Source organism: Oncorhynchus nerka, linkage group LG7 (genome assembly GCF_034236695.1).
Source record: "Oncorhynchus nerka isolate Pitt River linkage group LG7, Oner_Uvic_2.0, whole genome shotgun sequence".
Taxonomy (NCBI): domain Eukaryota; kingdom Metazoa; phylum Chordata; class Actinopteri; order Salmoniformes; family Salmonidae; genus Oncorhynchus; species Oncorhynchus nerka.
The window spans coordinates 57,494,847-57,548,585 of record NC_088402.1 but is presented as its reverse complement, the minus strand read 5'-3'; the positions used below and the strand labels follow the sequence as shown (position 1 = coordinate 57,548,585).

Genomic DNA, 53,739 nt, shown 5'->3' with positions numbered 1-53,739 from the left:
AACTACAGAATATAGCAGTAGACTACAGAATATAGCCTATGCCTTTTTGATTGAGTCGAGAACTCTTTCATAAACTCCGTCGGTAATACATTGAAGCGCAATTTGGTTTGATTATTAACAAAGTGAGTAGGCTACAAAATTATTAGAATTTAAGATTGACTAGGCCTAATATCCATACATACAGTTGTTTGTCGCTAGTGATACTTTCTCGCTCTCTCTATCTCTCTAGTTTGGTCATTAAGCGCAGGCCTATTGATGGACCAACTGCGTAATGACGCACACTGTTTTTTTTACAGAAAGAAAGTTATAATTTCAGGTTTAAAAATAAACTAGATTCATATTCATTGAATAGTCTCATGCAGGCTTAACTAATAGCGCAAGTAACGTTTAGTGTCTCTTTTTGTGAGCAGATAAATAAGAAACGAAGAACGTTTTGACAACCAGGCCTGATATCAAGGATTCTTATTATTTGACTTGTGGATCATATCCTTCTTTTCTCAGTCAGTTTCCAATAAAACATTTTTTAGCAGTTAGCTCTTTTTCGATGCCATAGGGGAGCCATATGTTTAGGCCTAGCTCAAAAATTTCGATTTCTAATCCGCTCATACGCTTGGCAACTCTGTTGTTTTACGCACGGGCAAAGATAGTGCAGACTACTAAGAAGCACAGACACTTTATTCGTATTCAAATCGGTTGAAGTGGTTGCAAAGTAAATGGCAGATGTTTAGCAATTCAAGGCGCATCAATACCCATGAGCCATAGTGTTTAACAATGACGTCTCTCTTTTGTTAGGCGCTTGTGTCTTTCAGTGGAGCGCTTGACAAAGGGTTCATCCTCTGCGAGTTATAAAGTTACTTTCCACTAGTTCATTTCGGCCCTTGAGAAAACCCTAAGCGATGTTAATGTGGACCTCTGTTCTATTCAGACGGTAACCCCGGTGCAAATAGCCAAACACAACCTATTGTGCGCCTTAACCAAAGTAAAGACCCTTAAATAACCTGGAGACCAGTCTATAGAAATTCATGATATTTGATGTTTGATCAGAGCTTCGCCAACAGGCCCGTCGCGTGGCTTTTATTTATCCCTCTTCCGCAATTTCGAAGGATGTAGATGATTCGATATAAACAGTTCACCAGCGTCAGCACCTGTGTGATTTCGTTTCGAACTCCCCAAGTGTAGGCCCATAATAAAGGTTTTGCATCCTCCAGTTTGCGTCAGATCCCTGAATAGTTAAGAGGCGGTTCCTCGATTTGCTTCGCTCTCAGAGACCCGTTGCAGTTTCTATGTGTGAAATTGCCTTCACATCTTTAAATAAGTCTATCGTTTTTTTCTTGCCCAAAAGCTTTATATTTGGCAACTTAATTTTGGCAATTTATTGTAGGCTACACTCAGAAAAAAGGGTTCTAAAATTGTTATATAGCTTGCTTCATATATGGCAGCCCTAAATATTCTAAATAGAACCCATATGTTCATTTTATTTTAAATGGGGAGTTAATTAGGGTTCTATATTGAACTTTTAGGGGTGCCAATATGAAGCAAGCGATATAACCCTTTTTGGTTCTATATATAACTTTTATTTTAAGAGTGTAGGTTATTAGATGCATTGTGAAGCATTTTAAAAGCCAACATGTATATGATCCGATGGCTGAGCCTAATACAATGCTGGAATATGCATGTGGCAATTCACGCTATACATGTCTACTTTGCCAAAAGTCATCTCCATTCGATTTACCTGAACTTTGCTGTGTAATGTATAGCCATTCTCTTGCAAATGGGGCGAGTTTTCCTCTGGAGAAAAACAGTTTATTGCAGGTAATTGTATAATTGCTTCACTAATTGTTGTTAACAAGTTCTCGAATACTCCAATTATTACAGCACTCTTTGTCAGGTCCCCCTGGCAGGCATACATGACAATAGACTGTCGTGGTTAATGAGTTACTCGAGGGAGAAAAGTGAAAGTGGAGGGAAAAAGTCTGAGGTCCTTTTATAAACATACACTTAACTTGTTATTTAATGGTACGTCATTATCATGCCCATTTTGGACACAAGTCGCTCGTTGAGCTATTATCATGGAGAGGTAACCAATTCTTTTGAGAGCTGCAAGAAAGGGAGTGACGGTATAACCCAGTTAAAGACATTTTTAAAGCCCATGCAGGAAAACAAATCTCGAACTTTTGTGAATTGTAACTCATTCAATTCGTTTAACATTATATTAATTATATAAATATCTGTATTCAACATTCTGAGTAGCCTCCATATTCTGAACTATAACCAGTGATAACTGATATAACACACCGCGTAATTAACGTGAAATCATTCCAGTGTGCGCTTGCAACAACAACAAAAAAAGAACAAAGTTTGCCATGTTGCCAAGTTGCCATGCTGAAATCAGGTTTTACACGGTGCATGTTAACTCAGAGCGTGAAAGCGACGACATAATGCAGAGACCAGAACAAAGGAAGAGAACCAGCCTTCATACACCAAAGCAGAGCGGTCAGATTTCATACTGATTAAACGTTGCATTATCACTTGAAAACATAGCATCGAAATTGCAGCACCAATTTTTCGGCACATTTTACGCAATTTGAACAGCATACAGTACATCCGAAAAGTATTCAGACCCCTTGACTTTTTCCAGATTTTGTTACGTTACAGCCTCATTCTGAAATTGATTAAACAGTTGTTTTCTTCTCACCAATCTACACACAGTACCCTATTATGACAAAGCAAAAACAGGTTTTTAGACATTTTTGCAAATGTATAAAAAATAGAAATATTGAAATACCACATTTACATAAGTATTCAGACCCGTTATTCAGTACTTTGTTGAAACACCTTTAGCAGTGATTAGAGCCTCATATGACGCTACAAGTTTGGCACACCTGTATTTGTGGAGTTTCTCCCATTCTTCTCTGCAGATTCTCTCAAGATCTATCGCTGCACAGCTATTTTCAGGTCTCTCCAAAGATGTTCAATCGGGTTCAAATCCGGGCTCTGGCTGGGCCACTCAAGGACATTCAGAGACTTGTCTAGAATCCACTCCTGCGTTGTCTTGGCTGTGTGCTTAGGGTCGTTGTCCTGTTGGAAGGTAAACATTTGCCCCAGTCTGAGGTCCTGAGAGCTCTGGAGCAGGATCTCTCTGTACTTTTCTCTGTTCATCTTTCCCTTGATCCTGACTAGTATCCCAGTCCCTTCTACTGAAAAACATCCCCACAACATGATGCTGCCACCACCTTGCTTCACCGTAGGGATGGTGCCAGGTTTCCTCCAGATGTGACGCTTGGCATTCATGCCAAAGAGTTCAATCTTGGGTTCATCAGACCAGGGAATCTTTGTTTTCCATGGTCTTAGAGTCATTTCAGTGCCTTTTGGCAAACTTCAAGTGGGCTGTCATGAGCCTTTTACTGAGGAGTGGCTTCTGTTTGGCAACTCTACCATAAAGGCCTGATTAGTGGACTGCTGCAGAGATGGTTGTCCTTCTCGAAGGTTCTCCCATCTCCACAGAGAAACTCTGGAGCACTGTCCACCGGGTTCTTGGTCACCTCGCTTACCAAGGCCCTTCTCCCCAATTCCTCAGTTTGGTCAGGTGGCCAGCTCTAGGAAGAGTCGTGGTGATTCCAAACTTCTTCCATTTGAGAATGATGGAGTCCACTGTGTTCTTGAGGACCTTCAATGCTGCAGAAATGTTTGGGCATCCTTGCCAGATCTGTGCCTCGACACAGTCCTGTCTCTGAGCTCTACGGACAATTCCTTCGACCTCATGGCTTGGTTTTTGCTCTGACACGTACTGTCAACTGTGGGACCTTATATAGATAGACATGTGTGTGTCTTTCCAAATCATGTCCAATCAATTGAATTTACCACAGGTGGACTCCATTCAAGTTGTAGGAACATCTCAAGGATGATCAGTGTAAACAGGATGCACCTGAGCTCAATTTCGAGTCTCATAGCAAAGGTTCTCAATACTTTTTTAAAATTTGTTTTATTTGTTTAAATTTTTTTTATACATTTGTTACAATTTCTTAAAACCTGTTTTCACTTTGTCATTATGGGGCATTGTGTGTAGATTGAGGGAAACAAAAATGTAATCAATTTTGGAATAAGGCTGTAACGTAACAAAATGAGGGAAAAGTCAAGGGGTCTGAATACTTTCCGAATGCACTGTATATGGCCTTTAAGGTACAATTTGTAGACATAGGCATAGCTTTATAAATATAGGCTATATTTGTTTTATTTTGACCATGATATGTAATCACCTTGATTCAAAACAGTAAATATCGAGGATTAATCATTTGAGTTCAATGATTAATACAACATAGGCTTATAGGTTATTGTTTTCCATCCGTTATTTTCGGCTTATTGCATGTCCGATTGGAGTAATTAAACATACAAATTAGTCTGCGAGGCTCATTAATATTTGTGCATTGTCCATGTGTAGCCTATTCATTATGCAAGCTATTATACAGGCCAACTGCGGGCTACATTGCATGTATTTTAAACACTACAATTAAGATTACTTAACTTTTTTAGAGTAAATTCATGAAAATTATACCACTGTGGAAAGTATATAGGCCTATGCGTAGGCCTTATTAGGCTATTAGGCTACTGTTCTAATAAAACATACTTTTCCTGAAAAAACTCTTCAGGAAATATTCCCTGACACAAGCCTAGCAAGGCCTATCTTTAATCCACTGCCTTTCTCAACTCTCTTTAACAACTCCCTTTCAAAGACTTACGGGACAATGTGGTTTTGTGTTTGAAAGTGAGAGGAATCTTTGATACGGCCCACTTTTTGTGGACACAAAACGGACAGAAGAAAAGATCCATGGCCTCTCAGTAGGCATATATACTGCCTTCTTTTCAGGGGCGCCTTGTCCCTGAACTGAATACACTGAGATGTTAATGCCCAAACCCTCTCTCTTTCCCCGCCATTTGTTCCCGCGCGCTTATTGTCATCTGAACACATCCATTGTGTCTGGAATCAAACTTGAGAGGACTTAAGCAACTTTGAAAGTAGTCTATAGAATCTCCATTGAGCATGTCGCGTGTCCAACAAATGGCATGGTCCCGTTTCACATTCGATTTTTCACTTCGGCTGTTATCAATCATTTACACCACAATTATAGGCTACATAATATATGGCCTACTTGCACGATACTTCCGCTGCCACTTTATTTAACGTCACAAGAATTTAAAACTTTTAGATTTTTAGAAGAACAAAAAAGCTGAAGATAGAAAGTGTCTAATGTTGTGGCTATAATGTATATTTCTTCAGGGTTGGCTGTACTTCAAGGAAAAGTCCCCGATTCTCCAGAAGGTCTCCGTATATTGTCAATGTCTGTGATGCGCAAAGCAGTGCAGGTGGGCTAGTTCAGGCGGTTCAGCTGGCATGACTTTCCCAAGGGTTGTGCCTTTTGAGGGCGCTGTGTGAAGAATCTGGAGGCAAGGGCCTCAAGACAGGGGGCGGCCCACCGATTCTCCTCGGTGCCTGCGAAGACAAAAGTGGCAATGCATTATTTCTGAATAAAACAAAAACATAGGGAACACATATTCACATATTCACTTCTGTATAATGTAATGGTGGATATCGCTGAGATAGGCCTAGATATGCTTTATGGTCGCAAGACGATTTAGTGTGTGACCATAGGTTTTTGCAACAGGTGTCTCAGATTCTTGTATCACCAGAAAATCGAAATGTTGTGGAGACATGGAGAGAATTTCCACGGTACTGCCTTTAACCTCATTGGCGTGAAACTCCGATATAAAAGAATCAATAGCAAGACCTGGTATGAGTCCCCAAACCGAGCAAAACACAATTAACATCAACACATTATGGGGTGATTTTCTATGCTTTTCTGTAAAATCTCACCTCACACGTTGAATGTTGAAGCATACTGATATGTCTATAGGCGTGTCGGTATAGGTTTACATTTAGCCTTTGGAAATTGCATCAGATTTCAATGAACATGTAGTCATTTTTTATAATTTAGTTGACAGAACATTGACATTAGCTCACCACACACTAATTGAAGGCTATGAAAATAGCTAAAATAATAAGGCAAGCATTGAAACCTACTTTCCCTAAAATGTTTTTATTTATTTTATTAATCTATGTTCCAGATATGGTAGGCTATAATAAACTTTTATTTCATCAATTCATTAAACGTGTTGATATAGTTAAACGCCTATAGATAGTTGCTAGTTGTTTTTTGGAGACAATGTAATTTTCGCAATGACTGTGCTTCTTTCCATAAATAGCATAACGTTATAATAATATATTAAGATTTAGATATTAGATATTTACGCTGTTAGAGGTCCAAGATATGCTGCCTTTGGAGATGATACGCGTTCAATAGATTATTCGTTGAGAGCTCTTGGCTGATTGGTTGTTTGGGGCTGTCAAAGCAGCGCTCATCTCGGCGCGCGCGACCCGCAGGGCATTTGTTGCATTGAGATGTTAAGTGGGGGACGTTATAAATCGGCTCCGGAGGCAGAATTCCTTCACTCGTTCGCCAGGAACAGTTCAGGCAGTAGGTCAACAACATCTGTTAGCAAACCAGAAACTACCTTCAGAATGGTGTCGACATCCGATTGTGTAATCAAGACCAAAATCATAAACGGGAAAAAGGTGTGTAACCTATGTTACCTACATGCATGCTTTATTGGCAAGTAATAATAGCTTTCAAACAAATTAATGTCAAAAACGAATATTTTAAAGTAACTGATGGATTGTTTGTTAATGCATTAATTCTCTTTTTTTTTGTAAGGTATCCAAACCATTGATGGAGAAGAAAAGACGAGCGCGCATAAATAAATGTTTGGACCAGTTAAAATCTCTGCTGGAGAATTATTACACCAGCAATGTAAGTAATACTTCGAATCTATTAGGTCAATTGATACAAACCAATCGTGCTTTAGAGCTTAGTGGCTAAATGTATGCTCCTTTTCAGATTCGAAAACGCAAACTCGAGAAAGCGGACATCTTGGAACTAACTGTAAAGCATCTGAGAAATCTTCAGAAGATCCAGAGTGGTGCGTTATCCATCACAACTATTTGTTATCTCGTTCTAGGCCTTGCCTCGATAGGCTGGCCTATCACTATTAGCTTCTACCAGCAATTATTCGATCTACTGTCAAGTGACATTTTCGTCAGGCTGGGTTTTACGCATGGTGCCATATTTACTCAAAATGTTCCTCTCATTTTCTACAGGATTTTCCATGAACTCCGAGTATGCTGAATACCAAGCTGGCTTCAGGAGCTGCCTAGCAGGCGTGAACCAGTACTTGCAAGACAACTCGAGTGGGAGCAGCAGTCGTTTGACCATGCTGACGCACCTTTCAAGCAGCCTGCACTGCGCCGGAGGACAGGCTCAGAACTCCAGCACCGCGGACAGCGACACGGTAGCAAAACATGTGCTGCCCGAAACTGTTGTGTGCTGCCCGATGCAAAGACGTCTTCCTTCGATAGTTGGGCACGAAGTGAGCAAGGCACCGACCACAGTGCCCCTCGTCCGGTGCATCAGGGCGCTCGAACCTTACAGCGCTACGGTGCGCGTGTCCGAATCCAAACCTACTAAACTCTCCGCAGGGACCAGTCAAGTCATCGTGTCCACAAATAAGATTAAACTAAATAACAGTCTCAGCTCATGCTACAGAAACAAGTGTCTCTCAAATGGTCAACACAGCCATGCAGTTACCATGCACAATGTTTGGCGTCCTTGGTAGCATGTTGAATAGAGATTTATTTGAACTGATAAATACTTTGTGTAGTATTTGCACGGTGTAGATTTGTATTTTCTAAATACTGTTTTTACTATTGTACATATTTTTTAAAATTGTATCAATAAAATCAAAGAACTGAAAGAACTGAAAGAACTAAATAAGCCTTTTGTTGTCTTATTTGGTAGTGGACTGGGACAGTGAATGGACGGGAAACTCACACACACATTTCTTTATGAAAGTAATAAGTCATTCTGTAACCAATTTGTACAATACAGAATAAAATGCAATAGTAACAATGCATTTAGTCACCTAAACTCATCTTGCAAGCCAAATAGGCCATTCCTCATCATCTAAATATTTAGCTACAGTCTCTGAAGCAGCCATGACCTTAGCTGGCTTCATAGGGCTACTGAATAGACTCGAATAGATAACACCAATGCAAATGTTAATACAAAAGCTTTGCAAAATTCCCAAAATTGATTTTTACTTCGTAAAAATGCTTTGCCCTAACCCCTCCCCCTTTTTGAACTTGGAGTCATTCTTCTAACCTCTCCATGGTTGCTCACATGGAGTGATTTACTCATCCTTGTCACTAACATGGTTAAAAGTGTGTTTTATACAGATGTAGGATCTTAATTTGATCACCATGTTGCAAGAGAACGTTGCTGCAATGCAGGACATTTTAAACGTGTAGTGTATTTGAGATTTTAAAAGGCTTCTGAAGTTAGTCATTTCCACTTTGACATTTCAGACTTGATTTTCCACATTTGCTGCAGGATTATTTTCCCGCTGTAGCAAACAAAACTGTCTCACATTAACATCTTACATATGTAATGAAAATGGTTTCGAATCTGCAGTACGCCTAGTTAGTAAGCTGGAATATAAATTAGCCACTTGGCTGGTGGGGGAAGTTATAGGTCACACATTGTTTTTATTAATTTAGCCTATTATTAAACAGGGGTGTGTCATCCTGTACCAAAGTCCAAAAGCATATCAATAAATTCGTGTATGAAGTTGCACAGGGAGCTGTGCCACCAGGTGCTTGATACAGGTTTAGAACATGCATTCAAATGGTGGCGGACCTCACCAGCTTCTTCGTTCGAAAAAGCAACATTGGGACTGGCCAGGGGATTACGTTTATTTTAATATCTATAACTTGACCATTTTATATTCTATTGTTGTTTTTTCTTCTTTATTTCGACTACAGGTAAAGATACAAACATGGCTGTCACCTGTTGCTGAAACGATTGGCATCGGGTAACCTTGGCATTTGGTTCCCAGGGGTACCCCATGTTCCCAGTAGTGCCACATCCATGATAAAGCTCAAGCTGCTATGTATTAACATTGTCAATGAAGCTATAGCCTATATCAGTCCCTTTCCTACATTGGCAATGTTACGACATTGGCCTAAGTGAGGAAACAAATCTGGGGGGTTGTCAACCGCCTAGGGCGCATCCCATGACGCGCCATTCATCTCATTGTTCTCCAGTTTTACGCATAACTACCGAAACAGCAGCGCGCAAATTAGGTTCTTGTTGAACAGCACAGCAATTTTCTGCTACTAATTATTTACATGCACGTTATCTGCTTTCTCGTCTCATAGGCCCCATGTTATCTTAAACGCTATGGAGGTTTGGGATTCATTGTGGACCAGACGTTGGTTTTGGAAGCTCATACATATAAGAATAGTCGCTTAATTTCACTTTCATTTACTCAGTTTGGGTAGGTCTATATATCCTATAGATAGCAGGCTACTCATAAAGATGTATCGATATAGCCGGCCCAAAGTGACCCAAAAATAAAAGTTGGTTTCTTTTGGATGGAAAACAGCGTTTCCGCTGCTATAGTTGGTTGGAGGTCTAGCATCAGTATCATAAAATGGCTCTCTTTTCATGTCGACTAAGGTTGGAGAGGATGGCACCTTGCAGCGAGGAGAATCACTGAAACGCCCATCGCTCTTTCAGATGGTATTGCCGGCCTGCTGCGTGCTGGGGACGTTGACGAGGCATGGGTTCCAGAAGAAAAGGACGCCTTCCAGCAATGTGAGAGAAAAAGAAGACAAAAAAGACTGGTTCAAGTTGCTTGTGTGCAAACTCTGGCCCACACGCTATTTGTAGACTGCGCGGCTCACATTAATGGCCTATATCTCTATGCCTTTTCTTAGCAGGCCTACACCATGCATCCACGTGTTGTCCGTCATAGCCTACATTTTGTACTAAATGTTCGTTTATATCTAACTTAAGAGTTGGGTTTTAGACGATTGTGACCAGGGTAGCCTATTTAGAGCAAGCCGTTTTCAATATAGGCAGACCCACTGCAACCATATGGGCCCAAAAGTCCCGCTGTTGCGCTTTTAGTGAAGTGAATACATGGAGATGTATAGGCTAAAGAACCTACCAAAGCCCTTGAGTTTGTTTTACTTTAGAAAAGCCAAGCCACGTGATGTGCACCCTGAATGCACTGAAACTTTTAAGAATGTCTATGAACTCGTCTCAGCGTTGTTTAAATAAGCTAGTTTGGTTTGCACCATAATAGTGGTGCATCAGAGCCGAAACACAGAGAATGGAAAATAAAAACGTATTTGCATTAGACTGTGCCCAGTCAAGCGCCCATAAGAGGCAGACGTGTAGGCCTGGCCTATATACAGCGATGCAAAGAGCCATGCCCCGTGTCCACCGAGCCTTTCAACACCCTGTGGTGGACTAGAGAGATGTTTTTTCAGGTGGAACGTTTGGTCTATGACCAAGGTGAGGCATATTCGATATTCTCTTGGCCAATTTTTTTTATAGGGCTACACTAGAACGAAGAGTGCAAAATAGCCTCAAATCATCTAATTTGAAAGAAACTGGATAAAATCCTATCTATTTTAAAGATAGAATCCTCTATTGAAACAATAACAAAGCATAGTCCCCGCCCCTGTTTCGCCAAAAAGCTAAGGGATGGGGTGAAGAAATGTAAATTCATAGACAGAGCTATGAATGCAAGGACTGACCATCCATGATATACAATGTCACATTTTAACCATGTTTTGAGGCTATACAGTGTTCGTTTACATTGAAGTTGTTTACAAACATTGGAGTAAAACAAGTTTATTATTGGGTTGTGGTGGGGTACGACAGTTGAACTAAACTCATGTATAGGTTACATTCTTCAAGAATCAATGGGTGGGCTTATGTATCATTAATTTATAAAATTATTCTAGCGTTAAGTAATAGGACTAACATGTGTTAAATACTCGACTACCCCCATTCCACCAACGAAAATGTATCATAATTAGGCGTATGTATAATCGTTGCAATTGGGTGTATTAACCATGAGACCAGGTCGCAGCACGACTAGACTTCCACAATACCGTGGAATTTCCCTTCGAGATAGATGGATAAAGACCCATGTCGAGGCTCACAGGCTGCGGGTAAGTTGTGAACAAGGTGCGGGCATTCTCCAAGGAAACGAGGGTGAGGGGCTAGACGTAACTGAATCTGCAGAGTCAAGCGTTCAAAACACCTGCTAAAAAAAATTATGATCGTGTAAATTTAGGCTACTTGAGTTTTTAAGGGGCTAGGCTTACGATACGTGAATTATGGACCAGACATGACTGCATGTGTGAACTGACAGTGTTCAGGGGCAACTTGAGGATGTTCTTCAGCCTCATACAGAGCTAGTCCTGAAAAGAATCACATGAAGTTGGAGTGCTAGAACTGTCTATTGAATAGACTACATTAGTGATACTCAAATTGCGCATGCCGACCACATCTGGACCGCGAGCCCATTAAGAAATGTGAGTGCATAAGAAATATGTCAAAAACAATATATGTCGAAACATCTGCTTTATTTTTTTCTGGTCCGTACAGAATAATATCTCGAATTATCTCAAAGAAGTGTGAACATCAATTCAATAAAACCGTGTTGTGAATCAAACTCTAATATGGTTGATGTGCACCTCACGGAAAAAAAACAAAAAAACAATTCAAAATACAAACGCAAAACACACTTTCAACGATTTCAAACTAATAAAGTGTTTTTTTTCCCACTGCAACTTTGATTCGAAATAGATCTTTATCCTTTTAACAAAACCATCATCTGAGCAACAAAAACACCAAATATTGTTCATAGGATTGACAGTCATAAAAGCTTTAACAGAGCAGGATATGTTACAAAATTAGATTCTGATAAATAGGTAGGTACTGTAAACACAGAGAAAAACATAATGCAGAAAAAGTCAATGACGTGGCATGTTTCGAAAAGGGAATATAAAGACGGCAATACTTTCAAAGAAAGGTGTTCACATTATGATTATCATTTGAATATTGAACAAGGGGTGAGAGGTGCACAATTAACAGGCTAACCTAAATTAATAACCTGGACTTTGGAGCATGACTTATGCTATAGAAACAAATTAGCTTAAAGTGTATGCAAAACATCTGTAAGCAAAGTATTATGATAATAGCACACTTTCTATGAGGCACACACACATTATACCTTATAAGTGCATTTATCTAGCCTGGGTACCAGTTTCTGAGGTCAATTGAACTCGACCAAAGCAATGGGAATACCATGGAAACGCGTGGGGGAAAGATGCTGTGGGGGAAAGATCCCTAATCTCCTCATTGTCCAACAACAACATTTTCCTACATTTAGGCTATTGTTTATATGTGTATTTCACACTATGTTGGGGTAAACATCGGAGTATAATGCTTGTATGAATGTCAACCCCAATACATGTCCATCATGTCATCATCATAAATCAACTACTTAAAAACTACTTTGACTAATGTCACCGATTTCTGTATGCTAATTTAGCTATGCTATCAGTTTATATGAATACCATTTAGATATTAGTAGTCACTTCTAAACCTGAAAAGGGACAACTAGCCTAACTGTTATGCAACGAAAAGAGTCAAAAATATAAAAATCGGACTTTAGTAATCACATTGTGTGCCTATTACAATACATTAATCATGACGGATTTGACAAATATCCTTATTGCTTATTACTGATGAATGTGTTTTTATTTATTTATTTCTGCTTGTATTTATATTTTCATGTGTATTTTCTATAATGTATGTAACACATACTTATTCAAGAGTTTTTATTTATTTTTTAAACTATTTTCTACATTGTAGAATAATAGGGAAGACATCAAAACTATGAAATAACACATATGGAATCATGTGATCAAAACAAATCAAAATATATTTTATATGAGGTTCTTCAAAGTAGCCACCCTTTGCCTTGATGACAGCGTTACACACACGCATTCTCTCAACCAGCTTCACGAGGTAGTCACATGGAATGCATTTAAATTAACAGGTGTGCCTTGTTAAAAATTAATTTGTGGAATTTCTTTTTGCCTTTGAGCCAACCAGTTGTGTTGTGACATGGTAGGGGTGGTATACAGAAGATAGCCATATATGGTAAAAGACCAAGTCCATATTATGGCAAGAACAGCTCAAACAAGCAGAGAAATTACAGTCCATCATTACTTTAAGACAAGGTCAGTAAATTCTTTGAAAGTTCTTTGAAAGTTTCTTCAAGTGCAGTCGCAAAAACCATAAAGTGCTATGATGAAACTGGCTCTCATGAGGACCGCCACAGGAATGGAAGACCCAGAGTTACCTCTGCTGCAAAGGATACGTTCATTAGAGTTAACTGCACCTCAGGTTGCAGCCCAAATAAATGCTTCACAGAGTTCAAGTAACAGACACATCTCAACATCAACTGTTCAAAGGAGACTGTGATAATCAGGCCTTCATGGTCAAATTGCTGCACAGAAACCCCTACTAAAGGACACCAATAATAATAAGAGACTTGCTTGGGCCAAGAAACACGAGCAATGAACATTAGACTGGTGGAAATTTGTCCTTTGGTCTGATGAGTCCAAATTTGATATTTGGTAACCAACCGGTGTCTTTGTGAGACGTAGAGTAGGTGAACGGATGATCTCTGCATGTTTGGTTCCCTCGTGAAGCATGGAGGAGGAGGTGTGATTGTGTGGGGGTGCGTTGCTGGTGACACTGTCTGTGATTTATTTAGAATTCAAGGCACACTTAACCAGCATGGCTACCACAGCATTCTGCAGGGATACGCCATCCCATCTGGTTTGCACTTAGTGGGACTATCATTTGTTTTTCAACAGGACAATGACCCAAAACACACTGTGTAAGGGCTATTTGACCAAGAAGGAGAGTGATGGAGTGCTGCATCAGATGACCTAGCCTCCACAATCACCCGACCTCAACCCGATTGAGATGGTTTGGGTTGAGTTGAACCACAAAGTGAAGGAAAAGCAGCCAACAAGTGCTCGGCATATGTGGGAACTCCTTCAAGACTGTTGGAAAAGCATTCCTCATTAAGTTGGTTGAGAGAATGCCAAGGGTGTACAAAGCTGTCAAAAAGGCAAAGGGTGGCTACTTTGAAGAATCTCAAATATAAAATATATTTTCATTCGTGTAACACTTATTTGGTTGCTACATAATTCCATTTGTGTTATTTCATAGTTTTGATGTCATCACTATTATTTGACAATGTAGAAAATAGTACAAATAAAGAAAAGGTGTGTTCAAACTTTTGACAGGTACTGTATATATATCCACTTTGTTGAATGTGCACCAATCGAGCGTGTTTCTATACCCCATGGTCTGCGTTCCATTGACCTCTTAACCGCATTTATGTCATATGCCAAATGTTTAGCTTATATGCCAAATGTTTAGCATATGACACAGAGTACAAGGAGTGGAATGTTAGCAGAAAGAGACTGGTACCCAGGCTAGCATTTAACTCCATACTCTTATAGTGCATTACAATGCATATTATAAGCTGTCATAACTCCAAGTAGTTATAACATCCTTATAATACATCACTATGATGCATTATAATACCAATGTGTGTGTGCCTCATAGAAAGTCTAGGATTTTTTTACAACATAATGAGGCTATAAAAGGGTTAATTGGGGCACACTGCGAGTTGAAAGTACTATCACTCCATTTAATGAATTGATCTGCAAACCTACACAAAACTTGTCTAAATTACATTCATGTCAAATGTCAAACTTAGGATTTTAGAACTGCCAAATTAACATATTTGGGGAATATTACATTTTAAAGTTTAAAACATTTGTAATAACAAATTATCAATAGAATTCAAATCTCTCCAGCATGAGGAAGACTCCGTTGCCTTGGTCTCAGTGGCCTCAATGGTCTTATACACCTGATGGGCCCCGATTTCAAGTGTTTCCCAAAACACCATCTAGAGTTTTGTAAGAATTTAAGCCAAGGATGTCAAAGCAAAAAGGAATATAAATGTGTACCCACACCACCAGTGAACCACATACTCTATAAACACTGGAGTGCATTGGTGGTGGTGAATTTAATGAACACCATTCACGTTCCTTCGGCCGTGCTTGGCTTCACTTCTTACTGGCCACCCTTTGGCATGTCAAACATTCTCTGAAAAAGCACCTCGTTCTAGTCGAGGTCACCCAGAGAACCTGTACGTCTATTCATGGTCCTTCGATCCAGATTCACTGATTGGTCACAGTTAAAGCAATAGAAATAGAATTCCTAGAACGGGGAAGACCCTCAGACCATTGCAGTTTGACTGTACCCTCATTGGTACACTTAGTATGACTGACATGGAATTCTATTTCTATGGTGCAAGTATGTGCCAGTAGCAGATTAAAGCTCTATCCTGGACTGAATGTGGCCCTCATCCTTTTTAACAGACACTATTTTAGACTATTTAGATGCAGCTCAGCAAAAGGAGGCGTAATCCTAATTTGAGATCTGCATGCATAATTTTACCTCCCAGAAATATCACATTGACATCAATGACTGATTTATGTGAATGTCTGAGTTACATCTTTCAAATTGGGATATGGCAGATGTTTTGGACATGAGCCACTGGGTGCATCTCAATAGTGTAGTGACTCCCTCTCCTCATCTCCTTTCTTCATCCTCACTGAGCTGAAAGAATGGGAAAGGTGTAAACTGATTGCAAGATTTACCTTATCATTTGATATCTGTGCCGATAGAGAGGAGACAAGGAGGCTTGGAGACCAATTCAGACTATTGAGATGCACCCCTGGTCTGGAGGATTTTCCTCTGCACATCCTGGTGCTTCCTAAAAGGGCCACTGGGGCCAATCTAGGGATATACAGATTGACCAACACTCTGCTGCCAAGTGTCAAGCACCATTTGTGAGGTTAAGCTACTGTTGACGGCTGATGGATATCATATTATGTATGTCTGCATGAATATCTGTGCGTGTGCTGACCACTGTTACACATTTGTAATCATAAATATCGAATGACAGTATTTATAAGAGGAAACAAGAACACATCCCAGTCAAATCCTCAATGAAAGAACGAGGAGCACACCAAACCATACATCCAATGTACCTGTAACTTTCATTATGTACACGTCACACCCACTCCACGCCGAGTTAACTTTTTCAAAGTGTCTAAGGGACATCATGGTAGAAATTCTTCTTACACAACCATGTAGAAAATGACACTGAAGTGAGGCAATTGCAATAATGTCTTTGTATAGGATATTTAACGATAGGCCACAACACAACATCAGAGGGCTTCCTTCATGAAGAAATAAAGTTTTGTATATTTCCTAAAAACATTCCCTCTCTTCCTTGTTTATTTTGATCAAAAATCTAGCAAATGATCATCCATCAAATAGACACGTCATAACCACAACAAATAAGAACATGGCCTGTTTTGGCCTTGCCCTCTCATCTCATAACACCTTACACAATATCTGAGATTTTGAAGTGCAAAAAAATATCAAAATACCAATCCCCCCCCCCCCCCCCCAATCCTCGTACAATAAATGACACAAAACAAAAGAGTGGAATATGCACAAGATTAAAAGGAGATGTTAGTATGGGTTTACTAAAAGCAATGTGTTTGAGTCACTATGTGGTGGAGCTCACTGCCTCCCAGGAATTGCACAGCCTCTTTCAAAGTTGCTACGTTGTCTAGCCTACCAGGTACTAAAGCAAAGGTAGGCAGGTCATGAAATGTGTACAAAGCTTTAAGGCCAATAAAACAGAGTATAAGTCCTGGCTTTGGGAGTTTAGTGTGGCTGAAAAAAATCAACCATTATTTAGGATATACCAGTATGAAATCTTTCCACCACCCCAATGCCATGGTTCTGTAATAATAATACTAATAATATTCATAATAAAAACTTTCTCTACTCTATCTAGGTGGCAGATCCTATGGAATCTGAGTGAAATGTGATATATCCCGAGGCTGATGCAGAAGGTGAGCTTATAAAACTATTTGTGCTCCCTTTACTGTCTCCCGTAGTCAGGTGCTTGTGTCCCCCCCAGTCGGGCCCAGCTCTGTGGGCTCCTGTCCTGCTGGGCCTGTGAGACGAGTGCTCCCCAGTCCGCAGGCTTTGCCCCGCGGGGACTAGTTCGCCATGGCGCTTCCCCTCCCGCCGGTGCTCACGGAGGGAACCTGAACGGCATGCCCCGGAGCTTTCCCCACCGCACGCCCTGTGTGAGCCATCTGGTGACCCTCCCCGACTACAGCTCCTGCCATGCTGCGAGAGGCGCCGCAGGGCATGGGGCTCACGCTCAAAATCGGTGAGCGGGAAATGCGGATACAAGATGATGTGCTGCTCGTAGACGTCTGGGATGAGGGAAATGGTGGAGGTGCGGCGTGGGCTCTTCATGGGACTGGGAAGCGGGGTCTCATCGATAAAGTTGATGACCTCGTCGCGGCTAAAGCAGCGCAAATCTGCCTCCTCGTAGCGCTCGCCACCGCTCACCCGCGGCAGCTGCTTGAGCATGTGCCCGCTATCCTCTGAGCGCCGGCGCTTGCGGTGCGGGTGGCTCTCCTCGTGGTAGGAGACCGGGCTGCTCCTGCGCCTCTCGTGGCGTGGCAAGCTGGAGTTGTAATGGACCATCCCCATCACGTCCTCCGTGGAGCCCCAGTGGTGTAGGTAGGAGGGGATCTGGCCGCTGGTCCACATGTCGGTTTCGTCGTGGGAGAATCTTCTTGTAGGGGGTACCTGGCGCAACACAACACACAGACCAATAACATCAGCTTGTATGGAGAAGGTTAGGCCTGGATAATATGCATATGAAAATTGCTATACATTCATACATTTCGATGAAAAAACAACAGCAATACATTTTGTTTCTCTTACTGCTAAAAACTACAAAGGCAACGTTCTTTAAATGATTTGGTGTTAAACATTAGGCTGTTTTCTAATCAACAGTTGTCTTCTCTAACATGAGTCATTAATGCAACTCAATTAAACACATATTTGTTTTTGAAACTATTATGACAGTAATACAGCACTACTATAACAACTAACTTGTCGGGCTAAACGGCATTCTATTCCAAATTGATACTCACATTCCACATTGTTCTGAGAACTAAGTAGGAGAGACATAACGTCAGCTTTTAGTATGGGTTTGTCAATGAGAAGATACACAGCACAAAACTAATATCAGAGTGCCACTATGTGGTGTCTTTTGGTAAATGCAGAAATGAAACAGCAGACGATACAGTAGCGTTGAGTGAGACGTTTGACCAACAGGGGGAAGCAAAGCACGAGTAGTAGTTGAAAATGAGGAATGACAGGGGAAGGATGGGGAATGTCATCCCAACCAGATGCAACATGGAAAATGAAAAAGTCTGATTCTGTAAATATAAGCCATTTGAGAATTGCACCAACAATTCTTAAATGGAGCCACATGTTAATGTTATTTAAAAAATTTTTTTATTGAAATGTATTGACAAATTGTAGCACCCCAAATAGTAGGCAACAATATGTAGTTAATATATCTGCTTCAATGCCATGACAACATTACTAGTTGTAATACAAACACATTTGTTTTATTGATAATTATTTATTGATAATTATTTTCCATTATACAGTATTGACTGCTAAAACAGACTGTATCTTAACCAATTACATACTGAGTGCACAAAACATTAGGAACACCTTCTCTTTCCATGACAGACTGTGAAGGTAAAATCCAGGTAAAACCTATGATCCCTTATTGATGTCACTTGTTAAATCCACGTCAACCAGTGTAGATGAAGGGGAGGATACAGGTGAAAGAAAGATTTTTAATCCTTGAGACAATTGAGACATGGGTTGTGTATGTGTGCCATTCAGAGGGTGAATGGGCAAGAAAAAATATTTAAATGCCTTTGAACGGGATATGGGAGTAAGTGCCAGGTGCACCGGTTTGAGTGTATCAAGAACTGCAACGCTGCTGGGTTTTTCATGCCCAACAGTTACCCGTGTGAATCAAGAATGGTCCACCACCCAAAGGACATCCAGATAACTTGACACAACTGTGGGAAGCATTGGAGTCAACATGGGCCAACATCCCTGTGGAACGCCTTCGACACCTCGTAGAGCCAATCCCCCGATGAACTGAGGCTGTTCTGAGGGCAAAAGGGGGTGTAATTCCTAATGATTTGTACACTCAGTGTATAAGATGTACTATCTAGATGAAACAGAATCAATGGTTTAATGAGTCAATGTGGTGAAATGATAGCTACTGTATACATCTCTGTTTCAATAACTATCCCAAAATAGAATAGACTCGATCCTACTAGAAAATAGAATGAGCGTGACTATCAACAAGAGACTGAATCAGGAGATCAAATTTCAGTCTATATCATATCATATGCCCATAGATTTCATGGCTAGGCCTACTAATTTGAAGTCCAAGTTGACAGATAAGAAACGTCGGCCAACTGGCAGCTTGTTATAATGCAGCCAGCTATCATAAACCATTTATAAAATAACATGAATATTTGATGTCTAAATCTAAGGGCTACACCTCCTGTGTGCTACTTTCTTGTTAGCATTACACTGTGCTGTGCTACATGTGGTTTTGCTAGCAGCTATTTGCTACATGGAGTAGTCGAGAGCCCAATTGGGTGATTGTTTTGCAAAAAGAATGGAACAAAGATGACACAGTGGTAGATGTCTTGCGGGGGTGACCGTAAGTCTGGGTTGTGTTAGGTAAAAGGGCCATGGCCATTCTTAGTTTAGGTCTCCAAATTCAGCCTTCAAAAGCCTTCATTTCCTCTCCAATCCTGTAATTATGCTGCTCTTTTAGTTCATTTTTATCTGGGCCACACGACTGCACGCACACACACTCACGCACACATTGTGCGCAAACTCGCACACACACGCGCGCAAGCACTCGCACACACAGTTGTGGTTTGGTTGTTTGTAAGCTCTTGAAGACTGCATGTTGGGAGAGCAGCATTGGGGTTCCTAATAATATGTCAAAGAGGAGCATTTCACAGCTCTACAACTGACTTGCTTTGAGCCCGGAGTCAATAGGACTCAATTGTAGTCAATGGTACTCAATAGGAGTCAATGGTACTCAATTGGAGTCAACGGTACTCAACAGGACTCAATAGGAGTCAAAAGGACTAAATAGCATTAGACCGAGCAAGCATTTGCATTGTTTTAGCAGAGTGGTTCAGTCAAGGATATTGGAAGTCAGCATCAGCCCTACCACCTCATACTATTCTGGTACTTCTATGTTTAACTTGTGATACTACGATGAATACGTTGGAGGTCTGTGAAAGACCCACCTATAAACATTAGAGAAACGTATCTGCAATGAAGGTGAAAACAACTGATGGTCATATTTGCCAAACATTAGTCAGCCAGATATATGCTTTTTGACCTTTCAATGCCATGTCTAGATAGGAAATATCAGTTAGCAAAATGTAAAATGATTCCAGCAAGATCAAACAATAAGATAGATATTATAGTAGGCCGAAGGGCCTCTTTCACCATGCACATTGTTATCTGTATTTGAAGTGAAAAATCAATCAATTGATGAAATAATAAAAATCAATGGAAATATACCTGCAAATACTGCATTTTATCTTCCTGTAGTTGCAATGGATACCCTTGTGGGACCCCCATTTCTAAGGTTGAGAATTCGTACTTGGCAATACGGTCTACCGTCATGATATCAGCCGCGGAGCTATAGTCATATGGTCTGTCATATATTAAGTCCGCATGAATTCCTCCATCTTGGCTGTTTTCTGCAAAACGCAGAAAAGCATACGCGTCGTCAGGATTAAAGACCAACGTACTCAAAATACACAGACAGACAGACAGACAAGACGAATAGATAATAGAGACAATTCATCTTTCTCTTTTTTTGGGGGGTGTCCGCTGGGGTTCCTAATCAAACAGGAGTCACTGTAGCCCTCGAGGCCTCGAGACATTCTTGCACTCTGAGTCTTAAAGATTTAAAAAAAAGTTAAAATAAATATTCTAGTATGAACCATTAAGTGTTATATATCTTTTTATTCAGAATACTTCAGACTATCACGATATATTATAAGTGCATTATTGCCACAAAATTGCACAAGTCTTCTAATTAACTAGTGCCTTTTTTTTGTTGTCTTTGTGGCAATCACAGATCTTTGCTTTTGTGAAAATAATTTCCGATATTGTTGTGAACTTAGTCTGAAGTGTTTCGAATAACAGGGAACATAACACTAAGTGGGTCATTATGTTGTAGATTGTGACTAAATGATTGTGACTAAATGATCTCTGCAACAAGATGCCCTATGGCTCAGAGGGTTGAACAGTGCATTTGAAAAGAATCACTGACTGAAAATCATGACTGTGGGCGTTTACCGAATAGAAAAATACAAAACAACTCCTTCCAAATTCAGAGACCCTGTCCAGAAATAATGATATTAATCTTTCAAAAACTGGGGCTTATGAGAACCATAATACTACAAATCAAAGGAATACTTTCAAGTAATCATTTTACATACTGTATAACTTGTCAGGCAAATTTAGTATCAAAAGAAGAATTGCATTCGATTCAATGAGAGGTCAATTGGAGATCTGTGTAAAATGCTGATCTTAGGACAAATGTTGGCCGGTAGGATGGAGGATGAGATTGGCTATTTGCACAGGCAGCATAGCATGCAAGTCAGTAGCTTTGGAAACAAGAAACAACCCTTATACATACAACTGTATTGTGATATACAAGGCAAGCCCTCTGAAAAATAAATAAACGCTAGCAACATTAAAACCACACAGACAATACATTGTCCTACATTTGAGTTTTTTGCCTTATGCTAAACAATCAACATGGATGGACGTATAGAAAGGGAGGTTATTAAAAAGGTGTGGGAGTTAGAAAGAGGGGAGAGGGGAGATATTAAGTTGAGTTTAAACAATTTCATTGCAAAAAAGGCAAGTTATTTCACAGGGTTCATTTCAATTTGCAGGTTTTTAACATTGAGGATTTTTCGAGTTTCTTATTTTTATTTTGATCTCATATCAATATAGAATAGGTCATATCTACCCAATCCACAATTAACAAACTATAGGGGCGATTACATTTATCATGTGACCTAACTTTAAAGTTAATTAGGGACCACAACTTGGGTAAGTGTCTGTGTATTCCTGAATTGTAAATATATGTATTCTTTGGATCACTAAGCCATTTTGGTTTGTCAAAATGGCTACCTCATTTGCATAATTTACCTCATTTGCATAATCTGAGGGAATATTGTGAACGAGATTCCTTGTGGTCAATAGGCCTACAGCCAACATGGACAGGAACAGTTTAGTGCATTTCCAAAAGAGTATTGAGTCATCCCGGCAGTATCTGTTTACACTCATACGCTGACATTAGTCCAAAAAAACTTGATAGGTGTGCGTACAATCATGCCTCGATGTGTATCATAGATTTAAGAAAAACGCATACCAGAATCTCATAGGATTGGAAATATGACCATCGTGCTGAAATGTACTGCGCTTTTTTTTATCTAGTTTAAAGTCCTTCAGTATTGGTTTGGTTGTAATCTTCATAAATCCTCTCTTTATTTCTGGGTCGTGGGTCAGGGTGTTCTAGGCCAGGGAAGATTTCACAGTTTGAATTCATTCAAGTGAAACAAAGTCAAATTCTGCGGGGAAAGTATGTGCTTTTCCAGCAATATCTTGTAACAGTCCGAGAGCATAGCATATAATTCACTATTTTTAAATGATCCCACTAAGAATGAAACCACAAAATGTGGCTATAAGTCCTTCCTACAGACACTTTTTGTTTGGTCACTTCCTCTCCACTTGGAGAAAAAGGACCCATGATAGGTCACATGATAAATTAGACCACATCAAATTAGACCGATCACATAAGGACCCCCGGATGGCTACATATGACCACATTAAAGGAAAATTATATATACTGAATCAAATCTAGCGTTGTAAGCTGAACAGACATCACTCTCAAAACAAGATCTCTCCAGCCCTGCTCCCGGAGAACCTTCTAGGTCTGCTTATTTCAGTTGAAGTTTATCTACAATCAATCATGCTCAATTCGTGAATTTGACTACGTTCGACAGAACATCACCACAGACCTACATGGCGCCTCCAATGTAAATCAATTGCCCGATTCAGAATTCAAATCCAGTTTTATATCTTCTGAATCCATTCACAGATGACTATCAAATCATCCATTCATAAATCAACCAAGGCCAAAGCTAAGATTGGGCTTGTGCACTAAGGTGAGATGCCAGCAGAGGCTCCAGGACTGGGGGTTGCTGACCTCTACCCTTATCCCCCGCTTAATCAAATGCCCACAGGTCCTATGCCAGTTCTCCAGGACCAGACTTCCAGACCTCTACCCCCTACCTCTTACACCCCCCCCCCCCCCCCCCCCCCCCTCATGTTATGAAGTCACCATAGCCAGGGATTGGAGGGGGTAGATGGTGGACAGATGGAACCTGGCCTGCTCCACCTCCCCCCCCTCGCCTGTTTTACCTTCGTCCACGTCATCGTTGGACATGATGGCCACACACTTCTCCCAGACCATGCGCACGTCTGCGCGGTAGCGGTCGCACGCCCACAGGAACATGGGCAGCAGGATGGACTGAGCGATGGAGCACCACAGCACGCACAGCACCATCCAGCTGTAGGAGCGGTCATACTTCAGACTGGTAAAGCTCACCACCTGCATGAGAGGGATAGAGGGAGGAAGGGAAGATGAAGGGCACAAGGCATAGTCCGGTGAACATCAAGTACAAAGCGAAACTACTACAATACTCAAGCGGATATTTTTCCAACAGAGCGGTTTATGTTTACATCTCAAGAAACACCAGCAGAGAAGTGTGTCTGTGGTGCCTCTCCCTGAGCAAAAGTGTATAGTATAGTAGAGTAGAGTAGAGTATAATATAGTATAGTGTGTTCCAGGACCAAAGCATGTACTCCTTTTCACTGGGCCTTGACACTTTAATCAAATTGATTAATTCAACTAATTAACCAGTCTGAGCAACAGGGCATAACATTTATTTTTCGGTTCACCAGCCACTGTGGCAGGTAGATTTAAGTAGATTTAAAAATCTACCAGCCACTCAGATTTTTTACCAGCCAAAATACTCCCCCCCCACTAAAATTACACCAACAAAACAGAAAATAAACGGATGAGCATGTTTTGTAATGTAAAAAAAAAAAAAGATGTATTACTAGTAATAATTAACTAATGTGGTATATTGAATAATTATACATTTTGTGACATAAGTCTTTTAACCAAAATATCACAGACAAACATTTTCACCTGCCCCTTTATGGGCGGGAGGTTGCCGTGGTAGCGTGACTCCAGTCATGTTTGTGCATGTGAAATTGAGTCTGATTAGTAGTTTAAGTGTCTGATTAAGTGTCTTCCCTTCCCTAGCAGTTGAAACTCAAACAGAAAAACAACCTAACTTGTGAACAAAACAATGTAAATAGCCAAGAAACACAAGGACAAAGTCTCACTTCGTTTCAAGTAAATGAGTTCAACTTTTATGCCTGTGTGCAGTGCTTCTAAAAATGAATCTTTCACTCAGCTCTTCATGTACGAAGAGGCCCCAGCCAGGCAGTGTTGCAGCGCAAGGTGGAATAGGCTATATAGGATTCATAGTTCTTTGACTTTGTGCGTAGAATTGACCAGCTATCAAACAAAATGTCGGAAATACTTTGAAAACCACTGCAGCATTTATTTTACTATAAATGTGATCATGCTTGACTATTTTTATTCACAAAATACACATCTTTACTTGCCAATGCCAAAATCTACCTGCATTTGGCAGGTGGCATGTGCTAAATCTTAGGCCCTGCTGAGCGACGTCCCTGGTGTAATGAGTCAACTTCAGGAGCACAATGGAGGGTACATCAATGAGCCACTCGATTAGGCCGATTAGATCACTCTCAACCTAATCTACATCTTCATTAGATGTAAGATACTGCAGGGTTTTTCTGGATAAAAAGGGGATTAAGTGGTGGGCGTGACAATGGGCGTGGCAATGGGCACAGTCGGCACAACAATATATATTTTTTTATGTTTTATTTTTTTAAATAAAAATTCTGCAATTCTCTGAATTTTTCGATGGAGCCAAGATACACTATATATAAGAAAGTACACTACACTGCAAAAGTATGTGGACACCTGCTACAACTAGCTAGCACTGCAGTGCAGTGCATAAGAAAATAGTTTTGAACAAATGAATTCCTTCTTAAAAGAAGGAGAAGAGAGCGAGAGAGATATTTATATATATTTGTAAATATTTATATATTTACAATTTCACTTAATTAGCCGAATGCAGCTAGCTAGTTTAGCTTACTCAAACACCTGGCTCAAACAGAGAAGGATGCTATGTTACCTAGCTGGCTATGGCTATCCAACACTGGAACTATTCCAAGTCAAGGTACGTTTTTGGTTTTATGAATTTATTGCCACCGGCGCCTGCTAGTGTAACTTCTAAACCGCTTGCTAACTGTACACTGTACTGCATGATTGTAGCAGGTTTACTAACGCATTAACTCTAGTAGCTATGTTGACTATGACATTAGCTAATATGGTGACAATGCTGTAGGCTGTGTGTAGTGGTTATGATATGAAGGTTTGGCTTGGAAAGTTTTTTTCACCTGGTCACATACAGCTGATGTGTTGTGCGTTGAAGTCCACAAGCGAAGGGAAAAGGTGACAGGAGGAGTTTTCTATCGATCAAAGGGATCATGCTGTTTGTATGTGGCTGCTATGAAAGTGAACTGTGTTTGAGTGTGATCAGGGGTGTATTCATTCCGCCGATTCTGTTGAAAAACAATTCTTAAATGGAAACAAACAGAACAAAACAGGAATAAACATACCTGAATTTGTTCAATAGAAACTCTCATTGGACTGATGATTTCACCCTAAATCAGCTAGATGCAGGCAAGATTGTGCTTGGCGGTTTTGAATGTGTCAGTGTCTGTCACCTCGATTACTCAAAATGCTCTTGACCTGTGCACCTACGCTGTAAACTTTCATTCATAGGCTAGGTTGTAGCAACCTCATGATGGGAAATGGGACCTGACCATGATGGGACCATGGGACCATGATGGGACCTCATATCGGGAAAATTCTAGTATCATGTAGTAGCCCAAACCTATCAATGTTACATTGAGCTGGGTGAATGGAATATGAATGACAGTCATCCAATATGTTTTAATAGAAATAACGCCCTGCTCATTAAAAAACAAATCGCCTTTCCTCATCTTAAACGGCACCGACTACCCCTGGGTTCTACACATTCTGCCATGTAGCTGAGAGAACATTTGCTGTTTTAAAGATAATTTCCTGCAATACTATGCATTTTGCCATGGCTAATGCTGTGTTCTTTTGCTCAAACTTAATAACCAAAATAAATTCTGTTAAATTAATTGTTTTTGGAAATTTCAATTCCCCTGACTGTTTTATTTTGGCAGTTTGGACTTAGACGTTCCGTACAAATGCTTAAGGGGCCCGCCTAAGGGTTTCTATGGCAGGCAAATCCCTATGCTGTACACCGCAAGCCAACAGACCACCCAATCACAATGAATCAAGTCAACAAAATCATCAGAGGACAGGCTTATTAGGGCTTAGTACTAAATACTCAATCAAGTTAATAAGATGAAATTCACATCTGCCTTTGAATGCACAATCTGTGAGATTTCCCCCATTCAATGTTCAGTTCAATTCAAATAATGATTGTTAAAGACTGTAACACCCTTTGAGCTTAGTAAACTGTCATACCCTATCATAAACCAAGGATGTACGCCTGTTACTCATCGTTGTTGTATTTTGGCATTTTAGTTTTTATAAACAAACAACACAATGTATAGCTTTGAAATACGTTTAAAACCATCATGTCGATCTCAGAGACTGTCAGTCCTTCCTTGCACCGATAGATCAGTCCATGAATTTGAGAGGGGTTACATTAAACCATCCCTCTAAGCTTACTCAAACTAAAGTGGCAGGGTCAGGCTGTTAAAATCACAGATTGTGCCTTTAAGCACCATAATAAAGGCACCGACATGTCTCCCCTCCAGCGGCTACACTTGGTTTGACCTCTGAGTGGGGAAGTCACAGTTCCTCTCAACACAAGGCGATTACAGTCAGATTCAGAGAGACAGCATGAGTGTATAACTATCATCATCACTATCATCACACACTCTGCATGTACCATCATACTATATACTAGCCTGGCCACCAGTCTGTTTCTGCTATCATTCCACTCCTTGTAATCTGTCATTGCCAAACAATGACACGGAGTACAAGGAGTGGAATGATAGCAAAAACAGACTGGTACCCGGGCTAACCCGCTACGTAAAGGTTGCTGGATCAAATCCCTGAGCTGACAAGGTAAAAATCTGTCGTTCTGCCCCTGAGCAAGGCAGATAACCCATTGTTCCCCGGGTGCCGAAGACGTGGATGTCGATTATGGCAGCCCCCCACACCTCTCTTACTTGTACAACCATCATTATCATTAGCATCCCACTCTACATGGATCACCATCATCATGCACTCTACATGGATAACATAATCATCATGCACTCTACATGGATAACCATCATCATGCACTCTACATGGATAACCATCATCATGCACTCTACACGGATAACTATCATCATGCACTCTACACGGATAACCATCATTATGCACTCTACATGGATAACCATCATTATGCACTCTACATGGATCACCATCATCATGCACTCTACATGGATAACCATCATCATGCACTCTACATGGATCACCTTCATCATGCACTCTACATGGATAACCATCATCATCATGCACTCTACATGGATAACCATCATTATGCACTCTACATGGATAACCATCATTATGCACTCTACATGGATAACCATCATCATGCACTCTACACGGATAACTATCATCATGCACTCTCCATGGATAACCATCATTATGCACTCTACATGGATAACCATCATCATGCACTCTACACGGATAACCATCATCATGCACTCTACACGGATAACCATCATCATGCACTCTACATGGATAACCATCATTATGCACTCTACATGGATAACCATCATCATGCACTCTACACGGATAACTATCATCATGCACTCTCCATGGATAACCATCATTATGCACTCTACATGGATAACCATCATCATGCACTCTACATGGATAACCATCATCATGCACTCTACATGGATAACCATCATCATGCACTCTACACGGATAACTATCATCATGCACTCTCCATGGATAACCATCATTATGCACTCTACATGGATAACCATCATCATGCACTCTACACGGATAACTATCATCATGCACTCTACACGGATAACCATCATTATGCACTCTACATGGATAACCATCATTATGCACTCTACATGGATCACCATCATCATGCACTCTACATGGATAACCATCATCATGCACTCTACATGGATCACCATCATAATGCACTCTACATGGATCACCATCATAATGCACTCTACATGGATAACCATCATCATGCACTCTACATGGATCAATGGATCCATCCATCCGTCATAGTGGGAGGGGTGAAATACAGTAGCATAGCAATTGCACAAATCTACTAAATGCATGTATTTCTCAGCTAAAGTCCATAGAAATATAATGGATGAATGTTGTATTATAACTGCCCTTGCATTTAAATGGCTCATTATTCCAGGCCACCAGGGAGTGGCTGGAGATTTGTTGTGCTTTAGTAGGCACACTGGAAATATGATCCGCTATAATCATTTTAAGGGTTTCTGTTGCACACACACTTTGGGTCATAATTCTTTGGAGTGTAAGTAAATGTTACGGGCAGAGGGGCATCACTCAGAGATGAAGTGTCGACACCAGGAGAGGCATAAAGCCAACAGATAAATCACATTTAAAGGTTGCTGAAGAGCCACTTAACGGTTGTTCACATATCGTATAACTGGGCCTATTCTGTATGTATGTGTGTGTGTGTGTGTGTGTGTGTGTGTGTGTGTGTGTGTAGGGGGTGATTGTGTGTGTGTGTTTGTGTCTGTGCGAAGGCGTGTGTTTGTGTCTGTGTGTGTGTGCGCATGCGTTCATCCATGTGCCAGTGGTGGGCTCCATTGTGTTTATTCCTGTTCCATTTCATTCCAGCCATTACTGAGTTGTCCACCTTCACCAGTCTCCACTGGTATGTGGTGCAGGTCAAAAGGGTGAAACTGTGTAGAAGGTATATGGATCCCCCGTGACATTAAGGATGAAGCGGCTGAGAACAGTAGCATTCAAGGTCACGTATGGAATACAGAGGGGTTTAAACAAAGTGTTCATGAAATTGTCCCCAGCCACTAGTATAAATAAATCAATGGGTCATAACCAAACGTGTGCTCTCTGTCTCGCTCGCTCTTATCGATTTCAAACAGCTGGACATGGCCAACTGGTTTACACACATAAATACTACCACTGCTATCTCTCTCTTTCTCTTTTGTCTCTCTCTCACTCGCTCTCGTTCTCCATTTTTCTCTCTCACTCCAGGGGGAGATTATGTGACGCAGCAAATGAGGGATACACAGATATCATGTGCCTCCATAAATCACACACACACACACACACACACACACACACACACACACACACACACACACACACACACACACACACACACACACAGTAAACTGTTATGTATGAGTGTGATAAAACATAAACTCTGTCTACTGCTCCACCGAGAGTTAGAGAAAATACTATACCAGTTTATCTTTCAATAGTATAGGTGTCCCCTTGATAAGTATGTGTAATAATCCTCATGTACAAACTCTGATGCCTTTGGTTAAATCTCTATTAGTAACTACAAAAGCCATTATAAATCAATCAATTGGCATCACCAGCCAATGTCCTGAAGCCTTCAATTGTAGCTTTTAAACTGATCACACAATCAATTAAGTTGGATTGACTTGTTAATTGGGTAGCAAAGTCAAATAGCATCGCCTGCCTGGCTATACAGCAAGCAGTGCGATCCAGCAATTGCTGACCTGAATTCATTAAAGGGAAGTATACCAGAAATCTATTAACAGAACATTGGAATTGATTCCAATTAACATTGGAAATACTGATGAAGCTTGGATGCCAAACAACATGGTCTAGGCTTTATGCTGTCTATTGATGGATATAGGCCTATGGATATTACAGTAAATACCTGTTTATATATATCACGATATATGCCTGTATTAATTGATGTCACGATATATGCCTGTATTCCTAGATATCACAATATATTCCTGTATTATCACAACACAGTACATCCCTGTATTCATGAATGCCACAATATACCGTATATTGTCCCGATTTCATCGTTCCACAATATTAAAAACTTTCTGCTGGCCCAAACACGTGTACCAGATGCTGCTCGAACACTGCTGCAGCCTCTATAGCCTGTCACACTCATTAGGTTCCAAATGGGAGCAAACATTCTCAAACGTCACTGTGCCACCTGAACTTGTCCAATAAGAACACCAATAAAGTATTGTCCTTATATCCTAATGGCAAAGATAGGGGGTGGGGTCTCTCCCTCATAGACCTACCTCATAGACTTTGCCTTCCTGGTTCCTGTGCCTGTGCATGGTCCCTCCCTTCTACCACCAGTCCCTCCTATCCTATCCCACTGATCACACCCACCACCGACTCCAAGTCTGCATGATAACCCAAGAAAACGTCTCACTGGAAAATGGATGAGAACCTGACAGTGGAGCAGGCAAGCTGATGAATATAGAAGAGAGTAATAGAACTCCTACACCCACTCGCTTAAAAGAGGAGTATTTTCCTAGAGAAAAAAGGCATTAACCACAACCTCTCTCCTTTGTGCCAAAACAGCCTCAATCATCCCAGGTCCGTGGCCTTCTTGGGAATTTGGGACTCTCAGATTATGAGAGTCGTCTTAGAGTTGGTCATTTTGGCATGCGCTCTTATGAATTCAATCCCTCTCGTCTCCTCAGCTGCTGTAGTCCACAAGAAGAGATAATTAAAGTCAGTAAGGCAGGACCACGGTGCATTCATCCTAACGCCATTTTGTTCCACTGTATAATTACTCAGTCTGGACACATCTGTGGACAGGGCAACAACAATGGCAACAACACAACCTGAGCCACTGTGTGTGCGCCCGCTCAAATCAAATCCCATTTTACTGGTCGCATACACATATTTAGCAAATGTTATTGCGGGTGTAGTGAAATGCTTGTGCATGGCTCTCGACCTTCGTCTCTCCCGAGCCCGTACGGGAGTTGTAGCGATGAGACAAGACAGTAACTGCTAACAATTGGATACTACGAAAAAGGGGGAAAAAATGTATGTAATTTTTTTTTTTTTATGTTATGGGATGCATGTTCTACATTGTTTTTGATGGTAGACTGTTCTGGTAGGCCTACATTATTGATCAAATATCCACAGTAGCTGTTAAAACTGTAACTTAAAGAGTGTACAGCCTCAGTGTTCACAGTAAACGTGTGTTGGAAGTTGCACAGAATTTTCACAACGTTCAAGTTTGCGCTCAGCAGACCTGAAATTAGCTCAGTGCCTAAAAATATTCCAGGGGAAATTGGCAGGCAGTGTGCCCCCGGTGATGCATTGGGCAGACTGCACCACCCTCTGGAGAGCCTTGCGGTTGTGGATGGTGCAGTTGCTGTACCAGTGATACAGCCCGACAGGATGTTCTCAATGGTGCATCTGTAAAAGTTTGTGAGGAGCCATGCCAAATTACTTCAGCCTCCTGAAGTTGAAGAGGCGCTGTTGCCCCTTCTTCTCCACACTGTCTGTGTGAGTGGACCATTTCAGATTGTCAGTGATGTGTATGCTGAGGAACCTTAAGCTTTTCATTTTCTCCACTGCATCCCTGTCAATGTGGATGGGGGCGTGCTCCTTTTCCTGTCTCCAGAAGTCCACGATCAGCACCTTCATTTTGTTGACTTTGAGGGAGAAGTTATTTTCTTGGCACCATTCCGCCAGGGCCGTCACTTCCTCCCTGTAGGCTGTCTCGTCATTGTTGGTAATCAGGCCTACTACTGTTGTGTCGTCTGCAAACTTGATGATTGAGTTGGAGGCGTGTGGGGCTACGCAGTCATGGGTGAACAGGGAGTACAGGAAGGGGCTGAACACGTACCCTTGTGGTGCCCCTGTGTTGAGGATCCGCGAAGTGGAGGTGTTGTTTCCTACCTTCACCACTTGGGGGTCGGCCTGTCAGTAAGTTCAGGACCCAGTTGCACAGGTAAGGGTTCAGACCCAGGGCCCCGAGCTTAATGATGAGCTTGGAGGGCACTATGGTGTTGAAGGCAGAGCTGTAGTCAATGAACAGCATTCTTACATAGGTATTCTTTTTGTCCAGATGGGATAGGACAGTGTGCAGTGCGATGGTGATTGCATCGTCTGTGGGTCTATTGGAGTGGGATCTAGGGTGTCAGGTAACGTGAAGGTGATATGATCCTTAACTAGCCTCTCAAAGCACTTCATGATGACAGAAGTGAATGCTATGGGGAGATAGTCATTTAGTTCAGTTACCTTTGCTTTCTTGGTACAGGAACAATGGTGGACATCCTGAAACAAATGGGGACAGCAGACTAGGATAGGGAGAGATTGAATATGTCCGTAAACACTCCAGCCAGCTGGTCTGCGCATGCGGCTAGGGATGCCGTCTGGGCCGGCAGCCCTGTGAGGATTAACAAGCTTAAATGTCTTACGTCGGCCACAGAGAACGAGAGCCCACAGTCCTCGGGAGCGGCAATGTGTTATCCTCAAAGAGGGCGAAGATGATGTTTAGCTTGTCCGGGAGCAAGACGTCAGTGTCCGCAACATGGCTGGTTTTCCCTTTGTAATCCTTGATTGTCTGGAGTCCCTGCCACATACGTCTCGTGTCTGAGACGTTGAATTGTGATTACACTTTGTCTTTGACTGACGTTTTACCTATTTGATTGCCATATGGATTCTCAGCAGGTCGACTGCGGCTAATCGAATGACCCCACATTTGAACTGCAGCTGCTAACCAACGCAATAGACGTTATGATAGGGACAGTTTATGCCAAATTTGGCTTTGTGCCACCCACCCATTTCCTAAAGGTTTCGAATCCGGAGTTGTTGTGTGGATGGATGGTGCGTCATCTGTTTACTTGTGTGAAGAGAACAGCGCTAAACCAAAGAGTGTGTAGAGGAACAAGGCAGAGTTCATCTCAGCCTATGCCTCCCTCCAGTCCCTCGACTTCTTGGCACTGACGGAAACATGGATCACCACAGACAACACCGCTACTCCTACTGCTCTCTCTTCGTCCGCCCACGTGCTCTCGCACACCCCGAGAGCTTCTGGTCAGCGGGGTGGTGGCACCGGGATCCTCATCTCTCCCAAGTGGTCATTCTCTCTTTCTCCCCTTACCCATCTGTCTATCGCCTCCTTTGAATTCCATGCTGTCACAGTTACCAGCCCTTTCAAGCTTAACATCCTTATCATTTATCGACCTCCAGGTTCCCTCGGAGAGTTCATCAATGAGCTTGATGCCTTGATATGCTCCTTTCCTGAGGACGGCTCACCTCTCACAGTCCTGGGCGACTTTAACCTCCCCACGTCTACCTTTGACTCATTCCTCTCTGCCTCCTTCTTTCCACTCCTCTCCTCTTTTGACCTCACCCTCTCACCTTCCCCTCCTACTCACAAGGCAGGCAATACGCTCGACCTCATCTTTACTAGATGCTGTTCTTCCACTAACCTCATTGCAACTCCCCTCCAAGTCTCCGACCACTACCTTGTATCCTTTTCCCTCTCGCTCTCATCCAACACTTCCCACACTGCCCCTACTCGGATGGTATCGCGCCGTCCCAACCTTCGCTCTCTCTCCCCGCTACTCTCTCCTCTTCCATCCTATCATCTCTTCCCTCTGCTCAAACCTTCTCCAACCTATCTCCTGATTCTGCCTCCTCAACCCTCCTCTCCTCCCTTTCTGCATCCTTTGACTCTCTATGTCCCCTATCCTCCAGGCCGGCTCGGTCCTCCCCTCCCGCTCCGTGGCTCGACGACTCATTGCGAGCTCACAGAACAGGGCTCCGGGCAGCCGAGCGGAAATGGAGGAAAACTCGCCTCCCTGCGGACCTGGCATCCTTTCACTCCCTCCTCTCTACATTTTCCTCCTCTGTCTCTGCTGCTAAAGCCACTTTCTACCACTCTAAATTCCAAGCATCTGCCTCTAACCCTAGGAAGCTCTTTGCCACCTTCTCCTCCCTCTTGAATCCTCCTCCCCCTCCCCCTCCTCCCTCTCTGCAGATGACTTCGTCAACCATTTTGAAAAGAAGGTCGACGACATCCGATCCTCGTTTGCTAAGTCAAACGACACCGCTGGTTCTGCTCACACTGCCCTACCCTGTGCTCTGACCTCTTTCTCCCCTCTCTCTCCAGATGACATCTCGCGTCTTGTGACGGCCGGCCGCCCAACAACCTGCCCGCTTGACCCTATCCCCTCCTCTCTTCTCCAGACCATCTCCGGTGACCTTCTCCCTTACCTCACCTCGCTCATCAACTCATCCCTGACCGCTGGCTACGTCCCTCCCGTCTTCAAGAGAGCGAGAGTTGCACCCCTTCTGAAAAAACCTACACTCGATCCCTCCGATGTCAACAACTACAGACCAGTATCCCTTCTTTCTTTTCTCTCCAAAACTCTTGAACGTGCCGTCCTTGGCCAGCTCTCCCGCTATCTCTCTCAGAATGACCTTCTTGATCCAAATCAGTCAGGTTTCAAGACTAGTCATTCAACTGAGACTGCTCTTCTCTGTATCACGGAGGCACTCCGCACTGCTAAAGCTAACTCTCTCTCTTCTGCTCTCATCCTTCTAGACCTATCGGCTGCCTTCGATACTGTGAACCATCAGATCCTCCTCTCCACCCTCTCCGAGTTGGGCATCTCCGGCGCGGCCCATGCTTGGATTGCGTCCTACCTGACAGGTCGCTCCTACCAGGTGGCGTGGCGAGAATCTGTCTCCTCACCACGCGCTCTCACCACTGGTGTCCCCAGGGCTCTGTTCTAGGCCCTCTCCTATTCTCGCTATACACCAAGTCACTTGGCTCTGTCATAACCTCACATGGTCTCTCCTATCATTGCTATGCAGACGACACACAATTAATCTTCTCCTTTCCCCCCTCTGATGACCAGGTGGCGAATCGCATCTCTGCATGTCTGGCAGACATATCAGTGTGGATGACGGATCACCACCTCAAGCTGAACCTCGGCAAGACGGAGCTGCTCTTCCTCCCGGGGAAGGACTGCCCGTTCCATGATCTCGCCATCACGGTTGACAACTCCATCGTGTCCTCCTCCCAGAGCGCTAAGAACCTTGGCGTGATCCTGGACAACACCCTGTCGTTCTCAACTAACATCAAGGCGGTGGCCCGTTCCTGTAGGTTCATGCTCTACAACATCCGCAGAGTACGACCCTGCCTCACACAGGAAGCGGCGCAGGTCCTAATCCAGGCACTTGTCATCTCCCGTCTGGATTACTGCAACTCGCTGTTGGCTGGGCTCCCTGTCTGTGCCATTAAACCCCTACAACTCATCCAGAACGCCGCAGCCCGTCTGGTGTTCAACCTGCCCAAGTACTCTCACGTCACCCCGCTCCTCCGCTCTCTCCACTGGCTTCCAGTTGAAGCTCGCATCCGCTACAAGACCATGGTGCTTGCCTACGGAGCTGTGAGGGGAACGGCACCTCAGTACCTCCAGGCTCTGATCAGGCCCTACACCCAAACAAGGGCACTGCGTTCATCCACCTCTGGCCTGCTCGCCTCCCTACCACTGAGGAAGTACAGTTCCCGCTCAGCCCAGTCAAAACTGTTCGCTGCTCTGGCCCCCCAATGGTGGAACAAACTCCCTCACGACGCCAGGACAGCGGAGTCAATCACCACCTTCCGGAGACACCTGAAACCCCACCTCTTTAAGGAATACCTAGGATAGGATAAAGTAATCCTTCTCACCCCCTCCCCCTTAAAAGACCTAGATGCACTATTGTAAAGTGGCTGTTCCACTGGATGTCATAAGGTGAAAGCACCAATTTGTAAGTCGCTCTGGATAAGAGCGTCTGCTAAATGACTTAAATGTAAATGTAGGAAGAAAAAAACCTGCTGACAAAATTCAAGGTTATTAACGAGCAAGGAGGGAGAGTAAATTGACAGGCTACGCAGATGTCTACTGCTAACAAACCACGAGAAGTACATGACATAGTACATTAGCCATAGAGCAGATTTAACCCTAGGGTACAGACTTCTCTCTCCTATGAAGGAACACTCATAAGGTCAGCGAAATGGCTCCAGAAGCTGTATGTGATGCCATTTGTAGCAACACATTGGTGATAAATGTCAACAACCATTGATTATCACAAGGGTTTACTGTATGTCACCTGCAATGCTACCAAACACTCTGTTGGGTAGAGCAGTCTTGCACAATGAGATGAGGGGGAATCCCGCCACACACACGCATATGTACGCATAGCCACTTTTCTCCGCCCCCTAGTGTGATGTTTTGGAGCAGCTCTTGAAGGGCACTGGAGCAGAGACACACACAGAGACACGTGCACTGGAGCAGAGACACCCACACACACCCTGCCTCCCTCACTTCCAGGGCTACCTAAAGCCCCAGATGAGCTGGGTAAAGCGTTAAAGTTCATTTAAATAATAAACTAGTCTTATAGGAGGCCCTACGGGGAACATTAGTCTACTAATTAACGATGGGTTTTCCTATACTTCACACTGGCCCACACTGAGCATACTCTGTTCATGCTCCGTTCTCCTGCGAGGTAGCTCATTTCTATGGTGTTTTGGAGTCCTCCCGTGCTGACTCAAAGTGCATCCTCTTCCTTCCCATCTGCCTCAGCCCTACTCCCTCTCTGGAGCACAACGAACAGACGGAGCTCTGCTGATGTCAGACAAAATGGCTGCCACCACTGTGAGGGGGCAGCAGGGGGTGGGCAAACATTGCAGGCCTACATAGCAGTATACTGCATGACATTTTAAGAAGATGCAAATGCTTATCAGCATGCTAAAATGTGTGGAATGCTATGTGACGGGAATAGGATTTCTTGAGGAATTATCTGAGAGTTGTAGCCTTAGCCTAGTTTGTCACTTGCCTGCTAAAATCATAAGTGCATTACTGAATATGGTCCATAAATCTTTCAATCTGCAGTTGAGTTAGCATGTCACAGGCGTGTTGCTAGGGGAGTCTTTAAGTGCTTTTCTGAGTGCGAGTGTGTGTGTTTGTGTGTGAGTGAGTGAGTGAGTGAGTGAAAGCGTGCTGTACAGCTTCTTTATCTACATATTTAGGCTTGAGTTTGTAATGGCACCTTTATTCATATTCAACCGTTTGATATAAGGACCTCGGTTTGGGCTGCACTGTGAACCCAAATGAATAGATAAAAACATTGACATTTCCATACTGAAAACGCTAGGCCTATAGGCTATGCCTATGCTGCGTTGTAGGCCTATGACTCGGGTAAATCTGAGCTGAAAAAACAACAACATTTCAATCTATTCCGTTTGAACAACTAGAACCTATGTGCACGTTGTGATGAAAATTCTAATCTTAATTAGTGTTGTCCTTTTGTGAGACGCAGCCGGGAACTAGTTCTGTAAGATAGCGAGTGGTGGGGTCAATAAAGCAGAATTGGAGGATCCGCCATCATCGTTTAAATCTCCAGTTTGTTGTCTTCCCAGTCGATTACTACGGCGATGGACAGAGAGTGGTAGACCAAACGTTAACAGTATGTCGCCACGCTCAAGGAGACTAGCCTCTGCAGCTGCCAACACCTCAAATATGTTGACACATTTACGCCGACATCACCCCAATATATAACGAAAGACTGAATCGTAAAGAAACAACAACACAGCATCATATTCCCTCTGCATTCAAGCAGCCCTTGGCAGCTGATTCTGACAGGGCCAAAGAGATTGCAACAGCAAAAGGTAGGCCAGATGTATATATTTTCAGTCTTTGCTTTGTAGTCGTGGATATGCACCCATTCAAATCAAATCACTGTTATTTGTCACATGCACCGAATACAACAGGTGTACAACAGACTTTACTGCGAAATACTTACTTACGAGCCCTTTCCCAACAATTTAGTTCAGAGTTAAAAAGTGTGTGCTTATGTGTGTTTTGGCGTGTCAGTGTAGTATGTGTGAGGTTGTGGGTAGAATCCAGTGAGTGTTAATAGAGCCAGTGCAAAAAAAAAGTGTGTCAATGCAAATTGTCCAGGTAGCCATTTGATTAACTGTTCAGCAGTCTTATGGCTTGGGGGTAGATGCTGTTCAGGAGCCTTTTAGTTCCAGACTTGGAGCTCCGGTACCGCTTGCTGTGCGGTAGAAGAGAGAACATTTTTAAGGCCTGGATAGCAGAGAGCTTGGCCCCAGTGATGTGCCGGGCCGTACTCACTATCCTCTGTAGCACCTTGTGGTCGTATGCCAAAGAGTTGCCATACCAAGCGGTGATGCAGCCAGTCAAGAAGCTCTCAATGGTGCAGCTGTAGAACCTTTTGAGCATCTGAGGGCCCATGCCAAATCTTTTCAGCCTCCTGAGGGGGAAGAGACGTTGTTGTGCCCTCTTCAAGACTGTGTTGATGTGTTTGGACCAGGATAGGTCCTTACTTATGTTGACACAGAGGAACTTGAAGCTCTTGACCCGCTCCCCTACAGGCCCATCGATGTCAATGGCCCACCTGTGAGCGGCCCGTCAGGAACTCTAGGATGCAGTTGCAGAGGGAAGTGTTCAGTCCCAGGGTCCTTAGCTTATTGATGAGTTTGGAGGGCAATATTTAGATTTTATTTTTGTCATTTAACAGACACTCTTATCCAGAGCAACTTACAGGAGCAATTAGGGTTAAGTGCCTTGCTCAAGGGCTCATCAACAGATTTTTCACCTAGTCGGCTCAGGGATTCGAAACAGCGACCTTTCGGGTTACTGGCCCAACGCTCTTAACCACTAGGCTACCTGTCGCCCTATGGTGTTGAAAGCTGAGCTGTTTTCAATGAACAGCATTCTCACATAAGTGTTCCTTTTGTCCAGATGGGAAAGGGCAATGTGGAGTGCAATAGAGATTGCATCATCTGTGCATCTGTTGGGGCGGTATCCAACTTGGAGTGGGTCCAGGGTGTCTGGGATGATGGTGTTGATGTGAGCCATGATCAGCCTTTCAAAGCATTTCATGGCTACAGATGTGAGTGCTAAGGGGCGATAGTCATTTAGACAGGTTACCTTGGTGTTCTTGGGCACAGTGACTATGGTGGTCTGCTTGAAACATGTAGGTATGACAGACTGGGTCAGGGAGAGGTTGAAAATGTCAGTGACGATACTTGCCAGCTGGTCAGCGCATGCTCTGAGTAGGCATCCTGGTAATCCGTCTGGCCCTGCAGTCTTGTGAATGTTAACCTGTTTAAACAGCTGGTGCTCTCATGCATGGTTCAGCATCGCTTGCCTCGAAGCGAGCATAGAAGGCATTTAACTCGTCTGGTAGGCTCGCGTCACTGGGCAGCTCGCGGCTGGTTTTCCCTTTGTAATCCGTGATAGTTTGCAAGCCCTGCCACAACCGACATGCGTCAGCCGGTGTAGTAAGATTCAATCTTAGTCCTGTAAGATTCAATCTTAGTCCTGTATATGCCTGTTTGATGGTTCAATGGAGGGAGTAATGGAATTTCTTATAAGCGTCCGAATTAGTCACACTCCTTAAAAGCAGCATCTCTAGCCTTTAGCTCAGTGCGGATGTTGCCTGTAATTCATGGCTTCTGGTTGGGATATGTACGTACGGTCACTGTGGGGACCAGTGATTGCACGTTCGCCAATAGAACAGAGGGTAGATGAGGTTTATCCACTTGCCACAGTTTGTCCACTCGGTGGTTTTCCGGTGATTGTCAGCAACTCTTGAAAGTGCTCGAAACACATTACAAACTTCCTTTGCACCCATTTCAGCAAACAAGTAGTACCTGCTTTATATAAGAAAGCCAAAGCCGAAGTTTTCAACTAATTGGCCAATGCACCCTGTGTTGCATTTACTTAACAGTGACAGCTCATAACATTAACCTGGAATGGGAGATGTACTGTGCTATAGGCACATCCCCTTTATGAGAATCATCTGACACTGAAGAAGGCAGTGTCATGGTGCGTTCGTAACCAAGATGCAAGTCGGTATTTACCACATACAACTGGGAAAAATCCACTTGAACGGCCTTCCAACTGGTAATTACTTGTGGGAAACTCATCTTGAGCACCCACTTTTCCTACATGGTGATCTCTGACGTCACATACTAAGGAAATGGCCTCTATAACAGCATGTTTGGCAGTTAAATGCAACAGCAAAACATTATACATAAAAAGCAATCTATTCATGTGGTTTTTCAACTCTATAATTTGTTTACATGCATGATAGCCAATTGGCATTTCTCAATGAGACAAAATAACTTGAATGCATCCAACTGCTATTTACGACTTCACAACTGGTAAATTCCCACCTCCCACATGGTTACAAAAGCAGAGTGGAAACAACAGACAATGCCAGAGTCACAACAGACAATGCCAGAGTCACAACAGACAATGCCAGAGTCACAACAGACAATGCCAGAGTCACAACAGACAATGCCAGAGTCACAACAGACAATGCCAGAGTCACAACAGACAATGCCAGGAACATTGTGAACGCTGAACATTGTGAATGGCATGTAATTCCCCCTTTGTACCAAAAACCGAACCGTGACTCCAAAATCGCAATACGTACCGTGTTTGGTGAATCATTACACCCTTTACCGATGGCAGAAATGGACTAAGCTACAGCACAGAACAGCTCTATAATTCAACCACCAACTACAAGGCTTGTATAACTGAGTTTTTATGTATTATTATTTGCATTGTAAAGTTTTAACAACAGACTGTATAACCATCCAATACATCTAACCCGTTTTCCCCCCACCATTGCATAAGTGGGGCAGACTTGTGCCAGAGAGGATGTGGGGCGGGGGGACTATGGGGAAAGGCTGCATAAAACCCATATATGTTCTGCACACAAACACACACACACACACACACACACACACACACACACACACACACACACACGCATACAAACACACACACAGACACACACAATTTGAACCATGAAAACAACAACACTACAACACAACACCACCACAACACAACACCGCCACTCTTGTCAAGATGGCTCAATACCGCCTGTACTTCCTAAGGTGGTTAAATAAAATTGTCATGCCCCCTTTCCAAATACTACCGCTGCACCCATCGAGAGCGTCCTGACCAGCTGCATCATGGCCACGGCCTGAACATCCACTCAAAACGGTGCACGAGGAAGTCCCACAGCATCATCAAGGACCCCACACACACCACAGCCACAGACTGTTCACTTCCTTACCATCGGGCAGACGGTATCGGAGCATCCGGTCTGATACCAACAGGCTCAGACAGTTTCTATCCACAAGACATCAGACTGAACACTTGTACTGGACTGACCACCTGCACTGACTCTCCGCAACTTAGCACTCATGCACTCACTCACACACATACACACACACATCCACATACACACATATACACCCATGCAACACACACATCACAACTGCTGCTACTAGACTTTAATTTATTACTGCTAAACAGTTTAAACACCTGCTCTCCAATCCCCCCTTTCCCGGCACACGTGTAAATATTCTACTATCAATTGTTGAGAGCCTTTCCTATATTTATACTTATGCTAAACATTTTATTATATTCTACCAGAGAGCCATTTCCTGGTTATTCTTATTCTTATCTTTTATTATTTCTTATTGTTGTTACGTTATCGAGAGGGAACCTGCAAGTAAGCATTTAATTGGACGGTGTATACCATGTGTATCCTGTACATACCACTATTAAAACTTGAAGCTGAACTCACCAGGATGGGGAAGCCGGTGAGGAAGTCATAAATGAAGACGATGCCGCTGATCAGGTAGGTGATCTGCAGCGAGGTCTTGAGCGATTCCGAGCCGTCGATGGACGAGCGCCGCTTGCCCTGAGCGTCCTCCACCACGATGGTGGGCACGTTGAACTTGTTCTTGTCGGCCTTGTGGCCCGCGTGGATGGCGAAGGTCTGGAAGAGGGCAATGCCGATGCAGATGATGCCCATGGCCACGCTGCCGCCGATCAGCAGCAGGAAGCACACGCCGAAGCCCAGGCCGATCTCTGTGACGATGAAGCGGCAGTCGCGGGCATAGAAGCGGTCGATGGTGTCGTGCCAGCCCACGGCGGGCAGTGTGGACAGGATGAAGGACACCATCCAGATGCCCATCACCGTGTGCACCGCCTGCTTCTTGGTATTACTCAACCTACATGGGGGAGGAAGAGGGGGATTGTAAATAACATAATCCTATCTTTGATGTCATAGTTATTCCCTTAAACTGTGGTCTGAAACTCCTGGCTCTATAAACCACACTCCACATGGCTTGCAAAGTGATGTCTAATTCCTACTCGATTCCTATTATTAGACCCCTCACCTCTAAGTAATTGTTTTAGCCCCAGCAATTTGCTCAGAGTGTTAGTGTCCTCTGGTAGTATGCATTTGCTATGTGCACGGCACACATTTAAAAAAATACTGCAGGAGGCTGAGGCGTTTTTCCTTTTAAAACATCTACGAGAGGCGACACAGGCTTTACCTGAACTAAGACACACACACGGTTGCAGCACGTGAAAGCACATTCACAAAGTTCAACTGCACAAAGACCGAGTCTGGAATTCAAATCGAACCTGCCGGAGCAATGTTGGTGCAGTGTCATGGTTTAAAAACGGCTGCACTTCTTAGGGCTCTATTCGATCCGCATCGCAGAAGTTCATATTTACAGAATGATTGAAATTTAAAGACCACATTCACGGTAAATGCTGCATATCTCAGCTCAATGGGAAATGACCTTTACATCTCTATGGCAGAATCAGTAACGCTTCAGTTTAACAGATTGGACTAAGCCCTGACACTGAAAAGCAAGTCTCAGGAAGCATTAGTGGTTTTAATATACCCAAAATAAGTCAGTGATTTTATTTTACCATGATTCAAGCCACTGTCTAAATACACCAATGCGAGTTTGATTAAACAGAGCCCTGAAATTCATTGACTAAACTAGAAAGAATTGAAGAGATCATGAGACAGTTTATGTTGCAACGGCCTCTATTGGTTGCCTTACTTATGGATACCCGATTGTCAATTGTATGATTTTTTGTAGGTTGTTTTTAGAAAGTGGCTACGGTATAAAGTGACTCAAGAGTATCCAGGCAGATTTTCAGAGTTTACTCCGGCTGAGGATGCCCCTCCTCCAACCCCCATAGCCTACCACAACTGTCCGAGAGGAGTTCTGGAGGTAAACCCAAGCTTTCTTTCAGGGGAGAGATCAAAGCCAGCCTCGTCCATCCCCCTCTTCTCTCATCTCCTCTTACCCTCATTCACATCCTTTGATTAATCTCCCTCGCTTCACAGAGACATTGTACGTGTGTCTTTGCACAGAGAATGACACCAACCTCACCAAATGAAGTAAAGTATACAGTATTACGAAATATATAAATGGTAGATTTTGATTTGAATTGGTCTGTGCTACATGTATGCAGGGCTATGGGAACAACGCATAGAGGAAGGCAGCAGCCCTGGGTCTGCCATGTTTGCATTAAAGAAGTGGGTCTCTTAGCTGCTGCGAGTCACAGATCGCTAGCCTTTCCTCAAAGTGCCTGAGGTGGGAGCAAAGAGAGGGATTTACGTCATCAAGCTGCTTGAATCTATTACCATAAAACGAGAGGGAGTAAGAGGAGAGGGAGAGAAAAAAACTCCTGAGAGATAGTGAGCACTGGCTGATGAGAACAGATGCTGAAGCGTTTGTTTCCAGTGCAATGGCAAAATTCATTATTCAGGCCTTCAGTATGCTCACGTCAGGTAAAGCACGCGGCCATGTGCATTCAAAAGGAGAAAAATGGGTCTGTTTCAGGTGAAAGATGAAAGTGTCACACTCTGATCTGTTTCACCTGTCCTCGTTATTGTCTCCACCCGCTCCAGGTGTCGCTTGTTTTCCCAGTGTATTTATCTCTGTGTTTCCTGTCTCTCTGTGCCAGTGTATTTATCTCTGTGTTTCCTGTCTCTCTGTGCCAGTGTATTTATCTCTGTGTTTCCTGTCTCTCTGTGCCAGTGTATTTATCTCTGTGTTTCCTGTCTCTCTGTGCCAGTGTATTTATCTCTGTGTTTCCTGTCTCTCTGTGCCAGTGTATTTATCCCTGTGTTTCCTGTCTCTCTGTGCCAGTGTATTTATCCCTGTGTTTCCTGTCTCTCTGTGCCAGTTCGTCTTGTATGTTCCAAGTCTACCATCGTTTTTCCCGTATGCCTGCCTTTGCAATTCTCTTTTTTATAGTCCTCCTGGTTTTGACCCTTGCCTGTTCTAGATTCTGTGCCTGCCTGCCTTGACCACGAGCCTGTCTGCCACTCTGTACCTCCTGGACTCTGATCTGGTTTTGACCTTTTGCCTGTCCACGACTATTCTCTTGCCTTCCCCTTTTGGATTATTAAACATTGTAAGACTCCAATCGTCTGCCTCCTGTGTCTGCATCTGGGTCTCGCCTTGTGTCATGATAGAAAGAGGTCACATGTGGAATTATATTGTTAAGAGGAGCTGGAAAAAATGTGTGAGGGTCTTTATGGGGGCGGGGTGAGAAAAAAGATGACTTTGGGGGACAGAAGATGGATAATGTTATTGTGAATCAAGCTTCAGGTCTATAACTGACTCTCGCTTGCTCTTTCTCTACCCCCCCTCTCTCTTTTTTGAGAGAGCGAGAATCTGTACACAGGTTTCACAACAATTTGGGATGATTTGTTTGGACACAAACCCATAGCTTTAGCTACTCTGAAATTATATTAGGTAAAGATAATTGAGGACAAGCACCGCTTGTTGGGTAAACAAAAATGTTGTTAATTGTATTTTTTGCTAAAAACCTTGTCTCTGCTGAGCTGGAAAATTGGCCTCGTTAACTATGATCTGGACATCTGTAGACAATTTGACAATAGGAGCTAGAATAAAATATCTGTGCACAGGAAGGGCTATTTAGAGAATCCTTATCAATACACACCATTTGATTAATCTCATTGTCATTAACACACAGTATCCATCTCCCTGTTTTCATTGGGCTGATTCTGACATTCTAAAATGACATTCAGTTTCAAAGTGGTTGAAATTTTACTCTTAAGCTGGTTTGATACCCACCCCCAAACTCATTTGGTTTGCAGTACGGTTTTTGCACACTAAAATGTGTTTGTTCATGTGCACTTGGCCTGCAATTACATCGCTCTTGAGATGCATTCATCTACAAATAATTGTTATGAACTTTTTGATGATCAACATGGGGACAGATTTGCATAACAATAATAACATTTAGACATTTTGAAATTAAAAGCACAAACTTCACTTTTAATCTGTTATTCAAATAACTGTCAAAACCATACCGCAGTTGGGGCCTCCTGAGTGGCACGGTGGTCTAATGCACTGCATCGCAGCGCTAACTGCATCACTACAGATCCTGGTTCAATCCCAGGCTGTGTCGTAGACAGCCACGACCGGGAGACCCATGAGGTGGTGCATAGTTGTCCGGGTTAGGGGATTGTTTGGCCAACCAGGTTCTCCCATTGCGCTCTAGCGGCTCGCGGGGGGCAATGCACGCTGAAGCGGATGTATGGTGTTTCCCCCGACACATTGGTGTGGCTGGCTTCCGGGTTAAGTGAGCATTGTGTCAAGAAGCAGTGCGGTTTGGTTTGGTGTGGTTGTGTTTCAGAGGTCACACGGCTCTCGACCTACGCCTCTCCCGTACGGAAGTTGCAGCGATGGGAGAAGAACATTATTATTTTTTTAAACAAACCGCAGTTGACAAACAAGTTACAAATGGTGGCTTTAAAACATTTCTCCTAGTCCTACAATATACTTGTAGGTCTGAGATTTGAAACATCTTTATTGAGGGGCACGTAAGGTAGAAATGGCACAGAACAGATCCTTCAGATAAGTTGGACTTCCGACTTTGACCCTAATTCATGGTTCCTGTGTTGTTCAAGTAGCGCCAACAAGGATCACATTACTTCTGATGGTTGTGGAAGCCAGATGGAACTGGATGGAAGTGATGCAGCGGATGCTCTCACAGTCTAGCAAGTCTAGTCCCACACGGGATTACCTGGATTCCACACCAACAGATGTGTCCGGGATAAAGTGAACTCACTGGGAACGCATCACTAACTCTCCTGTTTCTCTAAACCTATGAAACCAAGTCCATCAGACACTCAAGTCAGATTCTTCATATTATGATTGGCATGGTTGGAAAGGATGAGTATGACTATGTGTTCTGGGGGAGAGATTATGTAGCCTAGGCTATATTTGGCTAAATTATATGATGTCGCTGTAGCTGAATGCTTTGTCAGAGGGAGGCTGCATTGAATTACTTGAAAGTCTTGAAGAAAAACAACATTTACTGTAGCTGTTAGTAGATTTGCAAATAAACTCACAATGTAGATTACGCTAATTCTAGGCTACTGGAAGGTCATTCATAATTTGTGGTTTATCTAATGCGTGACAAAATGTAACTATGCAATCCCGCGAACAGGTGTAACGGTTGTAATTACTAAGTAACAATGTCTACCAATTACATTGCACCTTTTCTATTTTTGCTTTACATTGTTGTCCGATCTCCCAACATTATTTAACTACCATTAAGACAGGTATATGCAGCACTTTAAAAAAAGTGGGACCAAAAGCACAATCAATGGCTGCCCCTGTATATACAGTGAATTTGAAAATATCTTCACACCCCTTGACTTTTTCCACATTTTGTTATGTTACAGCCTTATTCTAAAATTTATTAATTCCCCCCCCTCTCATCAATCTACACCGTAATGACAAAGCAAAAACAGGTTTTAAGACATTTTTGCAAATGTATTATACATTTTAAAAATCACATTTACAGGACATAAGTATTCAGACCCGTTACTCAGTATTTTGTTGAAGCATCTTTGGCAGCGGTTACAGCCTCAAGTATTCTTGGGTATGACTCTACAATTTGGGGAGTTTCTTCCATTCTTCTCTGCAGATCCTCTCAAGCTCTGTCAGGTTGGATGGGGAGCGTCGCTGCCCACTATTTTCAGGTCTCTCCAGAGATGTTCTATCGGGTTCAAGTCTGGGCTCTGGCTGGGCCACTCAATGACATTCAGAGACTTGTCCCTAAGCCACTCCTGCGTTGTCTTGGCTGTGTGCTTAGGGTCGTTGTCTTGTTGGAAGGTGAACCGTCGCCCCAGTCTGGGGTCCTGAGCGCTCTGGACCAGGTTTTCATCAAGGATCTCTCTGTACGTTGCTCCGTTTATCTTTCCCTCGATCCTGACTAGTCTCCCTGTCCCTGCCGCTGAAAAACATCCCCATAGCAAAATGCTGCCACCACCATGTTTCACCGTAGGGATGATGCCAGGTTTCCTCCAGATGTGACGCTTGGCATTCTGGCAAAATAGTTCAATGTTGTTTCTCAAGGTCTGAGAGTACTTTAGGTGCCTTCAGGCAAACTCCAAGCAGGCTGTCATGTGCCTTTTACTGAGGAGTGGCTTCCGTCTGGCCACTCTACCATAAAGGCCTGATTGGTGGAATGCTGCAGAGATGATTTTCCTTCATCGCCACAGAGGAACTCTGGAGCTCTGTCAGAGTGACCATCGGGTTCTTGGTCACCTCCCTGACCAAGGCCCTTCTCCTTCGATTGCTCAGTTTGGCCGGGCGGCCAGCTCTAGGAAGAGTCTTGGTGGTTTCAAACTTCTTCCATTTAAGAATGTACTCTTGGGGACTTTCAATGCTGCAGAACTTTTTGGTACCCTTCCCCAGATCTGCCTCGACACAATCCTGTCTTGGAGCTCTACGGACAATTCCTTCGACCTCATGGCTTGGTTTTTGCTCTGACATGCACTGCCAACGGTGGGACCATATATACATAGGTGTGAGCCTTTCCAAATCAAGTTCAATCAATTGAATTTACCATAGGTGGACTCCAATCAAGTTGTAGAAGCATCTCAAGGATGATATGATCAATGGAAACAGGATGCACCTCAGCTCAATTTTGAGTGTCATAGCAAAGGGTCTGAATACTTATATAAATGAGGTATTTCAGTTTTTTTTATATACATTTGGAAAAATGTATAAAAACCTGTTTTCGCTTCATCATTATGGGGTATTGTGTGTAGAATGATGCAGAAAAAATATAATTGTATCAATTTTAGAATAAGGCCGTAACATAACAAAATGTGGAAAAAGTCAAGGGGTTTGAATAACGTCCGAATGCACTGAATGCCTTTCCACTTTTCTTTTGGACGTGCAACTTTTCACAGCATCTGTAGAAACAGGACAAACAAACGTAGTCACTGTTTGTGTGCGTCTGTAAGTTATTGTTCGTATGTATAAGTTTGTATATGGAGTGAGAAAAATATCAAATGAAAAAAATATATATATATTTTTTTAAATAAACCAATGGAAAAGATACGGGACACTCGCACAAGAGAGTCCACCCACCCGCAACAACACACAGCAAGAGAGAAGCAATCAAACTAGACGCCAGTTCTTCCCCACACATACCTGTAGTTGACGGGCCAGCGTACCATCCACATACGGTGGTAGGAGAGTGAGGTGACTGAGAAGCAGGTGACCAGCGTCAGGGTGTAGAAGGTGGACACGAACACCTTGCACAGGCCCTCGTTCCATTGGTAGCTGGAGTGCTGTCGGCGCAGGGTGATGACGCAGTACATGGTGATGGGGATGGCCATGTTAAGGATGTGCGTGCCGGCCAGCGTGCAGATGAGGAACTCCAGCGGCTTCCACTTCTTCTGCTTGGCGCTGACGCTCAGGATGCCCCAGGCGTTGGCCAGGATGGACACGGCTGAGCACACCAGCCAGGCCAGCGCGTTGGTGCTGATCACTTCGCTCACCTCATCCTCATCCATGGCGGAGCGCGGGGACGATGCCATCGGGGGGCGGGGCGGCGGCGAGAGGAGAGGTCACAGCGGAGGAGGAGGAAACGGCGTTGTTAGTGGTGGAGGCGGGCAGGAGGGGGCGCAGGGCACTTTCCACAGGATAGGTGGTGCAGCAGGGGACAGAGGGCATGGTGGTGGCAGCAGCAGGAGAGAATGAGTAGAAGGGGAGGGTGAAGAAGGGGGAGAGACTGGGGAGGAGTGGCCAAGCCCAGCCAGCGTCACTAACAGGCCTGGAGAGGGTGAATAGGAAGAGAAAAGAGGAAGGGATGGGAAAAAAATACAAAGAGAGATGATAAAGGAGTAATAGTTTACACATTACTTCAATACATAACAATTCCAATTCAATTTTAACAATCAACTGATAGGCCACTCATTGTAAAACACTTATGGTGAACATGGTGCAAGTGAAGGCAGGTTCATTTCATGTGCAACCAAAGAGAATTTGACCACACACTCCAGCAGAGTTTACAATTTCGACCATCTATTAGGTTCATTGGCTGAATCCAAAACTAGACTCTACGGTAGGCTACGGATGCTCTAAGGTGGGCTTCACTATTCACTGCCATGTCCTGCAACTGGCCCCAACTTGGGGAATTTCACAATCTGGAAATAATGAAATGGTGCCAGTAACACGAAATCCAATTCTTGCTCCTGATTCAAACTGGCGGTGCTGTAAAGTAATATTGTATAGTTCAATACAGTAGCATACCAAGATGCATACCAAGATGCATACCAAGATGCTACTGTATTGAATACATTTGTATCACATTTATTCCCAATAATAGATATGGCCAGTATGGTAATAGGACATATGACAATGTGTCAATCAACTCCCTGTTTTCCATAAAATGTCTGTATGGACAGCATAATGACCCCCAAACAATCCACATGCCACTCTTTTCACATCAGCCATCTGCAGGTATGTGTACACTGCATTATGCTCTTTGATCAGCATTCAAAGCTATTTTCTCAGTCAAATTGCCCTTGCTAGAGAAAATACACAAAGGAGATCTGTTTTCCCCCACACCACAGTGAAGTGTAAAACACTTGGCGCAGCTGGAGTGTTGTCAATTCACTTCTATTTCCTGTCTGTTTTGTTGTCCGGAGAGTGATGTGCTCTGGGCCATACCCCAAGGAGAGACACTCAAAATTAGTGAGATGTCATCGCTCAGGCCTCTCGTACAAAGGCTAGCCAGCTTATCCGAGTTCCTGCCTCCAACAGCTATTGCATTGTTTTGTGGTGCTAGCTTTCGGTTTGAGCTTTACATTCAGGGTTGCATTGCAAAAAGATACACTACATGACCAAAAGTATGTGGACAACTGCTTGTCGTACATCTCATTCCAAAATCTTTCTCAAACTGTTGCCACAAAGTTGGAAGCACAGAATCGTCTGGAATGTCATTGTATGCTGTAGCGTTAAGATTTCCCTTCACTGGAATTAAGGGGCCTAGCCCGAACCATGAAAAACAGTCCCAGACCATTATGCCTCCTCCACCAAACTTTACAGTTGCCACTATGCATTAGGGCAGGAATCTCTTGGCATCTGCCAAACCCAGATTTGTTTGTTGGACTGCCATATGGTGAAGCGTAATTCATTGCTCTGGAGAACGAGTTTCCATTGCTCCAGAGTCCAATGGCGGTGAGCTTCACACCACTCCTGACGATGCTTGGCATTGCGCATGGTGATCTTAGGCTTGTGTGCGGCTGCTTGGCCATGGAAACCCATTTCATTAAGCTCCCAACGAACAGTTCTTGTGCTGACTTTGTTTCTAGAAGCAGTTTGGAACTCGGTAGTGAGTGTAGCAACCAAGGACAGATGATTTTTAAGCGCTTCAACACTCAGCAGTCTCGTTCTGTGAGCTTGTGTCACCTACCACTTTGTGGCTGAGCCGTTGTTGCTCCTAGATGTTTCCATTTCACAATAACAGCACGTACAGTTGACAGGGGCAGCTCTAGCAGGACAAACTGACTTGTTGGAAAGGTGGCATCTTATGATGGTGCCACGTTAAAAATGACTGAGCTCTTCAGTAAGGGCATTCTACTGCCAATGTTTGTCTATGGAGATTGCATGGCTGTGTGCTCGATTTTATACACCTGTCAGCAACGGGTTGGGCTGAAAAAGCCGAATCCACTAATTTGAAGGCGTGTCCACATACTTCTGAATATATAGTGTATGTTATGTTACAGAGTAGTGTTTTTAATAATCTAAATCAATCAATCACTCAATCAACCAACTACATTCTACTAAGGGAAACTACTGGGTAAAGACATCAGATTAACATAAACTTTTGGTTGATATTTGACTGAATTCCCATTTAGCAAGCACTTATTGGACCACTGCTGGTTATGAGACTGCACACCACTGCAGGCAGGCAAGTCAATGTCAGAACCTTGTCATTATACTGATGACTAGTGATGGCGGGAAAAATCGATACAGTAGAGTATCACAAAATTATTTTTTGAAGAGATTATATTTATTCTAAGGATCGATTCTCAAAATAAATAAATAAATATATAAAGTATATTCTTTTTTCTTCTTCTTGTAGGTAGTTAACGTTAGCTAGCGCTAGTAATTTGTACCTAGTCCAAAACTCTGGTATTTCTCCTTTTATAGCTTGGCCTCAATATTTTTGTGAGCCAATATGTTTTTAGCATGACATGTCTGATCAAACATTTTCTCATGGTTCTCTCTTGTCCCTCTGCAGCAGACACATAGTGAGCAATATGTTAGGAACATAGAATCGCAATACTTATAGAATTGTAAATAAATCGTGGTATATATAGAATTGCCACACATATCGTATCGGTACCGACCTAAGTATTGTGATACTATCGTATATTGAGGTTCTTGGCAATTCTCACCCTACTGATGACAGCCAATATGGTAGTGTGCTGCTAGCACAGCATGAGGTTACTAATTGGGAGAAGTCCCAGGTACAGGAAATAAATGCAGGTTAGCGTTTTTCGTAATTAATCTTGTACTGGACGCAGCTCTGCAGAGTAGTCAGTTGCTAGCACAGCCACCAAGTCATAAAATCTGATTTGAAACTCTAACCTTAACCACACTGCTAACCCTTGTGCCTAACCCTAACCTTAAATTAACATCAAAAAGCTTCTTTTTTTTGCTTTCATTAATTTTTACAATATAGCCAATTTTGAATTTGCAATTGGCCCATCTAGCGCGAATTGCTCAGTTCTGCCTCCAGGACAAGACTCATCCCAATTAACATTAACCTGCAAAATAAGTGAAAGATTATTGCAATACTGCTCAAGATATTGTTGCTAACCATTTGAAAGATGATGATGAAAAAATGGCAAACTATCCCTACAACTCTGGGCATGTCTTTTTGCTGTCAGCGCATACCAAACCCCCGACACACCACAGATTCAGCAGCACAGATTCAGCCACAGAGCAGCCTGAATCCCATTATAGAGGGCCAACCCAGCCGAGCTGTACTGGGCTGGCCTTGTTACACATCCACCATAGTTACTGGAACCTTGCTGGAAATATCAGCCCTATTGTGTGAATCAGGTCATGGAGAAAGCCAGCTAAAAGCTTTCGCAGAGATTCTTGTGGTTTCCTGTAGAGAATGATGATGACCAATAGCATAAGCATAAAGGGGCAAGTGGTGCCACCTAATAAATTGAGTCGACAGACAGGTTGGAGCCATTGGAGTCCTTTTATAAGCAGAAGGCTCAGACATTCACAATGATGTAAACCTAGCCTTATCAAAATGCCCAGGTCACAGCTGCCTCCCAAACTTACCCATGAGATGCACTTAGAGCATAATTCTAACAAAATCTTGATTTGAAATTATTGTGGGTGCAGCAATTGAGCAATATTACACTGAACAAAAATCTAAACTCAACATGCAAAAATGTCACAGGTTTTTACTTAGTTACAGTTCACATAAGGAAATCAGTCAACTGAAATAAATTCATTAGGCCCTAATCTATGGATTTCACATGACTGTGCAGGGGATCAGCCATGGCTGGGCCTGGGAGGGCATAGGCCGACCCACTTGGGAGCCAGGAATGAATTTTACTTATCTGGTTCATAAATCATTTAAATAGGTTTGCTAAATTAATCTAATCACCCAGCCTAGTGAATTATGCGTGGATGCTTAGGCTAATGTTGTATTCTTACCTTATGAAAGATTCCACCCGCAGACTATTCCAATCTTTCTGTGATATTACTTTTGCTGTAGTCCACAAAAGTCGTGGTCAGTCCTTACATTCCGAATTGAGGAACGACACCGGCGACCGTTAACATCAATCCAACAGTGTGATTTCGAAAATGAACGGGCAGATTTGAAACAGTATCAGCACAGCTGTACGTGGCCATTATTGTAGCGTGCGCGTCCTTTGTCCCATTTGGAGAAAATAACGTATATGCTTAGTTCCCTGTGGCAGTGGGAGTAAACCGCAATAATAAGAAATCATTTATTGGGACAATATCATTTTCTTGGTTGTCGTCTCCTCTGTGCTTAGCCTATATTTGTAACATCTATAAAATACAATATTGATGCGTAATTTCAACTACCCATTTTTTTCTTTCCCCTGATTGAATATTATTATTTGATTCAGAGGAGAAAAGACTCCTAAGATCTATTTTGATCCAGATGTCATTGCAAAAACATTAGAACTATACTGAACAAAAATATAAAAGCAACATGCCATTTCAAAATTTTACTG

The 53,739-nt window shown here is 42.8% G+C and overlaps 2 protein-coding genes across 2 annotated transcripts; one reads left to right on the top strand and one right to left on the bottom strand.

Annotated features, from left to right (window-relative positions):
- The first annotated feature begins 6,574 nt into the window (after positions 1–6,574).
- her3 (hairy-related 3) lies at positions 6,575–7,777 on the top strand. Its single transcript, XM_029665348.2, has 4 exons — positions 6,575–6,628; positions 6,768–6,863; positions 6,951–7,032; positions 7,211–7,777. The coding sequence occupies exons 1-4, from the start codon at positions 6,575–6,577 to the stop codon at positions 7,723–7,725; spliced, it is 747 nt and encodes a 248-aa protein (XP_029521208.2). The 3' UTR covers positions 7,726–7,777.
- Positions 7,778–16,547: 8,770 nt separating this feature from the next.
- On the bottom strand, positions 16,548–53,431 carry LOC115132046 (probable G-protein coupled receptor 153). Its single transcript, XM_029664251.2, has 6 exons — positions 53,192–53,431; positions 48,650–49,274; positions 41,938–42,367; positions 23,520–23,709; positions 20,595–20,776; positions 16,548–17,750 (listed from the first exon to the last, which is right to left on the bottom strand). The coding sequence occupies exons 2-6, from the start codon at positions 49,036–49,038 to the stop codon at positions 16,935–16,937; spliced, it is 2,007 nt and encodes a 668-aa protein (XP_029520111.1). The 5' UTR covers positions 49,039–49,274; positions 53,192–53,431; the 3' UTR covers positions 16,548–16,934.
- Between the last annotated feature and the right edge of the window lie 308 nt (positions 53,432–53,739).

What these genes read in the sequence shown, in the direction of transcription:
- her3 (XM_029665348.2), top strand. Translation starts at nt 6,575, where the DNA reads ATGGTGTCGACATCCGATTGTGTAATCAAGACCAAAATCATAAACGGG. An exon ending in AAATCATAAACGGGAAAAAG is followed by an intron (nt 6,629 to 6,767) that starts GTGTGTAACCTA and finishes TTTTTTTGTAAG; the next exon opens with GTATCCAAACCATTGATGGA. An exon ending in AGAATTATTACACCAGCAAT is followed by an intron (nt 6,864 to 6,950) that starts GTAAGTAATACT and finishes GCTCCTTTTCAG; the next exon opens with ATTCGAAAACGCAAACTCGA.
- LOC115132046 (XM_029664251.2), bottom strand. Translation starts at nt 49,038, where the DNA reads ATGGCATCGTCCCCGCGCTCCGCCATGGATGAGGATGAGGTGAGCGAA. An exon ending in CGCTGGCCCGTCAACTACAG is followed by an intron (nt 42,368 to 48,649) that starts GTATGTGTGGGG and finishes TCCCCCATGTAG; the next exon opens with GTTGAGTAATACCAAGAAGC. An exon ending in ATAAAATGCAGTATTTGCAG is followed by an intron (nt 17,751 to 20,594) that starts GTATATTTCCAT and finishes GTGTTGCGCCAG; the next exon opens with GTACCCCCTACAAGAAGATT.